This window comes from Neomonachus schauinslandi, chromosome 10 (genome assembly GCF_002201575.2).
Source record: "Neomonachus schauinslandi chromosome 10, ASM220157v2, whole genome shotgun sequence".
Taxonomy (NCBI): domain Eukaryota; kingdom Metazoa; phylum Chordata; class Mammalia; order Carnivora; family Phocidae; genus Neomonachus; species Neomonachus schauinslandi.
Window position 1 is genome coordinate 16,007,775 of NC_058412.1, and position 72,089 is coordinate 16,079,863.

Here is a 72,089-nt window from a genome sequence, read left to right on the forward strand (position 1 = left end):
GAGGGGTGCTGCTGGTAAAGCTCTGGGAGCCACATTTGCTAAGCCCTTTTCCTCATGTGTCAGGAGGTCTGAACCTCACCCCCCGGCACAGGCTTGTGTCATCATCCCCTGTGCTCGGTACACCCTGGCCTCTCTGTGTACCCCTTGGGGCAGGGCCCCAAAGCACATGGTAGGCACTTGAAGAAACAAGAAAACTAAAGACAGGTCACCAGCTGGCTCCCGCCCCTGACTTCAGTGCCCCAGCAGAGCACCTGGAGCAGAAGACTGGCCAAGCCTGGAGGACTTCAGGTGGCCTTCACTTTGCCTTAGGTGTGTACCCCCTCAGCTTGCACAACCTCTGGATTGGTGTCTGGGGGGAAGCTGGCCTGCTCCGGTGATGCTGAATCCTCCAGGACCCCCCCGACCTGCAGCCTGGGAGCCTGGTCTGAGGCCCTGGGGGGCTCTCAGCTCCCCTCCCTCCCACAGCCTACCACCACCAGGCAGGGCTGGGGAAATGCAGGGAAGTGTCAGTGGGAGGTCTCAGCCCTGAACTTCACTGACCTCAGAGCAAACACCAGGCCATGGAAGTAAGAAAGTCTCTCTCTTTTCCCCAAGGAAAGACCAGAGAAAATTCAGGGTGCTACCTGTCCCCTTCCTCTTCGGAACCTGGGAGTCTCTGGGGGAGGGGCGCCATCAGGATTTGCATCTCCTGAGAAATTTTGTTTGATTTTCTATCTGTGGGCTGCTGGGAAAGAGCCTGAGGCGTTCCTGTGCCTGTGGGCAAGGGGATCCTTCCTCCCCGGCCCCGGAGGGAGCAGGCCTGCCCCAGCCAGACAGGTGGCAGGTGGAGGGAGTGGCTAGGTTCTCAGGGGTCCCCAGCCTCTCCTGGGGCTGTCTTATATTCTCACCTCCAGGTTTTTATTTTGTTTAGAACGGCTCACATTACACTTTAGCACTTAATTCAATAACCTTAGAAAATATGCTCTTTTTACTTTTTTCATCTTTTTGACCTAAGATCATGTTGGTGCCAATTTCCTTTAAAATAATTCATTACCTGCAGGCCATGGGCGTGAAATCCCAGCGGTAGCCCCCACCGATTCTCTCTCTGTAATTCCAAGGCCTCCCCTCGCTCACCCTCCCCTCGGGGAGCCTTGGCCTCTATGTTTATACACTAATGTTTTTTCTCACACATTCATTGTGCGGCTTTCCTTAATTTGGTGTCCCACCGGGCACCGGCAGGAGGCCACTCAAACATTATGTCAGTGATCTCAAAATTGAACCCCAGGGCTTTCTTCTGCCAGTGGCCTGAGCAGATGTGTGGCACACTTTATTAACTCAAGTACCCACGAGTTGAAAATTTCATTAGTTTGAGGGGAGGGCTAAGTCCCATCCAGAGACCTGGTCTGGACAGATTCTTTGTGTCAACCTGACCCCTAGCAAAACGGATTATTGTTCTAAGTGAGACAAGTGACCTAATGTTCTGCCTGTTATGCACACATGGTCTGTAACCTTTTAAAATATGAGTGTGGGAAAACAGCGCATTCTGCCACATCCCTGACCGCAAATTCCTGACAGGTGTCAGCCAGGCTCTTAGCAACCCACAAGGAGCCTGGAATGATCCAGGGGCCACAGTGGTTCCCTTAGGCCAGGTATGGGCCAGGTCAGGAGGCTGCTGGCTCGGGGAAAGGAGCCCTCGCAGGCAGAGCCTTGGCCACCAGTGCCACCCTGCGACAGGCCAGGGCACAGCCTTAGCCCAGTGGTGAGCTGGGAAGGGCATAGAAATAGCCCACCTCCCAGGCCCCCACGGCATGGGTCCTAGGCTTTCCAGCAGCACTGGGGCAGTGAGGAGTGGGGCGGGGAGAAGCTTTGCCATGGAATCCTGGAGACTAATGCAGAAACATTGGTTTGTTTGTTATAAAAAGGGAGTTTGCCAAGGCTCCATGATGAGCGTTGGATGCAGCCACATCCCTGCTGAGAACACTGCACAAATCCACCTGCTCACCTGGGCCCCCTCCTCTCCCACTGTTCTAAGTAACCTCATGTTCTGCCTGTCAGGCACACGTGGTCTGTAGCCTTTCCAAACATGGGTGAAGGAGAACGTACCTTCTGCCATATCCCTGACCACAAATTCCTGTCCTGTAGCAGCTGGGCTCTGTGGAGAGAAGGAAGGACATGCTCAGCTGGGTTCAGTGACCTCTTGTGGCCTCCCCAGCAAGGCCCTAAGCTGGGGCCTGGGGAGGGGAGAGAGGTGTTCTGACTGTGGCCTGGGTGTGTGCAACGGTAGGGACAAGAGGGTGGATGAATCACCAGGTTGGCCTGGGAGGGACCATCTCCATGCAGTGTGTGGCTGGAAGAGAAAAGCAGTTACAACCAAGGGACTTGGGTAGGACCCACAGGGGAGAAGGACCCAAGTAAGGCTTTAACAGACCAGAAGAATGAGCTAAGGAGGGTCCTGAGTAGGAAGGGGACAAGGCGTGGGTCTTGACTGGAGTTTTGGGGGTGCTAAGAGGTGGCTAAGTGGGGCCTGTCACAGAGATGCACCCTTTGAGGATCCCAGCTCCTGTAGCTGCATAAGAATGCCTGGAGACCTAGGGACATGGTCCCCAGCCTGGCCTCGGCTCTCCCCAGAGTCTCTGTGACCTGGCCTCCCAGGGAGCCGAGGAGAGGGCTGCCCTGGCCCCTACCTTCTGACAGACACAAAGCAGAGCTGGTTGTAAAAACTTAATTAAATGAAATATTTTAACAAGAAATTCCAAGAACAGAATGCCCTGCTTGTAAGCGAGCCCTCACAGAAATAAAAGCTGACAGGAAGCGTGTGTTCTGTCTGACAAGAGAAAGTTTCTGCAAGAATCAAGATGGTGCAGAGAGTTGGCCTGAGCTGGACCAACAAGTGAGCCAGGCTGGTTCCTGAAGTCAGAGCCCAGAAGGGGAAGGGTCACTGCTCTGGGACAGTATGGACTCCTGATCATCCTTCATCCAGTCAGCGCACCTTCATTGAGCATCTATCCTCTGGCCGGCGGTGGGCAAGCCTGAGTGCAATGCTGTCAGCCTTCACCAGATGTTTCTGTGCTCCTGTGAGAGGGATATTACAAGATGAAGAACAGGAGTCTCAGGGAGGTGAGGTGACTTCCTAGCCTTAGGTCAGAGCTGGGACTAGAACCTGGTCCTCTTGATTCCCATGTCAGGCTTTTCTTCACCCGACTTGCCCTTTCCACCACAGTGGAATTGCTGGCTGGCCGGAAGCAAGGCCACCTCTAGGGCTAGGGGGTGATGACCCTCTTGGTGGAGCACCATCAAATTCTGTCCTCAAAGTGGGATGAGGGGGTGCAGGAAGCTTCATCCCCACTCTGAGGAGAGGGCCTGCAGACCAGAGTGACCCAGGCAGGGGCTGCTGAGGTGCCGGAGCATGCCCAGGCTGGGTCAGGCACAGGGCTAACATCAGACCTGAGAGGGAATGGTGGACTTCCACTGTGAGCAGACAGATGATCAAGGCAAGGGCTGTCTGGTCTTAGAAGACTTCCTGGAGGAAGTGGGACTTGAGAAGACCTTGACTATTTCCACAGAGGGTCAGGGAGGGTGTTCTAGGCACAGGGAAGGGAGTGAAAAAAGCCTGGAGGTGGGTGGCAAGGCATGCTGTGTAGCCAAGGGGGCAGGAGGATACCTTGCTCTCATGTATGTGTCAGGGATGATGAGGTGACAGGAAGCATCTCCTGTTCCTCTGTCAGTCTAAGGCCTCTGTGAGGACAATGCACAAGTAACTTGCTTGATTTTTCTTTTTCTTTTTTTTTTTTAAGATTTTATTTATTTATTCATGAGAGACAGAGAGAGAGAGACAGAGGCAGAGGGAGAAGCAGGCTCCCCGCGGACCAGGGAGCCCAATGCGGGACTCGATCCCAGGACCCTGGGATCATGACCTGAGCTGAAGGCAGATGCTTAACCGACTGAGCCACCTAGGCATCCTGCTTGATTTTTCTTGATTGATTATTCCCTGGACTAGAAGTATTTCTGTAACAATAGAACAAAATCCTTCTTGCTGTGAAGGTGGGTTTACTGCATACAGTCTTCCAGTGGCCTCAGTAAGACCTGGATTGGTACGACGCTGACTGAAGCACACTCCATAAAAAACCTGAAATCTGCAATGAAGATTCATTTTAGGTAGAATGGTTCACAGGATAAGAGGAAACTGCTTTATAAGAATATTCCCCACCAGGTTCTCGTACATTGTAAATTTCAAATATTCTTTGATTTATCAAAGGGAATACTCAAATTTTATTAAACCTAGTAAATGTGTATGGAAGCTGAGACAGGGCTGTGGTTGGCTCAGCAATCAGCTTACAACCTCAGTGACTCTGAGATAGAAAACTGCCTGCATAACTGAACATAATAATAATAATAAAAAGAAATTCTGCAAATTCTCCAAATTCTATCCCCTACCCTCTCCCATCTGTTTCCTTCCTTTAGGCCCAGAAAGGGCATAGGCAAAGAATGTGCTATGAGGAACTTGAATCCATAGGACCCATCTCTTAGAACAAAACCAAAGACTTTACTAATTTCCCCTGAGCAAGGTTCTCATCTCAACCTCTTAGGAGAAGGCAAGTGCATGTGGGCCTCTCTTTACCAATCTACCTTGTCCCAGGAAAACTGTATGCAGAGTTTTAGATCAATAGATTCTTTTAAAAACATGGTAGGATGAGTCATTGCCCTGTTTTATTTGTGAAAGATGAAAAAAAGTATTTTAAAGCTGGCTGCATGCAGCCTAAAAGGAAGGCAAAATGTTTCCTAGTAAGAAGACTGCTTGCTTTTTCTTAAATGAAAATAGGTCAATGGGCCTGTTGGTTATAAAACATGAGACCCTCCCTAGATATAACCACGGAAGAGTCAAATTGGTCTTCACTCCATGGTGACAAGAGTCTTCCTCTGTTGGGTGGAGCAGACAGGGTTTTTAACTGGGGAAAGTTAAACGGGGGATGCACAGGGAGACAGACCTAGACAGACAGGAGCAAACAGCTCACAGGACATTCACGTGTTAGGGAGCCTCAGGAAAGCCACATCCTCCTTGGAGGACCTGGATAGTCTCCCTTCGAAGGACCAAAGTCAGCCTCATGGATCCTCAGCTTCTTCCTCCTACCATCCAAATGCTTTTGTGAGAGGAAAGCCTTGAAGTACCACTTCGATGAAATGGTTAGTCAGTTAACAAACAGCACATGCCAGTGTTGAGTGAGTTGTTTGACAGGACTTCATGGAAGGGAATGATTGTTTCAGCAAACTCAGCGAACCCCCAAGAAGGGATGGGCCCCTCATCTCCCCAGCCATAAGGTAAAACTTAGAAGAAAACTGACAAGGCCCTAGCTGAAGCCCGTTGCACATGGTCTGGTTGACTTCAGGGTTTGGTCTGGGGCAGCAACATGAATCAGCAAGATATAAGAGACCAATGCAAGCACATGGCCTGGGTGTGCTCCGGAGAAGATCGGAGAAGACTTGGAAGACTAAGAGACATTATTTGCTGGGCCTTGAAGGATTTCCCTAGTGAGGATAAAAGAGCCAGTTGTGGAGATAAGAAAGTACAGATATTGCAGGAGGACCCAGGCTAATTCAGGGCATCTGGAGTGCATTACTGTGGAGTTCCCATTTTGCAGATGAAGAAAATGATGGTCAGAGAGGTAAAGTGACTGTCCCAGGCCCCTCTAGCTAGTCTCCCTTTCTCCCTCCCTGTCCCCATGGTCCCCGGGGGTCCCAGGGTCCCTGTTAGTCCTCTTCATTTGGGTCCCTCCCACACCGAGGGCCTCCCCCAGCTTCCCTCAGCAGTGCCCTGAATGCCTAGGAGAGTTCCTGGCCCAGAGAAGGGGCTTAATAAATAGCTACTGAAGATGTGAGATGATTTTCTCTCTCTTTTTTTGGTTTTGATCTTATTTAATTAATTAATTAATTAATTTATTTATTTATTTATTTTTAAGATGTTTAACATAGAGTTCTTTGAGATGATTTTCTCTTGAAAAGAGGGTTTGTCCATCCAAAAATCCCAGGTTGATACCCTGAAGGGGAAAGGGAAACACAAGATAAATTAAGTGCTTAATATGTGCCAGGCACTTAAAGGTTTGTCTTTTCTGTTTTTTGTTTTACATAACTAATCAACAACATAGTTAAAGTAATTCATAACATAATAGACACCCCAAAACTCATCAGCCAGCACAAGAATAACATGGCATAATTCATAATGTCCTCTCCCATTGGGGTGGCTCATTGTAGGTGTCAGCTTGACTGGGCCAAGGGATGCCCAGATATCTGGTTACACATTGTTTCTGGTTGTGTCTGTGAGGGTGTTTCCAGAAGAGATTAGCATTGGAAGCAGCAGACTGAGTAAAGTTGATGGCCCTCTCCAGTAAGAATTGGCACCATCCAATCTGTTGAGGTCTGAATAAAACAAGGAAGGGTGAATTTGCTCCCTTTGCTTGAGCTGGGACATCTGTATTCTCCTTCCCGCCCCCTTGGACATCAGTGCTCCTGGTTCTCAGGCCTTTGGACTCAGACCAGGACTTACACCAACAACCCCTGGATTCTCAGGCCTTCCGACTTGGACATCACCAGCTGAACAAAACCAGCTTTCCTGGTTTTCCAGTTTGCAGAGGGCAGATTCTGCATCTTCTTATCCTCCATTTCTTAAGCAATTCCTATAATAAATCTCTCATATTTTACTGGTTCCATTTTCCTGGAATACTCTAATATACCAATCCTTTCCCCTGCCTGTCTCCACCAGATATAACCTGTCCTGACTCTTGAGTTTATCATTCCCTGTCTTTAAAACTATAATTCTAGAAAACAAATTGTTTGGTTTTAGTTGATTTTAACTTTATCAGAAGGGTGTTGTGCTGTGTTTAATCTTACCTTTTCACTCAATATATTTGTGAATCCCTTTACATAGTTGTGTATAATTGTAACTATATATCATTCATTTTTACTTCTGTCAATATGACACTATTAATTTATCCACTCTTCATGTGCCAGGCACTTGATATACATTCCCTCATTTAATTTAATTTAATTTAATTTAATTTAATTTAATTTAATTTAATTATTTATAAGAGATCGACCATGGGGAGGAGGGGCAGAGGTAGAGGGAGAAGCAGACTCCCCACTGAGCAGGGAGCCTAATGTGGGGCTTGATCCCAGGACCCTGAGATCATGACCTGAATATTCATAACTGAATGAGCCACCCAGGCACCTCTACATTCTCTCATTTGATCTTCATTACAACCCTATGAATAAGAGGAAACCACTTTCTACTACTGCTCAGGTTGAGCCACGTATTCTTTCATGATTTCCATTTTAAAGATGAAACTAGAAAAACCAAGTAACTTTCCTGAGGTTACAGAACCTACCCACAGCGAAGCCTGCATTTGGCCCCAATGCTTAGGCGTTCTTGTGAAAAGAGACAAGTACAGGCTGCCGCAGGATTCCCTACGTCAGCGAAGTAGGGCTACAGGCAGCACACTGTCCTATTCTTACTGTGAGTTGTTTTCTTACTGTGAGTGAGTTTCTATGATCTTCTAGTACCTCCTGCAATTCCAGAAGTGCTCTAATGACCACAGGTCCCATCAAGCTAGCCCAGGCCTGCTATAAGGCTCCTGGAGCTGTCCTGGCACCCCCTGCGTTACAGGGACCAACATGCCAGCTGAGAAGGGGTGGTGTGCACTTGGAGAACCAGGGGGAGTTGGTGGAGCTGGGTTGTTCACCGATTACCCTTCCCTCAGGCTACTCTCTCGAGTCTCAACTCTGAACTCCTCCGCTCAGTGTAGCTTAGAGCTCATGCAGCACAGCCATGGTCCTACCCATAGCTTAAAAACAAGGGTGGGGACACGAATCTACCGCTCATGGACCAGACCACCTCCCAGGCCTGAGTTATCCCTCTCACCTGAAACTGGGCTTCAGTGGTGCCAGTCGAAGGTGTAAAATTGACACAGGGGTCAGAGCTTAGCGCCTGGTGTCCCGGGCATTGCTGACCTGCAGCACTGCTCAGACCTGAAGAGGGCATAAGCCAGTTTGTGTAGGAGGAGAAGGCAGGGCCCTTTCCTCGCAGAAACATGTGCACCTACCCCACTAACTTTTATGAGGAACTGGAATGTTATTTGTTGGTGACCACCCAAATAACTTCGAAGAGAGTTGTAGCTTACCTCTTAATGTGAAACAGCAAGACAAAGAGATGAGCTAAGAGGTAGTGGTCTTTTTCTGCATGTTTATCTCTGGTTATTAGACACTTTTAGAGGGAACATCTGTTTGGCCACTCTGGCTCCCATATTGCAGGCCCTGTTTGAGGGCTAGGTTGGCCCCTTCTCTGACTGAATGGGGACTAAGTCATAAATTAGAGCCAGAAGGGGGACCTAGAATAAGAAGTCGGGGCAGGGGGGGCTTTGCTCATCTCACCAGTAAAGAGCCATTGGGCTTCTCAACTAACCAGCCTTCAAGTGAAAAGCAAAGAAAATGGAGATTGCTCTAAATGCACCTGGTGGTGCCCACTCCCAGTGAACTCATTTATTGCAAGGTTTATTCTGGGGATAGCACCCCTGCTCCAGGCAGGAACTGGAAGTAAAACTAAAGCACACAGCCTGATCATGCTTCCAAAGTTCCAGGGACCTGGGCTGGGCTCCATTATTTCACTTCTCCTTTGGTTTGAAACGTTGGCCATTTGTTTTACAGAAAGAATATCTGTGTTTATAGTAGGATTTTCCATGTCACCTCACAGTATGTTTTTAAAAGATGTATTTGTTGACTCACTCTCAAGATAGTACCTAATTAATTGTACAAGAAAAAAACCCTCTTTGTTTTTTGTTAAGTTTCTAAAGATACTTATAAGTTCATAAAATTAATGCAGTGTTAAAATTCTTTGTCTCTGTTCCTTTGAATATTGTCTCTCTAGCCCCTCTGTCCAGCTTAATAGCCTGCTAGTAATTTCTGCTTAGACACACCACTTCAACTTGAAAGTTACCATAGTCCCTTTCCAGTTGTGATAGTCTATGAGTCCATGCCTTACACTAATAATCTGCCCCCAACACATCCCTCCTGTTTCTGTGGATGCCCCATAGCTCTTCAGGTTATGCAGATTCAAAATTTTATAACTCTCAAGTCTGCTTCATTCATTCTTCTTCCTTGCTCTTCTGGTGTCTCCTGTACCCTCTTCAATTCTTGGTTCCAGTGATTTACCAAGGCAGCTCCCTTTCTGATAGCTTTTGCCCCTATCGCTTCTGTTCTAAGCAATCAGCCTCTTGGTTCTGTCAAATATGCCCTCATGATGCTCTTCCTCACCATTCTTAGCAACTATGACTTGGCTAAGGCACTTAGCATCTTTTATTTGGATGCTGGCACAGCTTTGTATCCATATTTATCCCATTACAATTTATCCTACATGAGTTGCCATAGCAGTTTTCTTAAGTCACAACTTCTATCACTCCTCCTGTTCCAAAACTTTCTCCAGCAAAGAAGGTACTACCTTTCACTCTGGTTTTCGAGATCTCTGCAATCCTGCCAAACCTACCTTTCCAATCCTGTCTTCCTTTACTTTTCCTGTGCTCTGGCTACTAGATGATCCAGTGTCTCTCTCTCACACACACCCATCTTCCTTTCCTTTCCACATGTTTTTCTTCATCTAGAATGCCCTTTCTCCCTTATCACTTGTCAATGCATCTTCAAGATTCATTCCAATTTCTCCATTCTTTCCTGTTATAAGCCCTCATAGTACTTTATACCCATCACAAGACAACACATTCCACCTTTGATAGACAGATGGACAAGTACCTATGAACTTCATCTTACTGACCTTGGTTTCCTCTATAGAGCCTTTGTGCTTAGCACATAGAAGCATTTAATGACTGTTCATTGAACTGGATAGGTCTCCCTGCTTCCATTTCTTCTCCTTGCCATAAATTCATTTAAATTATCATCTGAAAATCATGGCACTTTTTTTTTTTATACAACATTAAAGGTTGCAAAGCTCTTTCACATGTATTACTTCAACTGATTTTTTTTTATGAACAACCCTTCAAAGGCAGGCAGGATAGATATTAGCCTCACTTCATAGTTAAGAAAACAGGCTCACTGAGGGGAAATAAGTAGTCCGAAGCTACAAGCAAGTAAGGAATGTAGCCAGTAATTGAACCCAGGGAAGTATCCTGATTTATGGTAGACAACCAAAGAAGAAATCAAGCAAAGTTGAAGCCCTCCCAAGTATCCCTTATTCCAACTGTATCGAGCATAATGAAGGTATTCTAAGCCATCCAGGAGCACCTCATAAAGGGATACCAGTGAGGGAACTGGACAGGTGGGCACTGTGTGATTACATGATCATTTCAAATTTGTGTCTATTTTTCTTCCTCTTATGCCCTAGAGGCAGATATCATTATATGAATACCAGAAACCTTGGACTCCTCCTTCCCCTCCAAATTAAGCCACCATTCCAGGCCTCCTTTCAGTTTGAGCACTTAGTACATTCTTGCTACTCAGAGCTCATCAGGGAAACTCTTCTGGGGCTGTGCCTAGAACCACTCATGTGATGTCCTGGGACCTGGGCCTAATTTTCCACCTTCTATCACATTTGGAATTGACCCCTCATTTACCCACTCATTCACTCACTCAACTATCTGTCCATTCATCTATCCATCTATCCATGCATCTGTCTGTCCATCCATCTATTGATTCATTATCCAACAGACTTTCCTTCAGTACCAGATCCATACACTACCATGTATTCCACTTCCCTCGGACTATTTCTGGCTCCTCAGTTCCAAAGAATCCAAGGGAATATGAAGGCTTTAGGAAATAATGAAGGTTGAAGGTATTTTTGGATAAAAAGAGTCATTTCCAAACCGACCTCATATAGGACTCAGAGGGGGTGGTAATCTCCAATTTCCTATTCCCCAGAGGTACACCCTTCTTTTGTTGTTCAGTGCCACTGAAAGGAAACGTAGAGCTCACCTTCTAAGCCCCAAGATACTAGTGATGGTTGTGCTTCGCAGGTTCTTTGCAGGCTTCCCTTACTAGAGCTCAGCTTGGAGCTCTGACCAGAGGTTGCCAAGGTTTAAAAGTAAGAGTTTGAGGTGAGCGGATGTGGCAGGAGGCATCCTTAGGTTTTGATTATACTTGGGCTTGTTAGATATTAAATTTGGAGGAATAAGGGATCTCAAGAACATAAATGTACACTTGGTCTCAGAAATGTTAGGAATATATGTCCCCATGCTCCCTCTTCCACCCTTCCTTTCTGTGCCTTGAATGGATCCTGGCTAAGTTGCAGGGAGACATCTGAGGTCCCTATTATCATGAAGCAATGGGGCCAGGACTTCCTAGCCATCCTTTCTCCATTCCTGGCAGGCTGAGTGAAATAAAGAGCCTGTTTGTTTATCTCAGAACCCCATAGGGCACCTTGCCGGGTAAGGGCAGACTGGTGGATGAGGAAGACTGTGTGGCACATAAAGACAAATAAGTTGCTCCTTGGGATCAAATTATGTGAAGGCCTTTGCAAATAGTTCTTCCTTTTCACTTGGCAAATACAATCCCTGATATCAGTTACCTTTTTTATCTTTTAGGTGGCAAAATAGTTCCCTCCTCAAATTCTCCCTTTCCTCTTTTATTCTATTACTCTAAACTCCATGTGTATTCTTCTAGAAGTTTTGAAATGCCAGGCATTTGAATCAATACCCTCATTTTGCTATTTTTCAATATGAATGAGTCAAATTGAGTGCTACAGTACGCAATAAAGAATTCATTTATTTGTTCTCCCTCCCCCAAGTTTAGTAAAATAACTCAGATCCTGATTTTCTTTAACTTGCAAAAAAAAAAAAATGTTATTTCCCAGAGTTGAGAGACCGTCAGAGATCTGATGCCAGCTTCAGTACAGATCCAGGTCATATGTGCTTCTGCCTAGAGTCAGCTGCTTGCCATAAGGCTGGCTCAGTGTGTGGTTATATCAAAACGTACAGTTTGAATTGTCTCCTACTATATGAAAGTTTAATTGGAACAGAAGAATGAATGAGAATTGCTATAAACAATTAGAAAGTGATAGTAAATTCTCCCGGAGAAACCTTGATGTAGGGGGTCATGTTATTGACTGTGGCCGATTGTAGCTCTTTCAGCAATTCAGTGATATACCTCAGAAACATGTGGTATTTTTGAATGGACAGGTCAATCAATCTTTTGGACTCAGTAATGAATTTTTCATAGTAATCAGAAAGTTGGTCTGAAAAATCCTGTAGTTTATATCTGAACTGCTGGCGGTAATCAGAAATGATTTCCTTCATTGCAATGGCCCAGCTTTTAATTATTTCCTGAGCATTGGTAGAAAGCTCTGCAATCTTCTCCTTCCCTTTTCCATCTTCATCGGTAAGGATGCTAAGGTATTCCTGGATATCTTTCTGCACAAACTGCTCAATTTGACTTGAGACCTCGGAAACCAACATAGTAGTACTGACAGTGTAATTGGAGTGCAAGTCCTTAAGGACATCCACTAGGTTCTTGAGCAAGCTAATGATCTTTTCTTCAAGTTCATAAAACCTTGCTGTCCAGCTGACCACACTTGGATCAACATATTCTTTGTGAAGATCCTTTATGATTTGATGGTACTGCTGTAACTGTTGAGAAGCTTTCTGAAGTTGGTTTTCAACAAGTTCACTAAACTTGCCAATGTTAAGGTACAGGTATTGAAAAACATATGGAATATATTTGTTGAAGATTCTGTTGATCTTGTATTGAATATGATCAATGAAATAAGTAGATTTTACCTCCTTTAAGTATTGAATATCTTCTTCTAGCTCTTGGAAAGTTCTTTGTAAATAGCTCCGAAGATCACTTAGCATTTCTGTAGTCTTGAGAGACTGAAGGTTGTTAAATATATCCTGTAGCTTTTGTGATAAAGGTATCAACAGTCTCCCAAACTCTGAGGTTAGATCTATTAGTTTAAAGGTCTGTGAACCAAAAGGAATTTTAATCTCTAGGTCCTTGATTAATTCAGATTTCTCCATCAGGTCTTGGAAATAGGAAAACATTATTTCTAACCCACTATGGATTTTTGAATATACCTGGGACAGCACCTGCCCTACTTCCCTCATGACCACAGTGCAGACTTCATCTTTAGTGTATGTCCCAGCTTTTCCTGGGAGCTGGAATCTGGTTAACTTCAGGAAATCAATCAACGAGTCAATCTGATGACTGACTATGACTTTGTATTCCCGAGTAACTCCTATTAATCTGTCAGATTTCTCATTCTGGTGTCCCCATAAATCAGCTTGGTCTCCCTTAGCCAATAACAGTTCCTGGTACAGATCCTGGGCCTTGTCCTTCCATTGCTGGTAGGTTTTAGTGGTGCTTCTGGCTACCTTCTGGAGCCCTATGTCTGCCTCATCAATCTGCCTCATGGCGCCTTGATAGGCCCACTCAGCGCTGTTCTGCAGACTTCTTCTCAGTTTTAAAGAAGCATCTCTCAGATCGAGTCCTGTGTGCTCCTGGTGGTACTTGTTAGCATAGTCATAAAGAGCCCTCGTGGCCTTGGGCACATTGTTTTTGAGAGAGCTTAGTAGTTCAGATGCTGCCTCCTCTTCCCAGCTGACTTTGATCTGACGTTTCTCACCAGATTCCTGGTACCTCCACTCAGTTTTGAATATGTTGAGTTTTTTATCTAGAGAGGACTAAAACCAAAAAAAAAAAACCAAAAAAACCCAAAAAAAACATGTTTTCAATTATCCTGATTACATAATATACTACACTAAAACTTCATTAACAGTTAAAAGTAAAGATCAGAGGATCTTTCATATTCTGAAGGGGATTTATCTTGCATATGTCAGTTCATGTGTTTGTCTTATGGTTAAAAAAGTTCACTGTTGTTAATTCCTCTTTATCATATGTCCCAGGAAGTATAAAATTATGTATGGCATTTACACAGTAACACTTAACATTAAGGCCTTCTAAGGACTGAAAATTAGGAAAGGGAGAGGGAGATGGGGAGGGGGAGGGGGAGGAGAAAGTGGAGAAAGAGACAGGAGAAGACTACTTCAGAGAAGGGAGAAGTAGCAAAAAGGAAAAAGTCCAGAGTCCATCTAGCAGAGACCTAGAATCCCAGTATCAGGAGCCATTCATTCTCTAAACCTGTGACAAACTTTAGCAGTAGAACTTGATTGCTTCTTCCTCTCTACTAATGGCATCTTTGATTTGACCCTGGCAGAGCTTATAAAGTACATGAGAGAAATTTGTCATATCTCAGCTAACGCTTCTATTGTGGGGAAAAATTTTGAAGCCTCAGATACTCCGGAAACCCTTATCTGAAAAATGTACTGGGCAGAGTTTGCTCATGATTTAGGTGATGAGGTATAACCCTCATCATTCTAAATTTGCCATAAGGTAATAGAATAATAGTGGAAATAGGATGTCATGTGTGCCTGTAATAATTAAAATCAATAAAATCATTGTAGTACATTCTGGAGAGTAGTTTCTCAGAGAAAAAGTTCCAACTGCTCATTTCTTGGTTTCCTCTACTTTGGGAAAGCCTTGAGAGAATACTTTGCATTGAATTGAATAGATTTTCTCAAATTCTCTACCCGTTTTTGGGGTATGTAACCCATTATATGGGACTCACCTGAGGGCGATAGTACAGATTCCATTTTAAGGTACTGTCATTGTCTTCCAAGTCCAAGGCTACAGTGCCTATGGCTGGGGAGGCCACAGAGGAGAAGAGGCTATTCTTACTTAGTTGGTGGTGCAAATGGACATCAGTGAATATTGGGCTGGTGATGTCAAGGCGAATCTCTTTTTTCCAGTCCCTGAAAGCAGAAAAGCAGATGAGCCATCATGAAGGGTATGGAGATGGAAAAAAAAAATCACAATGATTTGAAAAGAGATGAGATTTCCATAAAAGTTCCATACTGAAGTCTTTGATATTCGCTATCTTCTTTATATTCTGCACTGATGTCATGGTGTGCAAACGTTCCCTTCATCCTACAGGCTAACATGCCATCTTCAATTTTGTGTGTTCCCACAACTGTAGAGGAGAAATGTTATATTTCATTAGATTAATAACTGCAGGACATAAATATTTTCATTGTGAAAACCAGGAGAATTCTATCTTAACCAAATGCTTTACATGTTTGAAACGTGCAGTCCATGTTTAACAAAAATAGTTAGAAGGAGACATTATTAGTCCTAAGATCATCACAAAATATATATATATATATACTTTCTTTGAATCTATTCCCCTTGAATGTTGTAGGTTTTCTGCAGGGTGGTTTTTACACGTGGGGTATATATCCTTCTCTTTCTCTCTTTTTAAAATTTTGCTATGGAGAGTAATTTTACTTCCAGTCTTACAAAAATATGCAATTATTTATTCACAACTCTCATTGCAAATATAGAGCATATAGGAGTCAGGACATTTTCTTACCATTTAGATCATATTCCAGGAATTGAATGGTTGAATTGCACATGGAATTCAGGAATGTTTCAACGTATTCTCCTTTGTTTTTCAAACCAGCACTCCAAGTAGCATTATACAGGGGAGAGGCCACCCCAAAATGTGCAGTCAGTCCTCCAAAGGATGGAATAAAAATTCCAGCAGGTACAGAGAACTTAAGGGAAGGAATCTCAATAGTCTGCTCAGGTATGGTAATGGCTGGCAACTCAAAGTCTGCAATCTTGCTGGCCACCTCATTTAGATACCCAATAGCACTGCCAGCTGAAATACTTTTTGGAAGGGTGAGTTGGGACACAGTTAACTGAGATGCAGGCACAGTTATCTCAAAAAAGGGAACCAAGGAGTCTTCTGGTTCAGAATATTTTGTTAACACATCAACTTTGGGGAATTTCACTTTGGGTAGTGTTGGTATATTGAGGGCAAATGGCAAAGTGCTTAGCTTCTTGTAGATTTTTATTTCACTGAAATCAAATGTGTAGGATGGAACCTGAAGATCTGTAAATGGGACTTGGAATGTAGGTATGACAAAACTTGAATTTAGACCACTTAGTTTCAGTCTGGGAATGATGAATTTATCAGCCAATTCTTGCACAGGGACAGAGAAATGATAGCCATTGGGGTTTTTGGTGTACACAACGGCAGTTGAAGCATGAAGATACTGTTTCCTATCAATGTTGGTGGTGACATCCAGCTTTAGGAGGTCCCATAAGCTCTTGTCATAAACTGGAAGGACAATATCTTTGAGGAACCATAGGGACAGTTTTAAGGAACTTGCAATGTCAAGGCGTGCCTCTTCTTGGTCATTGGAAAGCTGTATGTTGTTCTGGAAGAACTCAGAATGAACCTGGACCTCACTTTTCCAGCTGACCTTCTGGTTCTCAGTGTTAGCATTCAGGGACAACTCTTGGCCAAGGTAATTGATTTCAAGGAGGGAACTGGGCTGACTTGCATGGACCTGAACAAGGGCTGACATTTTCCATGGGGAGAGTTCCAGAGTGGCTTTGCTTGTATGCTCTCCAGATGATAAAAAGAAGCCCTCTAGCTGTAAATTGTTTTTTGTGTTGTGTTCCCAGATGGTATAGATGCGTTGCAGAGTGGCTTCTCCAGCAAAATTTTCTCTTACTTCAAGGTTCCAGATACCATCAACTTTGGAAGCCCCTTGCAGCTTCACTGAAGACCGAGTACTCTTGGAATTCAAGTAAGTGCTGGCCTCACTGGCAATAGTTCCTGAATATTCCCTTGAAAGTACTGAACCCTTGATACCCCCTTTGGTAGATGACTCAATGGAAAAGTAAGAGGTGAGGCTCTCTAAGTTGAGTTTGTGGTTGACTGTCCCTATGGCAGTAGAGTACAGTTCAGGGGAGTTGAGATCATACGTTAATTCAATGGATGAAGAGACAGTAGGCTTCGACTTGGTATTTCCATTAAGTTCTTGCTTGAAATTCATTCTCAAAATGGGAATTTGGACTTTTGCAGATGTTGTCACTGATGCCTCCATGTTTTTCCTGGTCAAACTAATAGTACTGTCATGATTGCCTTCCACGAATTTGTTAGTTAGAGACAAAGCTGTGGCTAGCTTCAAGCCTCTTTTCCTCGTCAAACTTGAGGTGCCCTCTAATTTGTACTGCAGTGCATCAGTAACAGAAGAAGAGGAAGTTAGGAAATGAGCAACAATATCTGACTGGTTATACAGTCCAACATTGGTATTCAGCGTGATGACGCCTGATTTAAAAGAAAAGTCATAGGTAACATTGCCCATGGCTGGAATGAAAATATCATTTGGGGTACTCAGTACCTGGAAATCTTTTGCATAAATAGGAATTGGGATGATATGCTTGTCTTTGTTTTTCTTACACTGGGCCTTTACACTTAAATCAAATGATTGCTTTGTTGTCTTCAAGAAATCCTTCAAGCCTGTTTTCTCCCACAAGGAGAAATCTTTCACCTGGGGAGTTGTGAGCATTGTGTATGGTACAGTCATTTCAGGAATTGTCAAAGGAATGTTGAGGAAATCCAGGTTAGCTTCTCCATTTATTCCTATGTGGGCCTCAGTGCTGTTCTCATTGTTTCCAGCAAAGAAATTCTGACGGTACTTATACTGATTGAACCTGGCACTTGCTTGCCAACTTGCTTGCTGGGCACTAGGACTCAAAAACAATGCATAGTTATTCAGGAAGTCTACCTTCCCTATCAATTTTAATGGAAAACTAACTTTCAAATTCCCTTCATTGTTCGTGGATACAGTAATCTCAAATGGCTGTCCTGTAAAGAAAAGAGAATTTTTTAAAGTTCCAATAACTTTTCCATTTAAATGAGCATCATGGTTGCCAGTTATCTCTGCCTTCCTTTCTCCAAGCAGTGCTGTGCCTTTAGCGGCTAGAACACTGCGCCCCACATGTTGGGATTCAACCTGTGACTGGATTTCAAATTTAGAAAAGTCGAGGAAGCCAGATTCATAAACGAAGTTTTGGCTTAATCTTAGGTGTTTGCTGTTGATCTTATTAGACAATCCAAAGGAAGCAATGGGTCCTTCTATAATAAAGCTAGCTTGTGATTCATGTGCTCCTTCATCTGAGAATGTGTGGCAGGCCCATTTCCATGACCCTATTCCAGAAGAATTCCATGCTATGTGTCCAGCTTCCAACAGGGTCTTGATTTCATTACGCAGCTCAGCCTGGCTGGAAAAGTCCAGTTTGGGGATGTTCAATTTGTGGAAGTACTTTGTGTTGCTGTCCAAGGTAAGCTGATTGTTTATCCTGACGAGCACACCATGACTAAGCTCCAGTGTGTTTTTTTCTGTGTGTAAACCTGCCACTGTGTTTGATTTTCCCTCAATAGTATTTCCAAAAAACAGCACTTCACTCTCGTGCTCTGTTTTCAGGTACTTGCTGGAGAGCCTCATGGATTGCTTCATAACCAGTGGATTAATCTCAGGGCCTGAAAGCTGCATGTTGGCTTGAAAATCAAAATTGAGAACTTCTAATTTGGACTCTCCTTTGGCGATGACGGAAGCTGTGATCTCTGCCCTGTTCCCTGAAGTAGTTACATTCTGAATGTCAGTATTTGCATCTAATGTGAAAAGGGGAGACTGGATTTTCAAAATGCTATGAAGCTTGCCAAAGGTAGGGACTACAACTGTGGGTGACATGCGGGGAAGCTGGAATTCTGGTATGTGAAGGTCAGGAACCTGATAATCTTTAAAATCGAGATTTGGGAGTATGAATTCTGGAATTTTGATTTCTGGCAAATGGAAGTCTGGCAGAGTGATGCTAGCAAGAATGGTGTCTACCTCCATCAGGTCCCTCAGGTCCACTTCCAGAACTGGCCACTGCAGCTCACTGTGCAGCATTTGGTCAATGGTTCTGATGATCTTTGCTTTTATTTCTACCAAGTCAATTGTAAAGGAAGGCACGTGGAAGGTATTAAGGACAGTAAATTCTGGTGTGGCAAACTTGGATGGCATCTCTATTTCTTTCAACCTTTTGAAATTGATCTGAACTGACGGAACCTTCAGATCTGTCAGGGGGACTATGAAGTCCGGAGTCTGAAACGTAGCTTCCTGAAGAGCACGGAGACTGACTTCAAAGGCAGGCATGGTTCCGAAGGTGGTCTGGATTTCAGGAACAGTGAACCCTTGTTCTACCAAGGCTTTCAGGTTCTCAGCCCAGTCTTGGATAGAATGCTGTTCTGCAAAGTCAGTGAGGTTCTTAGCGGTGAGACTCCACCAGTCAGAAATGTAAGTGACAAGCGTGCTGTAAACCTGGCTGACCAGGGACAGGTACCGTTGAATTTCCCACTGAATGTCCATTTGATACACCCGGTCTCGTATATCTTCTAGGGTCTCTTGGAATTTTTCTCTCATGTAGATGAAAGATGTTGAATTTAAAGTCTCCTGCAACCAATCGAAGAATAGGTTTATTTGGGTGCCCTTTAGGTGTTCCAGATGGATTGAGACCGTGCCCTTGATGTCCTCTACAAACAGTGTCAGTGCTTTAGCTTTCTGTGAAAGTTCCAGGGCCTGGATTTCACCATTGAGTCTCTGGGTCACCTCACGGATTTTGTTATTGGTTTCATCTACAAACTGGTGGTAATCAAATGACCTTAATCTCTCTACCAACATGTCAAGGAATCTGTTTACTTGTTCAATGATTTTTTTAAAAGACAATGCTTTAAGTTGCTTGATAGCATTATCAATAAATGTAACCAATTTCTCAAAGTGATCTTTTATCTTAACTTGTTGTAGGACATTGCTTAGCTTTTGAACAGTCTCCTTCAACTTATATTGGTGGGCCAACTGTACTGATTTATCCACTAAAACCTGGATGTGTTGGTCTATTTCATACATCTTAATTAACTGATGGGACATGGCTCCAAGCGCATTGATTTTCTCAGCTACTTCAAAATCTTCCATAAGATTTATAACATAGTATTTGACATGCTCAACTGTAATTCTCAACCAATGTAAAAGAACTCTGACATCAGTAGCCTCGACCTGTTGTTTTAACTGTTCAGCAAGGTGCTGGATGTCTATATTCTGAATCTGTGTCTTGAGCTGTTGCAATTTCTCTTGTATCTGGATTTTGATTTTATACTTAGTGTCCACATTTTGAATCCAAAATGCAGTACTACTTCCAATTTTGTTAAAATCAGTCTTTTCAATAAACAAATACACATCATGGATTGTTTTTACTAAATTTACATGGATATGATAATGTTCATCAAGAATTTTCAGTTTTTCAATGATTTGATCAATAATCTTAGCAATAGCTGTTTTAAAATCATGTAAATCATAATTATCATTAATATACTGATCAAATTGTATCACATATGTTTTTAGTTGAGACAGTTTGTCATTAAGGGTGATTTTGGTATTGTCCAATGCGATTTGTAGATCATTTTCTGTAATTCTATAATTCTCTGTGAGAGCAGTTAGTTTCTCCTTGGCACTCAAAACTTGTCTCTCCCAGTTGAGTGCATTCAGATAACCATCGACTTGCTGTGGGAGCTTGTCCAAGGCTGTTCTGTATTTCTTCACAAACTGATCAACATTGATGAGTTTCAGTTCTCTCTGTATGGTTTCCAGTGCTGTTATAATCACCATTCGTTTCTCCTCAAAATATTCTGGCAGGATTTCAAAGAATGGGAGGTTGATGGTGTGGACATCTTGATTCTTATCATATTTTACAGAAGCAACAACACTGAATTCTTGGGGCTGGCCAATAGCATCCCTCATCCCTAAAGTGTCAATTATGTTGGTGTGTTCACTGAGTAAAAATGGCACTTGAATCGAGAAGTCTAGCATGGTGAGGTCAGCCAGGGCTTGTCCTCTAAGCTCCACACCAACTTTGTCTTTATTATTGTAAGCATCGAAGTCCTGGCTGTATTCATTTCTGTTCAGCTGGGTCTTGAGTTTCCAGGTGCCTGTCTGTTCAGCCGGAGTAAGCAGGACACTGACTTTGTGATCAAGAGCAGTACCGATACTGCTCTTCAATGGGAGATGGTGGCTTGTGGATCCCTTGTAATCATGAGAGAAGGTAAGGGCCAGAGGTTCTGCTTTCAACAGGAATTTGCTATACAGCTGCCCAGTATGCTCTCCCCAGAGACTCAGTTTCCCATTGCCATTTGTATGTGCATCGATGGTCATTGTAAATGGGGCCATGGCAGAGTGAACAACGTTGCTGAAATGGAGTGAGTCCGAGTTGTAGTTTGTACTGATGTCGATAGCTGAAGCCAGCCCGGCGATGTTTGTGTTAAGCCGATGGCTGAACTCTGTATCCTGCACTTTAGCTACGGTGTCTGCTTTATAACTTGCTGATAAGTCAGCGTAAGAAATGGTGTAGATGTGTTTTATTTCGTTGTTTTGGTAGACTCCTTTTATGTTCCCACCCACATTCAGCTTCAGGGGTTCTAGTCGTAATTTCCCACTGTTGGTCAGATCCAGAGCACTGAATTTCAGGTCATTGTTTATAGTAGTTACAAGAGAATAGGGTTGTAGCTGTACATTAACATTTTGCTTATAAAACTTGTCAGAGCTGTAAATGTTGTCAAGTTTTGAAGAGAAGTCCAGTGATAACCCTGCAATATTCAGGTTGTTCGTGTAGTCAAGCTTCATCTCAGCATAAGATCCCATCATGTCATTTGAAAGCTTCAGGCCCTCCCGACTGATTTTGAAGTTGAAAACATTTTTGCTGTCGACACCCAAAATCATGGCCTGATAAGCACTTCCCAATGATACTTCTGTGAGGGCAGCTTTTCCATCCAGACTGAATTTTGCATTGTGTTCCCTGAAGCGGCCATTCGCTGTTAATCTCAGAGATGCCCCCGAGAGGCCCAGCGCTGCATTCAGCTCATTCTCCAGCACCAGAGGGCTATACTTCAAGTTGGTAGTTGCACTGGTAGACATTCCATCTTGGCCAATCCTTAGTGTTGCTTTGTGAGCACCACTATTAATTTTGTCAGTGCCCAAAATATCAGCATTTAATTCAAGGCCATGGGAATTTAGTGATCCAGAAAGCAGGCTGAAGAATCTCAATGACTTGTAATCAGCCTGATACTCAGAACGCAGCAATGCATTTTGCTTAGAGAAGGTCATATCTACTTTGTTAGAAGTGGCAAAATCCTCATGCTTCCCATTGGTGTCTGATTTCAGGGTCAGCTCATAGTTCTCATATCTCAGGAAAGCAGCATTTTTAATGATGCCATCTTGCAGATCCAAGGTGGAGGTTAAGGAGACAGTTCCATCCTCATATCTTCCTGTTATGTAGTTGGTGCCCTGGAGGTAGGAGGAGTTAAACCTCAGGTTGGACTCTCCACTTAACTGGCCAGTGGTAGAATCCCTCTGGTAAGACAGGCCATATGTGCCCTTAGCATAGAATGAAGAGACTCTAAACTGCCCATCAATCTTGGCTTCCTTGACATACAAATGATGTTTCTTTTTTGAGTCCAAATGTACTGAAGCAGATATCTGAGGTCCCCAGGCACTAGAAGCGTCAAATGTCAGCAAACTTTTCGAGGCTGGATTATTTCTAATTTTTTCCACGTGACTGAATTTCATATTTGAGTCCAGTAATTTGTGGCGTAGATACCCATCACATGATAATGTGAACATATTCCTGTGGTCATAGGTTGTTTCTCCAGATCCTGACATAAAAATTAAAACACATTAGTTAAATTAAATAATAAATTCCCAGAGCAATTTCTATGTTGAAAGTCTTTCAGTAATAAAGTATCCCCCCACCCCCCGCAAATAAATAAAGTCCCCCTGATCTGGGTTAGTTGTGCGAGAGGAACTTCCTCCATCCATGACACAAGTGTAAAATCTGACAGCAAAAGGCTTCCCTGACCACCACAGATTTTGTTGGGTTCCCTTATCAAGTGCTTCTCTGTGCCTTATACTTTTCCATTATACCCTATCATAGCACCTCCTATGCTGAATTTTCATTACCAGTTTAGCTGTCTGCTTTCTCTGTTGTTGCCCATGTAGAATGCTTGGTACATATTATACATTTAATAAATATTTCTATTAGTTGAATGAATGAATGAATGAATGAATGAATGAATAGGCTTCTAAACAGCAAGGAAAATATCTGTAAGAAAGCCCGAGTCTTTTCCTTCCCAGACGAGGCTATCCCATCAGAGTCTGCAATGAATTAGCCCTGTGTACCCTCTGCCCGACCATGGCTCACCTTGCACACTGTAGGACAGCAAGTCAACCACAGAGTCAGCCTTCATGTGGTACCGAGCCTGAAGCCTTAAGTGGTTGGTGCTGGTGTTGCCGCCAGTGTAGGAGGCGGACCAGTTGTACAAATTGCTGTAGATATTTGTAGAGAGGTCTAGAACCCCCAAGAGAGGCACTCGCAGTTGATACAACTTGGGAATGGTAAAGGTGGGGATTTGGAATTCCCAAGGCGGCAAGTGGAAACTTATGGACTTGAAGTTGAGGTCTGGTGTCCGAATAGTCTCTAACATCATTAGATCTTTGGAGGATTTTCCACCAAAAGGCAAAGGAATATCAATTTTCACAATGTTCTTGTTCAATGTGTATTTGACCCGGCCGTCACTAAAATGAAGAGCAAAGACAACGTCCCCACAGTCAGAAATCAAGAACCCAAAGTTCCCTGCTCTCTGACCTTCCAAGCAGTGGTGCATGTACCCCATTCCCAAACCCACACTATGCTTTTCCTCATGCTGCTCCCTGTGTCCAGAATCGTGCTTTTCACCTCCATCCATCCAACACTCAAATCCATTCAAAACCCTTCCAAGAGCCAGTCCCTTGTGTCTATCTCAAAGAACACACTGCAATTCTGCTCACATAATTAGCTGGTTCACTTGTCAGTGCCTACATGCTCTTCCTGGGAGGAAGGATGACACCTTACCTGGTTTTTATATTCTCACTGCACCTAGTGCAGCATTTTACGCACATGTGACACTCGATACTTCCTATTTGCTAAACTGAAATGAGACAACTGGGTATGTGAAAAGAGTGTGGTGTGGGGAACAGTAATCTTAGGCTGTAGTTTTAGCTTCCACTGAGTGGTGATGCTCTGTGTCTATGCCTCTCTGAGTCTCAGTGATGTTATCTGTATAGTGAGGATAATGGTACCCTTTCTGCTGATCTCACAGAGCTGGCCTCAGATACCTAAAAGCCCTTTGTAATCTTTTCAATACTATGCACATATAGCGGACTATTACGATAGTTCACTTATGATGGAGGAAAACTAGATGGCTTTCAGATTCAGGTTGCAGTGCATAAAACCTCTTTGTGTGAATGTACCAGAATCCTCCAATTACTTTCTTAGGCTCTTTCTGACTCGATTGGTGTTCATGTTCAGACCCCATGTCCAATAATGCAAAAATGCCATTGTGTTTCTGTGAGAGTTATCAATCTCCTTAAGATGCTTCAATTATTTCTCTTAAAAAGGTAAATTTAAAAAGAGTCTAAATTATGCTAAGTAAAACTTGCCATTTACTTTTCATGGTTCAAGAAATTTTTCTGTGTTCTTTTTTCTGTGTGTGTGTGTGTGTGTTTTGTTTTTTTTTTTAACCTTTTCAAGAAGAGGTTTTGTGGGATGTGGAAGTCTGGCAATCCTATTTTCTGGAGGTACAATTCTTTTAGGCCACTGAGGTGATCTTGCAAATTCTGGGCAAAAGGAAGACTCTTAGATGCCTTCTGAAGCCATGTATTTGTTGCCTACAAAATAAAAGAAGCTTTTAGAGCAATGGGTATGGAGGGGCCTCAAAGTACAATTAACATCAGGTGATAATCTATATTTGACAGATGAATCATTAAGTAGAATGATGCACTGAAAGTTAAAAAGAAATCATAGAAAATTATGAATTTTGGGTGCTAGTCATTGATCTCTTCCTGTGTTTTATAAAAAGAATATATAACATAGTCAAACTCCTAGCCAGGGTCTTGAAGCTTCCTTTGATATTATAGGCACAGTAAACTTTTCTGCTTAGTAGTATTTATATGGTATTTATCACATAGGGCCTTGTGTAACTGGGTAACTAACCATGCACGAATATTTATTTGCTCCCCAGGAATTCCCTGAGGTAGGAAGCATACCTTATCCATCTTTGGATACTCTCCTTCACCTCACTCAGGGTTGAGTATGTAATTAGTCCTTATAACCATGTATTTATTGACTGACTGATTTATACTTACAACTATTAATTTGGAACCCATGTGTCGGAAAGTCATGTCTGTTTGAGGAACTCTGTGATCCAAGAGACTATTGGCATACGTATGCAAGCTTTTAGGATAATCAGAGAAGTCCACGGGGAAATTAGAAGCCACTTTTTTGGTATCCACGTTGGTGCCTGTGTTCCATTCAAATTCAATCTTCTCTTCATCTGAAAGTGCACATGTGAAATAGTCATCCATAGTACCAGGTTAGCCCTTAACCCATGGCTCTCAACAACACACTCATGTCCACAGTGCCTTTGGAAGCACTCATGGGGAGAGGAGGTACATACCATAAAGCCATACCAGCTTCTTGGAAACTGTTGAGCCATAAGCCGTAGCGGATGAGTCCATTAGGAGGAGTAGTTTTGTGGGAAACCACTGGGTAAGGATTTCACTTCTGACTTCTGCTTGCAGACGGGGTATGGAAATAACACCTTTGATTTTGCCTTCTTCCCTTCTGTCATAGCTATTGAAAAGAAAATCATTTGACCTCCACGACTATCCATCCCAAGGAGATACGTAGGATTAAGCAGCAGCGTCATTGGTGGCGACAAAAATGAGGGACACGAACGGTTCCGAAAATGAGCTCATTAACTTCTGAAGCCGACTTTGGCACAAATTTAGGACTTTCCAGGGTGATATGGGAGAAACAAATGATTTTCAAAAACTGTTTGAATCCGTCTGTACCATTTACTAGCTCTACTGCTTTGGCCAAATTATTTAACCCCTCTGAGCTACCATTTTCTTATCTACAAAACAGGGAAACTCGTATCTATGTTGCAGTTTATTATGAGAACTGAGATAATTCCTTTAGAGCAGCCAGCACAGTACCTGATGAATAGTAACTATCCAGTGAATGGTAGGAAGATCCAACTGGACACGTGCAGAGGGTCAGAATATTGAGGGCTCTATCTGCCTCTTGGACCACAGACTGGGGATGCCCCTAGTTTGCTCAGTTTTTTCCCCAATTTTTAAAAAAGACTTATTTATTTATTTGAGAGAGAGAGCATAAGCAGGGGGAGCGGCGGGCAGAGGTAGAGGGAGAAGCAGGCTTCCCGCTGAGCAGGGAGCCTGATATGGGGCTCAATCCCAGGACCCTGGGATCATGATCTGAGCCAAAGGCAGATGCTTAACTGACCGAGCCACCCAGGTGCCCTGGTTTGGTCAGTTTTGGGCCTGCAGTTCAGGTCAGATCACCCCAAGCCTTCCATACCTTATGTGGCCAGTGAGAGTGACCTCAGTGATTTTCTTGTTCTGAATGTCCACAGTGAGCTTGTAAGACTTTTTTTCCATAGTAGATTCATCACTAACTCTGAGGATTGTCCCAAGGTCAACGTCAAAATCTGGAATTTGGATTTCACTGGACAAAGTCCTACGCTGATGGTTATATTTGAACATCATAGTAGCTTCAGTGTGCTTTGCACCTGAAAAGGTGTGTACAAGAGAATCAAGGAACAGAAGCTATGTTTAGGAAGGAAGGAGAGGAAAAGGCAGAGAAATCCTCAGCATTCAATGGCTCAGATGAGCACACAGTTTAGGATTTTACCTTAAATTTCTAACTTACACATTTGTTCACTCTGCAAATATTTATTGATTGCCTGTCGTGTGTTTGGCACTGCTCTTGGCACTAGGGAGTCCTTGCCCTCGTGGAGCTTACATTCTAGTGGGGGGGGTGTACAGACAATAAACAAGCATGTCAGATGATACTAGATTTCATGAAGAAAAGTAAAACTGAAGAAGACAAGAAAGAGAGGGATAGAGAGGTGCTATTTCCTGTGTGGTGGTCAGAGTTCTCTCTGATAAGGCAATGTATGGGCAGAGACCCGAATGAAGAGAGGGTCTGAGCCATGCCATGTTCTGGGGGGAGAGCATTCCAGGCACTGGGACCTGGAATGCAAAGGTCTGACATGGGAAACACTTGGCGTAGTCAGGGAACAACAAAGGCTCGAAGTTCTTCTGTGCCAGGCAGACATGACATCTATACATGACTCTCTACCTGGGACACCCTTCCTGGTTCCAGCCACCCCAGCCCTGGCTTCCCCTCTTCCAGACTTCTCTTTCCTTTGTCACGAGATTCCTAGGCTTTCTCCAATTCACAGGTGTGCCCATTTTACACCTTTGGAAAGTTGTTATGTGACCTTTTTTTCAGCATGCACCCCCTTTCCTGTGGGTTTTGTTTTTCTCATTTAATTTTGTGACATACTATTCCCACATTAAAAGATCTTCCAAAGTGAATGTCTAAGTTTACCCCATCCCCTAAAACCTGCTTCTCCACCAGCCTTTTTGTATCTGGGTAAATGGCAACTCCACTCCTCAGTTGCTCAGGCCAAAAAACTTAGGGCCATCCTGATTCCATTTTCTCTCTTACATTCAATACTTACCTTATCAGCAAATCCTGAGAAGCCTAAACTTCGAAATATGTCCAGAATCCAACTACTTCTTAGATCTCTTTTGCCACTGCTCTAATCCAAAGCACCCATATCTCTGGTCTGGATCACTGTAATAGCCCATATACTAGTTTCTTTGAGTTGAAGACTTTAGGGGGACAGGGACAGATCATGAAAACTCTCCAGTGACTTCCTAGTTCACTCACAGTAAAAGCCAATGTCCTTGCCATGGCCTACAAGCCCATCCTTCCCCTACTTCCCCCTATCTCTGTGACCTCATCTTCTACCATATTCCTCCCTGATCTCTCCTCTTCAGTCACATCAGCTTCCTTCCTCTTCTTCCAACCTGGCAGCCATATACCTGCCTCAGGGCCTTTGTACCTATGAGCCCCTCAGCCTGTAACACTCTTTCCATATGGCTTATGCCCTTATCTCCTTCAAGTCTCTTTTTAATGTTCTTTTACCAGTGACATTTTCCCTTATCATGTCAAATGGCACTGTCTTCCTCCACCCTTTCTCCTTTATGCTCTATTTTTCTCCCCAGCACCAATCTGGCATTCTGAATATTTACTTGTTTGGCTGTTGGCTGTAAACAGTATGTGGGCAGAGTTTATCACCACTGTTTATTGTTCTAGCCTCAGTTCTTAGAAGTGGCCTGACACCTTTCAGGCATTCAATAAATTTGTTAAATACATTAAATTAATCAGTCCTCCTTGTGAGTCCTGGACCTGAGACTGAGGCAGAGATGGCGGAGCCCTTTCTAGATACTTGCCTTCTGTCTGAGTTACAAAGGTTAGTATGTCCACCAGGTCTCCGGCCTCTTGCTGCAGTTCGTGGGTTATACTGGCAGAATACTGGTCTACTTCTCCCGTGGGCTTCAGTTCCAGTTCAAATCTAAAGATATCACAGTGTAATGTGGTGCACAATGTCAGAGCTTTCAGTGATGATGTTAACCACCCCCAAAACAACCCAGCCTCCATGGCAACCAAAATACGGTCCTTATTTTAATATCGTCTCTTGTCCCTAACTGATCCCTTTCAGTCCCTCCAAGAGCCCAAGGCCAGGGGAAACCCCAGGGTGTTTGGACAAACTGAGCGGGAGTTGGCTGATTGTATCAGCAAAGCTGAGAAGAAAGAGTGGAAGCGGAGAGAGTTGAGGACAAAGAGCCCCCACTCTTTGTGGGGCTGACGCTTCGAACACATCAGGGGGCTCCAGGAAAAGTCCAGCTAATGTGTCTGGAGGCTCAGAAACCTGGACACTGAATTAGGAGCAAATTGGAATCTGTGCTGTGATTACACCCTCTAATGCATACGGGTGAAAAGAGGGACACCATCTATAAAGAGATGCTTTCAAAGGAATATTTCTCATGGGCAATGGCTTTAGCTCCCTGGAGGGAGTGTGCTAGAATCACCTTGGTCATTTATTTTTTGAGCTAAGACCTCCTTTAGGAGTCATGATTTACCTTCCCCCCCCAACCCCCCATGGAGAAACTCAGTCCTACTCAAAGTTTAGGTAGGAATGTAAGTACCCTTCAGGTGCGCTGGACAGAGGTAATTTTAAGTAATCAAAGGATGGTGCAAACACCTAAGGCTGGTCTTAGAACACACAGCAGATTTCCCTTTGCCCCGCCAAGTGGCCATAATGTAGAAGGTGAGCAGATGCGGGGTGGGACACTGAGCAACTCTGACCTGGTGTCCCTGGTCAGCGGATAGTAGGAGGCAGATTCTGGGGAGGTGGTGGTGGAGTAAGCGCCCGACGTACAGTAGTCCAGGCCAGCAAAGAGAGGCTTGCAAGCCGACCAGGACTGCCTGTTCTCGTTGAGAGGTGGAGCCACTTCGGTCTTGGTGGTGGAGAGGAAATGCAATGTGTTACTGGTGAAGAAAGAAAAAACCTGAGTTACCTTCAAGTTACCAGTTGACTTGAACATCACTGATGGTTGCATGTCGCAGTGCCAACATTTGCCCCCTTAACCTGCTCTCTATCTCCCCTCTGTCCACACACACCTCAGATTATCTGATTTACTCAGAAACAGTGAACAGTACAAACATCAACAAGGCTAACAAACACCGTGACTCTTCTGTTTCAGACATTGCACTGAGTTGTTTACTTTTGTTCGCTGTTATCCCCACAACAGCAGGCATTAGGAGGTTCCTTGTTTTACAGGGGAAACAGAGATTCAGATGTTAAAGATCACTGGGCCTTAACTCTGGTGTGCCCCTTCCCTCCCGTGAAGGGAAGCCTAGGGGTAACTCTGACTTTACTGGCTTCTTTCCACTTTCCCACATTGAATAAGTCCAAGTCATCTCTCCCCTTGCACGCCTCCCCTATCTCACACCTCCCCCATCACACACCTCCCCCATCGCACACCTCCCCCATTGCACACCTCCCCATCACACACCTCCCCATCAGATACCTCCCCATCACACACCTCCCCCATCACACACCTCCCCATCGCAAGCCTCTCCCTTTGCACGCCTCCCCCATCACACACCCCTCCCATCGCATGCCTCTCCCATCATGCATGCCTCTCCCATCATGCATACCTCTCCATTGCACACCTCTCCCATTGCATGTGTGCACATGTGCACACATGCACTCACACACACACATTTTCTTTCCCTGCTTGCCCCTCTTGTCTCCCTCACAATCAAGAAACTTGGCGGCCTCATGGTCTCCACTCTTTCAACAAGCTTCTCATGAACTTCTCAGGAACTGTGATCTGATGCCCCACCATCATACTTCTGGGACTGCCGCCATCAGCATCTCCAATCACCTTCTTGCTCCTAACTCCAAAGGACCTTCTTAGGTGTCATCTTCCTTGATCTCCCAGAAGCATTAGGGAGAGCTGCTCACTTATGGCCAGATTAAGACTTTAGAGTCCCTAACCTCTGAAAGGATTTTAGAATCCTCCTCCCAAGTATGTACTTAAAAAAATTAGTAAGTGCAACAAAGTTCAACAATGTCCTGATTTCATCCAAGGATGCCTTTTTTTTTTTTTTTTTAAATATCATGTTCTTTTCTCTGTATTATTTCCTCATTTTAGGGGTGCCCTAAAAGCTAGCTTTGCTGGTGGGCTGGAACCCTAAGTGCCAGTTTTAGCTGCCTATGGGGCAATCCACCCTGGTGGCCTCTCTTGGGCTTCTGTGAGCCTTTACAGCCTGGGCTCTTCTTCCACCTCTCGGACCACTCCTCCTCACTCTTTGCTGCTTCTCCTCTTCCGCTTCACACATTCACATTTTCCCCATTTCTGTCCTAGTCCATCACGTCTTACCCTACACCAATTGCTGCTTGACTTCAACAACCTCTATCTGCAGATGACGCCCAAACCCATATTTGTAGCTCCAGCCTGTTTATTGAGCTCAGACCCATTGATCCTGCCGCCAGCTATTCAAACGGGTGGTCTCACAGGACTTCAAATGTGGTATATCCCAAACTGAGTTTGTCAGCTTCCTCCAAACCAGCCACTTTCCCTGTTTCAGTGAGAGACACCCCCACTGCTCTTCCTCTTCTTCCTTGCCTCGCATCTGGTCAATCACCAAGTGCTCATGTTTCCACCCCCTGAGAATTTCTGGAGTAGGCTTGCTCCTCCCCGCACCCTCCCTGGCCCTCGCCTGTTTCAGGCTGTGAGCATCTCTCACCCACAGGTGGGTGTGACAGACTCCAACCAGTCATCCTGTCTCCAGTCATGCTCCTTGTCCATCCGTGCCCCACTCTGGAGTCAGAGCATGTCCTCTAAAACACCAGGCTTGCTTTATTTATGCTCCCACTTCAAACTCCTCTGTTTTCAGAAGAGTCTAACATCCTTCAGATGGTTCAGAAGGCCAGCCTCTGTCACCTCCCTCTATGACCCCAGTGCACTTCGCCACACTGAGTTTTGACTTTCTTGCAGCTCCTGAACTATTCTTTTTCCTTCAAGCCATTCTCTTCTCTTAGCCTGGGAACACTCATTCCTTTCTCCTTGGTCTGCATAACTCTGACAGCCTTCAGGTATCAGCTCAAGCATCACTTTCTTCAGAAAACTTTCCCTGAGTGCCACAGGCTACATTTTACAGAACTTCATGTCCTCCAGTGTTTCCTCTCAGCCTGCACTTGATACTTAATGGCTTGCTTCATTGTACGTCCTTCCTGTGAACTAAGTGCTAGAAGGTCAGGTGTATCTCATTCCCTGTGCTTCATATATATTAGACACTTAAATACTATTTTTACTCTTTTTGAATCAACAAATTAATGTGTCCAAGATACAGAAACTAAGGTAAATCAATGTTTAAGAGTATCATTGAAAATGGAGCTCTCCATATATGCTGCATCCCATAATCTTGAGATTAGGACCTTCATGCTCTATCCACTGAGCTAGCTACCACAGATTAGTATGTCCTCTGGTATTTTTCCTGTGGAAAATATGTTCATTTCCCAAGGACAATTTCTCTAGAGTTCGTGTTTCTTCATTCTCAAAACAAACAAACAATTAAAAAAAAATAACCTAATAACAAGTGATTAATCAGTAAGTCCTAAATATCAATTTAGTAAAACCTGGACAGTCGAGGAAATTGTAATTGTTTGGTGAGTCTAAGCTAGGTTAAAAGTAGGTAATTCACTACCTTCTCTCCCCCCACGCCCCCTAGTTCACAGGGCCCTGAATTATCTCAGGCAGTCAAGTCCTACGGATCCAGTTTCAACTCTCCCTCTCACACTGGTAGTCAGATCTGGCAGATGGAATTACCTGCCACTGAGCAGCTTGACTGGCCTTGTTGGAGAAGGAATGATGAACTTCAGCTGCTTAGTTTTCAAGGCAGCTTGCATCTCCAGGCCTGTCTCATGGAAGAAGTTGGTGTTCATTTGGATCCCAGTCCTTGAAAAGTCCGGGATGATAATGCCCATGTTTGTCACAAACTCCACGGACACAGAGGGCTTTGTCACCAGCTCTGCCTGCAACTGTAAGTCAGAAAATGACCTGTTCAGCTTCATTAAATATCTCAGTCCCTGTGCAGTCAGATCAACCGCCCTTCCCCATCCCTGGGCAAACATCTCTGGATCACTCACACCTCAGGAAACATTACTGTGATTTCTTTGGAGAAAGAAAAGCCACGTTCTCAGTTCCCCAGAGCCAGATTACACTGATACCCAGCACTGGGAAGTGCCCGAGTTAACTGCTTAAAGTTAACATAACAGGATGGAAAGAGGACAGGAATCCTCATTTATTGAGAATAGCTGTCGCCTTACTGCTCAGAGCTAGCAAGGTGGAGCCTCCTAGTGGAATCCTAAAGTTTTTCATAAAAATGAATAAGGCAAAGACAACGATGATATACTTCATCTTGAACTACACACATTTTAAAATTGTACAAGAAACCAATCGTGGAGGAAATGAACAACCTAAGGAATGAAAAAGTGAAGAGGGTCTTACATTGGCTATTGCAAGCTTCATTCCGGCCTTGAATCCAGGAGTGATGACTCCAGAGGAGGAGACTTGCAGTTGGAACCCAAGTCCAGTGGGGAGTGCAAAGGCGTTGTCCATGAAGATGTAGTGAAGAAACAAGTCATTCATTGAGCCTTTCCTGATGGCCTCTCCAATCTGTAGATCCAACAGGGGCAGTTACTACAAGTAAGCCTCATTGGAGTGGGATTTTAGAAATGCAACCTCCCACATATCAGATAGTAACTACTCTTCTTTATCCAGAAAGAAACAGACTAGTATATTTTGATTAGCTGACTATTTGATAAAATGCATGATTATTGGTTTCAACAGATTGGGATATAAGAAATTGCCCTAGACAGATACCATGTCATTTTGATCTAGTGGTTCAGTCACTTAAGAATACTGCTGTGCCTCAGAGCTTTATGAGCTTTAAGTAGCCTTGGATGGCATAGATTAATTCTGGTTATTTGGAGTCTAAATGGAAATGAGGGTCTACTTAAGTATAATCTATTATGATAAAATCACTTTTTTAAAAGATTGATTTATTTATTTTAGAGTGGGGGGAGGGGCAGAAGGATAGGGACAAGCAGACTTCCTGCTGAGTGCAGAGCCTGACTCAGGGCTTGATCCCAGGACCCTGAGATCATGACCTGGGCTGAAACCAAGAGTCAGCCGCTTACATGACTGAGCCACCCCGGCACCCCAAAACCATTTTTTTAAAACTAAAGAGCTATTGAGATGATGGACATATTAGTATGCATTGTTTTTTTTTTAAACAAAATTTTTAGAAAATAACTTGAAATCTGGTTTCTTAAAGCCAACATTATTATTTATCAAATATCGGGGAACAATATTTGGATATTTTCTCCCTTATTAATAAATTAATAATGATGGAAACTATAGCTCATATTTAGATAGTGGATTACAGTTTGTCAAATGCATCCTTTCATAATCATTGTAGCATAAATATAGGGAGATACACTTAATATTGTTTTCCAGATGAACAAATGGATGCCCTTGAAAGATACACCTAATATTACCAAAGGCCTAATTTCTAAATGTTACCAATTCCTTGCAACCCAAGAATCTTCCTCCTGAAATTCAAGGCAAACCTGCTTCTTTGAAGGAAGTACAAGTACTTTCTCTGGTTTGTGGGACAGGATCTTAAGGAGTCTGGGGGATCTAAAAAGGGCATGGGCTAATCTCATTGACCGTGATGGTGCCTGGCCCACTTACCATCTGGGGGATACCGGGAAGAGTGCGAACACCATTCAGCAGCAGCCTTCCCAGGACCTGGAGGTCTTGGAGCCTGACAAGGCCAAGCTCCTCTCCCAGGATGCGGAGGTAGGCTCTGGCTTCTGGGAATTCTCTGGATTTCAAATCTTTGATCAGCTTCTCAACATTGAGCATAATTCCATTGACCATGTCCTGGGATTTTAACAACAAAATGTCTAATGAGATGTCAGTATTGTCAAACACCTTTAGGTTCCTGATGTGGGGCCCATATGCTGCAGCCATGATGGGCTAAATATAAGTACACAGGTGGGGATATAGGGAAGCCACTGAAATCACTCCTGCCTTTTACAGAAAGATAGATAGCTCCTCCAAATTGAGATGGAAAGAGAAACTGAGGTCTTATCAGGGATAGTGGGTGCTTCCATGCTGTTCTTAACTTGAATGTAGGCATAGTAAGACGGACCTCTGTTCTCCAGGATGTCAGAATTCCTAGGCTCACCAAGAGCAGAAGATTGTCTGTCCCTCACGTCTCCCCTGATTACCCTTTTCTCCTTTGATGAGGGATGAATACTAGGGGTTTCTTGAGAAAATGTAGCTGCTATATAAATTGGCCAAAAGCTTGAAAAGCACCCTATCCTAAACAAGTTCTTTTTAGAGATTAGAAGAACTCCATAGACTGATGCTTAAACATGTGAAAGAAAAGAGTGATTGATAGACCCAAACAGAGCAAAGACCCTCAGCCTCAGGTGGAGGTGAGTAAATTAGAAGGTGGAGGTGGGGCCATCTGTGAGCATCTAGGAGTAAATTATTGCCCTGCTTTTCAAACTGAAATGCACATACAGGTCATCTAGGGAATGTCATTAAGATATAGATTCTGATGCAGTATATCCCAGTGGAGCCTCAGAATCTGCATTTCTAACAAACTCTGATGTGAGCCAATGACTGAATCACACTTGGAGTAGCAAAAAATTAAAGAATAAGAAACTCCAGATTATACAATCTATTTTCTACTCCTTAAGTGGGGGCTTATGCTAGCTTCAAAGTAGATTTTGCTCCCACTATATGAGTAAGAGCCAAAGAAAGCAGTTAATAATGAAAATATGAATTTAAAAATTAAAATAATGTCTGCTTATTGAACAATCAGTACCAGTCATGCATTCTGATTAGCATTTTACATACTTTATTTCATTTAGTCTTTAAATAACCCAGTGAGTTATGGACTATTAGCACTCTGGGGATGTAGAAACAGAGTATCAAGTAGCTTTCCTAGGTGTGCACATTAGGTCAGAGACAGTAAGGTCAGAATTCAAACCCATGCCCCAGAGTCTACACTGTTAATCATTATGGGAGAATGCCTCTAATAAGTCTGGCTCCTGGGCACACTGAATCTCCAGGAGGCTTATAACTGCAGAGGACCCTAGTCTTTACCCCCACAGGACTGGTAAATAATAGACATAATTATCATTTCAGCTAGATAGCTTCTTGACTTCTAGGCCTGGAGAAAAATATTTTTGCACTGAGATCCAAAGCTTTTCTTAATAAAAACATACCTGCTCATGTTTATCATCTTTGGTGTAGCCGAAGTGGTCCACCAAGATCTTGGAGACATGATCAGGAGCTTGGTCATCAACCCAGTACAAAGCCTTGTTGACACTGTCTGGGAAAAATCCTTGCTTTCCAAAGAGAGCTTCCAATGTTGGCTCAAAACCCTTCCCTTCCAAACCAATCTGAGAAAGAAAATCAGGCAAGAAAATGCCATCAGGTTGCTTTGTTGTATGTCAGCCTCCAATTCCTCTCTTTATGTCCATTTAATTAAACAAGTATTTAATGAATACTATGGGGTAGGAGCTGAGCTCAGCCACCACAGGAGTTGTTTTATTTAAATCTTACTGGAATCTTGAAAGGCAGAACTTATTACTTGTCCTTCTCCAGAAGACGCTAAGGTCAGAGAGGATAAACAATTAAACAAGAGATTCAGATTGGGAATGAATTTGGGGTTTGAACCAGATCAGTCTGATCGCATAGCCCATGTGTTTTGTTGGATTTGGTTCTAAGGGCTTCCCTGAGACATCTACATTTCCCTTAATACTACAGAGTCATGCTTCAGGTGACCTTTAGCTAGAAGGCAGGAGGGCAAGGGAGGAGGGAAAGAAGAAGCCCTCAAACTGATGGTAGGAATGAGCTGCCTGATTGTAGCTCCTCCGCAGGCTGGCTCATGACTCCCTTGACTTTCTATTTATGGTGTTGTACAGAACAGGAGAGGGGACGGGAGCCTCTTCTTAGTCTCACACATACCTCAAAGAGGTCCGCTGGAGCAAATCCAAAGACACTGAGGGTTGTTTTCAGCATGCTTTCTTTAGGAAGGTAATTATTTGGATCGAATATAAGATTTCCCTCGATTTTGACTGAAACAGGGTCAAGCGATGGAAGGGAAACAGATTTGGAAAATTGATAGTTCCGGGAAAATTTTGAAAAGTCCATGATGGTTGGGAGTTGAGATCCTTTCAGAGCTTCTTCCACTAACTTTTTCAAGCTAGATAGAAAGAAGGAGTGTAGTTTTAGCTTACACGTCATGTTAAGAATCCATTGTCTCTCTCACCCCAAGGAAATATGGATTGCTGAATGCTACCAAACTATCTGGATTTCATTTGCCCAAGAGCTTGGCTCAGGTCTGCTTCTGCTGCATTTTTGCGTGCATGTTGCCCAGAAGAAAGAACACTCCATAAAGGGCAGGCAGTGGCCTTTAGGAATGGGCGGGGGTGGGGTGGGGTGGTGGATTACTCTTTGCCCTTTGTGGCAGATGGGGGAAAATTACTCTTACTTACTTTTTGATATACAATTCTTCTGAGTTTAAGATGTTGGCGATGTGGGAAGCCACAAAGTTCTTTACTTGTTCATTCTGTTCCCGTGGAAGAAGCTGGATGATTTCATTAATATCTGACTGGGAAGGGTCCCTCATCAGCATGAGATAGGCAGCCAGTCGCTTATCCCCTGAAGAGGCATCATTGAGGAAAACCTGAAGAAGAACTTCCCGGACCTGTAGCCAAAAAAAGAGACTGTTACCACTATCATTTGGTCAGAACACAGAACATGCCTGGCAAACACTGGTGTGGTCTGCTGGTGGTTTACTACATGCAAGTCAAATTTCTTTCTGATAATTTTTCAAATGCTGGTATGGTATCTTCTCACTAGCATCCCTCAGAACAACCAGCTCAAGGAAGGGTCTCAGAAGACTCCTATTAAATGCATGTTACATTCAACTGCATTAACATACTCAAGTTGTGACTTGAGGAAGATCTGCTACTATAAGTGAAAATAAACTTGTTTTAACATAAATTATTTCAATGTGGGAATGAAGGTGGGAAGGGATAGTGAGAGTTTGGGGTGAATAAATAAGGCATTTTCCAAAGCTCTGAAGTCATTTGCACCCAAGACAGGGCCAGGGGGAAATCAAGCATGTTTTCCTGAGATGAGAGTGATGGTTGATCTGGTAGGGGGACAGCATGTAGCTAAAATCTCATATTCGAGGCTAGAGTGGCAGCATGGTCTAATATTTCTTTCTTCTCCACATACTGCTAGGCAGTCACCAGGCTTGTTGAAATGGCAATTAGAAAGCAGTAGAATGATGAGATTTACAATCTCATTCCAAGTCCTCGTTAATCTGAATGAAGTTTTTACATTCAGACTTCCTCTGTGAACTTCACCTCATCTTTAAGTTCCATTTTCCGCAGTGCCTGGATGGCAGCCTTCTGAATCAGCAGCGATGGCTCTGTACTTTTGATACATTTCAGGATTGAAGATGTAAGTTTTGGGGTTACTGTCTCCATGGTTCTTCCAATATTTCCAATGACCTGCATTGAAAAGAAACAAGGGCAAATCAAGTGCAGAAGGAAAAGTAGGGGGTGTCCAGGAAAATGCTTCTGAAACAATGCATATCATACAAAAGACTGAAAGTACCCTCAGAATCAAGTAGGTGTGATCTTTGTTCCCAGTGCAGTCATCGCGAATCTGTTCCAACAGGTAATCAGCAATATCCAGCAGGTCCTGGGTCACCACAGGGTTTGCCTTATGATAGCTACAGAGTAAGAGTTAGCACTTAGCTAAGTTTACTTTAAAATACAAACTTGTGTGTGAAGATTTCTTATTGCAAGTCTTTGCTCTCAAAATGTCTAGTGGAAAAAACAAGAGTATGCAAGAGAGTCTGAAAGTGGAGAGTGGGGTATAATCTTAGTACAGAGATGTAGGGGCTTCCTCAGCTCCTAGGAGGAGAACCAGTGTGAAACTCACTTGTTGACCACGTGACTCAGAGCATATAAAGTGGCCCAGCTCTGCTGCTCCTTTGCTGTGCTGAAGATCTCCTGCAGCCTCTCGGCTGAGGGCTCTGGCATCAGGGCCACCAGGTAAGTCACAGCATCTATCAGGAGGGGGTTGGCCTTCTCACTTCTCAGCCACTGGAGGATGTGAGTGTAACACTGGGGCTGTCCACATTGAATCAAGGCTTGTAAGGTGATGGGGCTGAGAAGGAAAGAGCAGAGAAGGTTACACAGATAGCCTTCAGGCAGCTCCAATATCCTTGGCCCATGATGCTCCCTCTGACAGGAGTACCCTGATTTCTTTTCTATTCACTCTCCAAATCCAACCATCTTCCAAAATCCAACTCAGATCCCAGGAAGCCTTCCCTACAAGCACTGTCCACTGGAGAAGCACCACGGAGGAAAGTCTGAAGAAGGACCCCAGATTAATCACCAAAAGAGGACTGTTAATCACTGTCCGTCCTTCAGAACATAGACTGTGCCAGGAAAACATTGGCATGGCCTAATTTTGGTCCTTAGTCCCTCCTCTGACCTCCCCAGCACTTAAAGCCAATGCCTTGAAGTATAGAGAAATCACAGTATCACTTTGTTTGCCTAGTTCTGTCTCCACTAGCCCAGGCTTCCAGAGGACACAGACTTCTTTTTCTCTAAAATTTTCCAAGATACTCATAATAGAATGAGGAATTAGAAGATACATCAAAGTGTGGGAAATATTTCTCTTCCATTTTGACACACAAATACATATCTGCCTTGAATGGAGCGTGTGTGCATGTGTACGTGTGTGTGTGTGTGTGTGTGTGTGTGTGTGGCCCATGGCACTCTAAGCACGCTAGTTGATATTTCTCTATCCAGCAAACATTAACTGATTGACTAGTGGAATAACTGGATTGATATTTCAATGGCCTCTGAGATTTTCTGCTTGGCCATGGTTTGAAAGTTCAGCCACTTATCATAGGTCATACAAAAGATATAGCTGCAACCATTAAAGAAATACCTGGACACCTCGGTCAGCTTTGGCAAGAGGGATGTGAATGCCTCATTGTTAAGACTTCTCAGCTCAGTAACCAGTTTATTGAAGAGGTTAGCTCTCTGGGCATTTTTCTCAGAGACATGCAATGTTTGCAGCTCCTGGATAGTCTTCACAATGGCCTCAGCCTGCTTTGGAGGTAATGTGGATTTGGTGCTCTCAAAGGCAAGACCCACCTCCTCGGCACCTGGAAGGGTGAAAGTGTCAAAGGGATTCTTGCTTACCTCCACATTTCAACCACCTCTTGGTCTACTGAAAACTGGAAATTAGGGAGGTATCCGCAAAAAAGAAAAGAAAACTATCCTATACTCAATGCCTGTTACGTATCTGGCTCTGTGCTAGGTGTTTGACTTCAGGGTTTTTACTGACTCATCACAGTATCCTTATGGGTTTGCTATTATTCCTCAATTTAAAGACAGGGGAACTGAGACCCAGAGATGAGCAGCTCACCTTGCCTAAGACCTCTCTGAGTGTAAGAAGCAGAGCTGAAATTGAATCCAGGCTTGTCTGAATTTGATATCAGATGACCTCTTTGCTGGAAGGAACTGGAGGTAGTGCTGCCAGTGACATGGCTGTGGCTGAGGCAAGACCCATTGATGCTCACCTGTCATTTTTCCCAATGGGATCTAGAAGCAGCTTATGGCGGGGGAGACCCTTCTGTGTCTCCTCCATCACCCTGAACAGGACAGGGGTTAATGTGGGAAGTGTGGGGGAATAATGGGGGAAATGTGGTACAATGGAAAGAGTCCTGACTTAAATTAGACCCAAGGTCTGACCTTGCACTACTTCCAATATTCAGAGACCATCGATACATCACAAGTCTCTCTAAGTATCATTTCCCCCTCTGTAGAATGGGTATAAAAGCACACATGGCTACCACCTGACATCATAGGTTGCTGAGAACAGTGAAGGAATGCATATGGCAGATTTTTTTTTTTATAAATGTCTTTTTTTTTTTTTAAGATTTTATTTATTTATTTATTTGACACAGAGAGAGAGACAGCTAGAGAGGGAATACAAGCAGGGGGAGCGAGAGAGGGAGAAGCAGGCTCCTGGCTGAGCAGGGAGCCCGATGTGGGGCTCGATCCCAGGACCCTGGGATCATGACCTGAGCCAAAGGCAGACGCTTAATGACTGAGCCACCCAGGCGCCCCATGGCAGATTTAAATATAAGACAAATGCAGGGTTAGGGTTGGACTAGAGATCGCTAAGGTTTTATCCTGCTCTAAAGACTGATTCCTGACCCCAAAGGCCCTCTCCCACTTGCCCCACCTCGTCCAGGTCCCAGGCCTATTATAGGGTGTATAAGGTTGTCAGATCTACCAAAGGTAGACTTAGGAGGCCAATTTCCCATTTACAAAAACCCAGGTAGCTTGGGGATACTTCTCCTTTTCCTTTATCCCACTGGCACTTGACATTTTGAAAGGGACGTGCTTTCTCACTGGAGCAGCCCATAGCCAGAATGTCAAAGCCCACTTGACTCATCAATCAGCAGACATTTCTTAGCCATGGTACATGGTGTGTCTTGGGCAGATTTCCCAGCCCTGGCAACTATGTGCATATAAAATCTTACCTTCATCAAAGAAGCGGCTGTTGATCTTAGGTGTGTCTTCAAGTTTCAAAGTCTGTGTAACTTGTGTCATCATCCCATACTTATTCCTGGTAACAAAGGAAGCACATCATGTCATGGATGGCCAGTTCCCTAGAGCGTACTATTCTTTTCATGTTGAATGTTTTCCTCTCTACTTCTACCCAAATCCTGCCTACCTTTCAAACCATTAAATCCAGCCTCCTTGACCTCCTTCCCTGCCAGTGAATAGCCTCCACCTCCTCCTGGTCATGCTAGCTGTCCTTGCATCAGAGGGACATCTGTACTTTATACCTTTCACCAATCTGGAGTGTCCAGAGGGTAGGGACTAACACTGTGCCTTGAAATTCCTGTGTTATCTCCCTCAGCACAATGCCAAGAATAGAGCAATTAATCAGTAAACACTAGTTGATGGATCAGGTTTCAAAATGGATTGGGTATACAAGTCTCTGGTCCCAATCCCAAATCTTCCATAAAGCCTTTTTAACCAGGGCAGCCTGCAATGATCCCTGGGTTTCCTGATCCATAACCCTTAAAGTCTGGGTCTCAGATATCTTTGGTTGGTCTCAAATTGTTTTGTATACCTAAGATTTTCCTGCTAAATTGTCTGTTAGCTTGAAATGGAGACAGGGATGGGCTCTGCTTTGTACCTCCTCATAGCCTCCTCCAGGCACAGCCTTGCCTAGAACAGGGCATTGAGAAGCATTCATCTCACATCAACTCCATAAACGATGAATCAGGGTGCAGAAGGTGACCTACTTGGAGGAGAAAGGCAGGAACAGGTGTTGCTCCTTGCAGATGGCTTCTGACACATGCTTCTTCTTTGGGTCCAGAGTGTACAGGCAGGACTGATTACTGCTAATCAGAGCTGACAAGGGGCGGAGCTGTAAATGAGATTGGAAAAAAACATTTTGATCAGTTCCTGGGGCTTGAACCTGATTCTTCTGCCATGGGCATTTACCTTCAAGGAAGATGGGAGATGGGAGTTCTGCACCACTAGATAAACTCAGTTAAAGAAGGTAGCTTGGTACTTGACATTTAAACAAAGGGATACAATAACTCAGCATACCCAAAGCTGAGTCAAGCTGTAGACTCTTCTTGTTCCACCCCACTGGACCTCTCATCTTGCACAAAGTGTATATAACCTGGCATTGTACATATACCCACCCACCACACATTAACACTTCACACTGCTTCTTAAGTTTTCTTTGCCTAGAAGCCTGTCCTTATGTCTCTCTTCCACTCTCACGTTCTTTGTATCTTTCAGGTTCATGGTCCACATCCTCCATAAATCTTTGAGGCTAGATTGATGGATGCTCACCCACCATTCCGTCTAATCAGATCTACCACCAGCTTTGTCAAATGAACTACATGAGTAGTGCTTTCTCCTTCCTGGTCAGGCCTAGGATTGCTTGTCTGCACTGCTCAGTTTATAACTTTATCAAGTATGCCATTTATTGTCCTTTACTGACATGTGTAGGAACCTTGTTCCTGGATTAGACTGTAGGTACAAAAGAAGGTCCATGGTTCATCTGCCACTGCCTCTGACCCTCAGTGCTGCCCAGAGTAGGGCTAAGCTCACAGCAAGTGCTCAGAAAAGAGACATAAGCCAGTGCCTTGGCCTCTTCTGATTATGACCCTGTGGCCGTCAGACATCATATTTTCAGCCTCAAGGACAATGACCAGGAACATTGCCAAGCATGGCAGTGATTGCTCAAGTCCTTCCTGTTTATTGAGATAAGCTGTGATTCATGTACCAGAAGATTACAAGGCATTGGGCAAGCTCTGGTAATATGGTGCCACATGATCCCTGTTGAGGTGCAGGAGAGAAGGCTAATACTAAGGGGCTGGCCTAGGCAGGAAGCAGAGAGGCCAGGCATCAATCAGGGTCGTATATAGGATGAAAGGACAGGACATTGGAATCGCTCTTGGTAATGTCACTTCATGGGAGTGAGGGAGAGGAGAGCAGATCACAGGTCTTGGGCCTTCCTCAGAGGTTGGATGCCTGGAGCTGGGGACATCCAGCCCTCTTACAGGAAACAGCAATAGATGGCTTTGCTGCCCTCCATTAAGCCCTAGAACCTTTTCAGGGATAGACAGTCATTATTCTCCAGGGATGGTGGAAGGTTTGCTGCCAGCGACAGAAGGACAGCAAGAAGGACAGAGCTCTGGACTGGGGAATCAGGAACCTGATTCTAGTATTGGCTCAATTAATAACAGGCCATGTGGCCTTGGGCAGTCCTTTCCTGGTCTGGTCCTCAGTTTCCTGCTATAGTCTAGATGAAGATGAGGCTGTGTTGATTCTTCCCCAAAATCCCTACCAGCTCTAACATCCCAGAATTTTAATAACCAAGAGGACAGTGCTCAGTGCAAGGAGCAATGTGGATGTGAAACTTACCATGCCTTTGATCAAAGCAAGTGGGCTAACTCCTGTGCTAATGGGCTTGAACTGATCACACTTCTCCAGGTTCCTTTCAATGGCTATTCCTGTTGCCACATTTGCCTTCTTTGTTTTAACAGTTAAGTCACTGGAACAGTTTCCATACACAGTATCCTATGGGAGTAGGAGATAGAACAGGTATGTTCAACGTGGGAAAACAGCCTTGGGTGCTTTAGAGGGGCTGGGAAAGGAGCCTGGGAGAAAAGGCAGGAGCAGCTTGGATTGGGAAGGGACTTTCTTCTTCCTAGGCAGAGGGTGGGCATTGCTGGCTGGCCAGAGGTGAAGTGAGAAGGCCAGTGAAGGGTGGTTCTGGACCCTCCTAGGACCCAGCCGACTCTGACTTTGTATTCTGTGCTCTCAGAGGATTTTCTCTATTGCTCATTTACAGCACGTATTCCAGTATGCCCTGTGTTCAGTGTGTCTTGGTTCTCTCCCCCAGATCCCGAGAACTCCCTGAGGAAAGTTCTCTGCAGGACGTCCTCTGTCTTCTCCAAGTGTAGTATAGTATAGAACTTAGAACACAGTAAGGGCTCAAAAATGTTCACAGGACTCAAATAAATTGAATTCTCTCTCAGGTCGAAACTTGAAATTCTTGAGAGAAGCTGGCAACAGATTCAATTATTTTCTGTGTTTAAAATACACACCAGCTTTACTGTGTTACACCTCGTGGGGACACAAAAAAGCAAACAAAAGAGTAGGGTGGTCAGGACTCCTCAAATACTGCTTTAAAATTAGGCTAACCTGCTCCACCTGCTCAGAAGGATCCATCTGTGGGCCCAGGGGACAGGGAGAGCCTTGGGTACCGGCCCTTCCTACCAGTACAGGGCCTCTTGTGTGTAGCTAGCCATGTAGCTAAATCAATAATCCATTTTATATACACAGTGGGACCCGGCTCAAACATGTGAAGATGAGTTCAAAGGGCCACTGTTATCAACCTTCTGAGTTCTCACCAGAAACAACTCTTGTTTATCCGCTTCTGTCTCCAGGGGAACCAGGAGGGCAGAAATGATGCCCCTCTTGATGTTCAGGATATGTTTAGGCTCTTCTTTCTCTGGGTAAAGTAAAACTTGCTTCTCTTCAGGGATAGCCAGCCTGAGCTCGTACCTATTCCAGAGAGAGTGAGGTCACAGAAATGTTCTTTCTCCGCTGAGAGCCTGTTGGACGTAAGCTAGGTAGCTTTGCAGCCTCCCTCCTACTCACTGTTTTGTTTTTTTTTTATCTCTTTATAAATGTACATTTTCCAAAGAAGTATACAAATATGTGTATGTTTTTGGCATTCTTGTACTTCTTTACTTGTTTTGCTTGCCTCAGGCATCCCCACTCTGTTTTCTACCCACACCAGTCTCTGCTGTCATGTTCCTCACAGAACAACCCACTGGGTTTTCCATTTCTATCTCCACACTCGGGCAATCCCATTTAGAGGTGTGGGGGTGGAGACATTTGCACATAAAGATTTTTTCATTGCTTGTTTTATACAGATGACATTGTATTTTCCACATTTTTTTCTATCTTGCTTTTCTCAATTATACTCCACAGAAGTCCTTTGACTCATGTGGTATAACTCTAACAGATTTTTTTTTTTTAAAGCTATAGAACTTTCTCATTTTATGGTTATACGTAATTGATTCAGACATTTCCCTATTTGATGGGATTCACTTTCTTTCCGGATTTTTCCCCCCACATGAACAACACTGAAACAAACACCCTTATGCATATTATCTTCACACATTACTGCTTTTCTCTTCATGGGCTAGAGTCCCAGCATTTTGAAATTGCTGTGTCAAAGGCAGTAAGTTTTTGATTATAATAGATATTGACTATTGGCTCTCATTTCCACCAGCAATGCTATAGGTACCCTTCGCCTCAGAGGTCACCAGCAACAGGCGCTTGGCCGTTTTACATTTTTGTAATCTTATGGGCATAATGTGATAAGTATATTGTTGTTACATTAATTACAATTCCTGATTACTAGTGAATTTGAACTTCTTTTCATACATTTGTTGGGTAGTCGCTCTTTAATATGGTATGAGACCTTGGGGCGCCTGGGCGGCTCAGTTGATTAAGCGACTGCCTTCAGCTCAGGTCATGATCCTGGAGTCCCGGGATCGAGTCCCGCATCGGGCTCCCTGCTCAGCGGGGAGTCTGCTTCTCCCTCTGACCCTCCTCCCTCTCATGCTCTCTGTCTCTCATTCTCTCTCAAATAAAAAAAAAAAAATATGGTATGAGACCATGTCTGGAGCCCATATCAACTATGGTCTTAGGGACTTCCCTTTGGAAATTCAGGGCTGTACCTGCTCTAGTTAAGTCAGAAGGAGGAGAAGGAGACCAGGCACATCTCCTACAGATCTACATCCTCGCAGAAAGTTCCAGACACTGCATTGTAGGCTTGGAAAGCCTGTGGTAGTCAAGAGCAGGAGTCCCTTTTGTTTGGAGAAAGGTAAAGCCCAAAAAGTAACTACCAGTCCCTCCTGTCACTGCATCCCTGTCCCTCATACACATTTAGGTCTTGGATAAAATTTCGGCGAGAGACAGAAGCATCAAGGCTAACTCTGCAGAGAAAGGACTGGCTTTCACGTCTAATGTTTAACAAATCGAAAGACGGGCGGGGAGTTTCTGATGCTCCCAGATCAACAAACCGATCGCTGTCTGTATTTGCACACACTTAGGACACTACCAACTGTGATTTGGACTTGAGGCAGGGGCGATGTTCAAAATATTTACAAGTGCAATACAGACATGGAGCAGTCAGAAGACAGGCCAGCTGCAAACACCAGGATGGCCTGGTCACTATGCGGGCAGAACGCTGACCCTGGGGAGCGGGGGGGGACTTGGCATTCCCTGCACTCCCTGAGGCTGGGCCTTGCCGCCCCTGTGGAACGGACCCTGTACCATACCAAGTCCTGCTGGACCCTCCCTGAAGACCATGGGCTACCGGTCTTGTTTACTTCTTTAAACAAGAATTCACTTGTTTAAATAAACCATCTCACCTTTATTGTCTCATGGAGTTTTAAAGCATGGAAGTTTTTAGAAACACATTTAAATGATAATTAGGGGCACTTTACTAGGGAAGGGTAAATAATGCTTCCCTCTTTTTGATTTTTGTGACAACTTAGCAATTCCCTGATCCATGGTGAATACAGAATAAAATACTTATCCTCACACACATGCCTCATATAAACGCATGCATTCTTCCCTCCCTGGATACACACACACAGACACACACACGCACACGCACACACACGTATGTACAACACATCCAGTGAATCCCAGAGCTCAGAAGTTCAGACAGGCCCACGCCTTACTTGGACATGGCAGCAGCAAACTCCTCAGAGTTCTTGGTCTTATGCAGTGAGGGCCTGCCCTTAGGGTTGAAGCCATACCCCTCCTTCAGGGTGCACTGGCTTGTCCTGAGGATGAAGCTGCAGAGTTGGGGGACCTCCAGCTCAACCTGAGAAGAGAGTAGCAAGCAGCACGTGAAGACTCTCCATCAAGAACATGAGACCGGTCACAGCCCAGGGCTTACCCTCTAATCAGGACACCAAGGGAAATACTGTTGGGGACCCACTGTCTAGAGGGAATGCAGTCTAAGAGCTAGAAGAAGGACAACAGGGGGCAGGAAGAAGGCCATCGTTGGTTTCAACAGCAAATGTTTCCTTAATGTCACCCAAAAAACCAAGCAACCCAACTGTTTGTATCTCTTGGGGCCCATTCAGAGCTTTATGTATTGTTGGACTTTGCAGAGGTCCCTAACAGTCATCTAGCACTGTTCAAGAACTTTCTGCAGTGATTGAAATGTTCTACATTTACCGTGTCTGACAGAGATCTGCTGGCCATGGGCACTTGAAATGTGGCTGGTATGACTAAGAAGTTTAAGTTTTACTCAATTTAAACAGCCACGTGTGGCCAATGGCTACCTTATTTGACAACACAGACTACGGGGCCCTAGAAAGAAGAGGTCAGTTTTCCAGCTTGACTACTCTTTCCCACATGGCCCCTAATAGTGGCCCTTAGATCCGTTCCATATGAACACTGACATGAATACAATCATCTCAGCAATAAAGTTTTGAAAGCAAACTACATATTTAAATTTTTCTTTTCTTTTTTTTTTTTTCTGTTTGTCTTAAGCAAAGATTCTGTTTGGCTCAGAGTATAAAAACTGCACTCCAGAAAGCTTTCCTGAGATGCCCACCTGCCTTGGCTTACCCACTGGGCTTCTTTCATGTTAAATCTACCATCCTGCAATGCTGATATTCTAGATCATGTATTCCAGTTACACCTTAGAAACTAATGGAATAATAAATCTGGTTGGCAAAATTTTTTTTTGTGGCAGAAAACTCAGCAGAGTGGCTGACTTTCAAACCCAGGGACAGTCCCTCACTTTGTGATTACGGCACTCCTGGCATGAGCTGGGTCTGCAAGGACGGGAGCCCTGGGTCCCTCCAGTAGCTCTTCCTGTCCCCTCATACCTTGCAGTTGATCCTGGTGGCACTTCTTGAATCAGGGGTCTCAGGGACTCCAGTGGAACTCTCAGCCTCATAGTTGTATACGTACTTCCTGAGGTGCTTGAATCGAGTTGCACCTTCTAAAATAGGGAGAAATAGGTGAGCTACATAGGACATAACTCCCCCAAGGGTAGTCTATTCTGGGAAGAGAGAGGTAGTGGCAAAGATCACAAAAAAAATGGTAATTAAACTCAAATTATTTTTAATTGACTTTGCATTATACTTAATTTCCCTTTACATATTTAACTTCCCCACTATGTTTTGTTGAGGACAATGTTTACATTTGCCAGTATTTTTTGAATGTATTATCTGAGGTGCAAGGAGGGGAGTGTTAAACAATGGGGCTCAGAAGGTCTATAGGAAAGACTGGCAAATTAAGAGCTGGCAACATAAAGCAAATACCTCTGATGCCTTTTCAGCTTGAAAATAACACAATCCTGTGGCTCTTTTTTTGGTTCTCTCAAATCCCTGAGGCAAAGTTCATTAAGTATTATGGCTATCTGACTGTCTTAAGAAAAACCCAAGAAGGAATTCTGGAGTTTTCCATCGTGCTTGAGAGGCATTTGCCGAACAATGTGAGAAAAAGAGCACAGGTGCAGTGATGCCAGATGGCCACAAGATGGCAGTGCTGCCCCATCAGAGCCCAGCCTCCCGCTCTGAGGCGTACCCGGGGTACCACCGCGAGGTCAGCTCCTTTGACCCCTGGAGGTCAGGTAAATATGAAGGAGTCGGGGGTGGGGGCGTCTGGATTTCTCTACAAAGGTTAAAGTCAGCATTTCCTCACCCTCATGTGCTTCGAATCAATGATTAGCCACTGATAAACAGTGATGGGATATCTCTTTAATGTGTCCATGGGCCGACAGAGCGACAGTGTCAGTCCCCCCCTCCCCCCCCCGGCCAATCTCTTGAGACAGAATAGAAACGCAGGTAGAAGGAACTGAGAGCCCTTGGAGGTGGGCAGAGTCTCAAGGAACTGGCTTCTTGGGGCTCAGAGCAGAGCACATCCATCATAGCGTCCCAGCATCTTAGTGAGCTGAGGTGCAGAAGGAGGGGCTAGGGGTTGGGGGCGCCCTTCCACGCCCAGTGGGGAAACGCCTTACTTGGGCAGCTGGGGCTGACATTCTCCAGCACCTCGTCTTCTGTAAGAAAAGGAGACAGACAGCGTTGCTTTCTCCCGTCTTCCCATGCGGCCCAGGGTCTCCCGGGGAGGGGCACCGCTTGCGCCTTCAGAGGAGAAGCAGGCTCTGGAGAAACCCCTCCCCAGCCTGTGCTGCCCCGCCCCCCACCGTGTTGTGCGTGGACCAGCCACCGCTGGCCCGGGTCCCCGCCCCCCCGGACCCCGCGGCCCGCAGGCCGGCCCGCCCCACTCACGCGCCCAGGCGCCGGCGACTCCCAGCAGCAGCAGCAGCAGCAGCAGCGCGGGCCTCGGAGGGCCCATGCCGACGGGGCGGGCGGCTCCCTTGCTGCGCCTCGTGTGGCCTGGCCGAAGGGCTGGCTGGCTGGCTCCTCAGGGACCGGCACCCGCAGGCGGCCGCCCCGCACCGACGAGGAGGGAATGCGCGGCCCGCGTCCGCGCCCTATTTATACCAGGCCGCCCGCCCAGGCCGCAGCGTCTGGGCTTAGAGAGCGCGCCCGGCGGATTGCAAAAGGTCCAAAGGGCAGCGGGGCCTGTTTGCTTTTGCACGCCTGGCTCCTGTAGCCTCTGAGCTCGAGGCGGGGCTGGCGAGGGGGCTGAGCCCAGACCCAGCCAGGGCCTCGGCGGGCCTCTCCTCAGGCCTGTATAGAATGGGGCCCTGGAGTGAGGGGGGCGGCTTGGTACCTGCCCCGACCCAGAGGTGCCTTCAGGAGATGACCAGGCGCCTGGAGAAAACCCACCCCTGCTCCCCGCTCTGACTTTGTAGCCATTTCCAGAACCAGTCCGTAACAGGGTTTTGGTTGAGACATTTTCTGTTCCGTTCCGTTTTGGTGGACTTTGGGGTGGCAGGGTCCCCTAATCTTTTTTTTTTTTTTTTTTTTTTTTTTTTTTAAAGACTTTATTTATTTATTCATGAGAGACAGAGAGAGAGAGAAGCAGAGGGAGAAGCAGGCTCCCAAGGAGCAGGGAGCCCGATGCGGGGCTCGATCCCAGGACCCCGGGATCATGACCTGAGCCGAAGGCAGATGCTTAACCATCTGAGCCACCCAGGCGCCCCTAAGGGTCCCCTAATCTTGATCAGTACCTGTGGCTATGGGTCACCTGTCTGGGATTCAGCCCACCAGGAGGGAGCAGAGGGAAAGAGGAAGGAGGCCTGGTGAGTGACTGGGCGTCCTGAGGGACCTAGTCCCAGTCCCAGCAGGAGTCCAAGTGTCCAAATCTTCAAGAAACCCCAGTGAGGTGCCCCTCCCCATCTTCTTGGGAAATTGGGGAGAGGAGGCTTTTCCCTGCATGCACCAGCTCCTGGGTTTCCTCCAGGGATGGGGAGGCCAGTGAGGAGAAGCCCAGCGGTGGATGGACACAGCCCAGAGCCTCCTCCACAAATCCTTCCCTTCTCCCCACAGGAGACATCTGACAAGGCACACTCCTCTCCCAGCTCTAGGGAATCCCGCACAGCATCGATATTTCAGCTGCCCCAGCCGCGGACCTCGAGTGTGATAGATGGGATGGACCGACATCCGAGACCGTCCTGTCCCCAAGGCACCTCCAGTCTGCTGGGTGACACAGATGCGTAGACAGGAAGCTGCTGGTGGGCCCTGAAGGTAGGCTGTCAGGAGCGTTAAAGTGGGTGCGGTGTAAGGGCGGAGGAGTGCAGGGCAGGGGTGGGGGCAAGGAGCCTGAGCAATGACAAGGGGACAGGGGACTACCAGATCCACAGTTGCCTGTTGCACGGGCCGGTGCTTACTTGTCACAAGTCGGTGCTTCTGTGTGCAGATGGAATAAACTACCTGTGAAGTGTTTCAGTCTTCTGGTGGTGAGAAGGATGGTTCCAGAAGGGTTCCTCCCGTGCTCTCAGTGGAGACGCACACTACCACGTTTGCTTTGTTCCTGGCACTCATTTCCACATTTCTCCTCATTCGTGTGCGGTCGTCTTTGGCCAGGAACTCCTTGGGCAGCTGAACTCCCTGCCGTGATCAGCTGCTTGGCATCCACACTGTATTAGTGTTGTTACCGGGCTGGCCGTACCTGAGCCACTGAACTGTGGAAGGTCTGGGAAAAGTATCCTCCTGCAAACCCCATTTCTCTGAGCATTTTATTAAAACAATTTTATGACTAACTTTCCGTAGGAGGAGCTGTGTTCGTATGTCGGGAAACCCATATTCACTTTATAAAGAGAATGGTGAAAAATTTAGGTAGGAAGAACCAAACAGAGATGATGAATGAAGTGTCTCTGTACCATTGTCCGTGCCAACAGAGAACGTAATTTTTGTGATTGGGGAATCAAAAATGAATCTGATAACTCGGATGTAGGGAAAACTTGTGGGATGTTTGGATGCTTCTGAGCTGTCACCATCTCTAAAGGAGAAAGCCCAAGACTTGGAAACATACGGGTCAGCTTCTCTGTTTCCCTCATTTCCTCTGGAGAGTCACCTGTCCTGGGCTCCATCCTCTGACGGGGCCCGGACAACAAGCACCACAGAGCAAATGTTGAATCATTGAGTTGACCTGAGTGCGCTCACAGCAGTACTGTGAGGATTAATACATAGACTTTTCTGAAATTACAAATCCACTTAGACCTGTTGTCAAAAGCTATTTGAAAACATAGCATTATTTGTGACCACAGGTATCACCCCTCATCCCTTTCCTTTGAGTAAAACATTCCTCAGTTCCCGCCCCTCAACAAGTTCTAAGTTTCAAAGGATATTAACTAGTTTCCATAGAGACATCAATAGAATTAAGATTCAGGAAATCTTATGATATAAGCTACTCATTGAACAGAAAACATACTGGTCCAGAGAGGTCAGCTGATGTAAAGGAAACCAGTGTTTAGACTCAGGAAGACCAGAGATTGAGTTCTGGCTTTCTTGGGAAGTTTGTAACCTTGAGCGAGTGACTCTACCCTGCTAAGCCTCTGTGTAGTCATCCCTAAAACAGGATTAAAAATATCTACCTTCCTCCTAGCTATTTTTGTGAGAATTAAATGAAACAATTATGTAAATAATTGCACTGATAGCATGATACCTGGCCAAAAAAGAAAAAAAGAAAGAAAGAAAGAGAAATAACTTACTTATTGTGTGTGTATCAGAGCGGAAGTATCTTTGTAACATACCCATTGAACTAGTTAACCCTGCTGTATACAGAAGCAAAGATTAATGGAACAAAAATAGGAAATCAGGGCTGAGGAAAAGCAGAAGCAGAACAGGGCATCCAGGAGGGCTATGCATAGCTGTCCGTTTGTCTCTCTCTTTTTTTTTATTATGTTCAGTTAGCCAACATGTAGTACATCATTAGTTTTGGATGTAGTGTTCAATGATTCATTAGTTGCGTATAACACCCAGTTCTAATCGCATCACGTGCCCTCCTTAATACCCATCCCCCAGTTACCCCCTCCCCCCCCCCCCCCCCCTCTTTTACCCCCCGTTTGGTTCCCGGAGTCCAGAGTATCCATTTGTCCCTTGATGATTCCTTGCATTTCTGAGTGTTTGAAATCACTGCCCTTTCTGAGGCAAATGGGGGCCTTCCTACAGCAGGTGGACTCGTGACTCTAGCAGAGATGCATTCTGGTGTCATGAAGAGTAATCCCAGCCAGTGGCTGCGATTCACCAGCTCCTGGATGCAAAGTCCCATTGGGTGAACCACGAGTCTGTTGTAAACACAGAGTTCTGGGTCCCCATTAGAAAGCCACCTGACCAGTAGAATTTCAAGGAATTAGATAATGTTGAATATTCCAGTTGCAGTCTCTAGAAGCGAAACTCTGCATTGTGTTTATCTGCAGGTGACCAGAAGGGTCCTGGCCAAGTTCAGGGAACTATGGAAGTTATTAAAGGCCCCTCAGAAGCCTGATATTTTGAATTCAGTGCAGTTCACATACTGATATAGATGTCCCATACATAATTTGCTGCATACTAATGGATGAATCTGTGCCATTCATTTATACCCCATTGCTTCCAGGATATTTATGTACAGTGACCATGATGCCAAATAAATCTTCTCAGTGACATAAAACAAGGAAATACAATCTGATACAAATTATTCCCAGCTATGCTGTTCAAAAAACTCATCAGGCAAATAGGGACCAGTACTGACAATGACTAATTAGCCTATCTCTTTTCTGCCTATGACTGCACTGTAATTGCAAATGATGCCCAGAAGCTGGAAAGGAAACCTCAAGAATTGTAGATGGAACCATGCACGCCCAGTGTGGTCGGTACATGTTTGCCTGCACACACACGCACACACACACATACACACACGCACACACACATACACAAATGAGAAATGTCAGGAAATGTCAAAAAATGGGGCATGCATTTAGGTGGATGGTATAGGTGGAAGGTAGTGGGTAGGGCCATTGTCAACCAAATGAAGGCATTATTGTTGGATGATTAAACTCCTGTGAGGAAGCAAAAGAGAAATTTTCTTACTCCCTGATTCTGCTATCCAAGAGATAAGGTCAGAATGTGGAACAGCAGTTCTTACAAGGGGAGGGACCTCAGAAGTCAGCGCTGTTCTACGTGCAGTGAGGTTCTATGTGTGTTAAGTACCACTTCTTGGATTATGCACATCTCATCCATTTACCTTCCAGGGCAAGCTGCGGCCCCACCTACTTTAAGGAACCTTTCTCTGGGTCCAGCCCAGCTGGACCTCAAGGCTTCTGACCCTGGTCTCTTCTCAGTTTCGTTTTAGAACAACCGGCCATGAAGAACCTTCATACAAATCTTCTACTATTGCCCTGAATTTATATTTTCTCTGGTAATATTTATTTTTCATGTGTTTACATATTACCTTGCCAACCAGAGAGATAAGTGAGGAGGGCAGGAATTGTGCCTGGTTTTCACCTTTGTATCCCTTGTCCCTCTTGCTCACCAATACCTCCTATTAGGCTGGGCAGATAGTAAGTAGCAAGAGTATATGTCCGGTGATTATAATGCGAGATGGTACTTGTGAGACAGGTATTTTTTTATACACGTACTTCATTTTTACTCCTGGGTGCTCTCTGCATGTGTCTATATCTTTTTAAAAAAATTTTATTATATTTAAATTCAGTTAATTAACATATAGTGTATCATTAGTTTCAGAGGTAGAGTTCAGTTATTCATCTGTTGCATGTAACACCCAGTGCTCATTACGTCATGTGCCCTCCTTAATGTTCATCACCCAGTTACCCCATACTCCCACCCCTCTCCCCTCCAGCAACCCTCAGCCTTAATTTAGAATGTGTGGTGCATTTGAATCTGTATGAGAGAGAGTTCCTGCTATGAAGCATGGTCATGGGACAGTCTCCAAAACTCTGAGTGTCCGTCCCTCACCTGTGTAATAAGTGGACAGGACTAGGTGACCTCTAATGCCCACCACAGCTCTGACTAATTTGATTCTATGAAGACTTTGCAACTTAAAAAAGCAATTTATAAGTCACCCTGGGCTCCAGCCTCATGGTGGTTAGGGGCTGGGGCTGAGGATTCAGAATCATTGAGAAGGAAGGGTTTTCTGGGAGGCTGCCTACCTCCATAAAGACTTGCATTCTTGCATCTAGGAAATAGAACACTCCACTCATTTTAAATGGATTTCCGGATAAGGAGAGGGCATGGCTTCCTGGGGGTACTGGGGAACTCTCAGGGAGTTCTTCCTCGTGTCTAACTTTAGTCTTTGTCTTTGCCTTGACTTCAGATAAGCTTTCTTAGATATACCTTAGCTATTCTTTGAAAGGCTTTTTGCTGACTTTTGTCAGCTGCTCTTTACTGACTTTTTTTTCCCCTTAAGTTTTCTTTATGTTCTCATAGGACAAAGGACTGGAATATACTACCCTCAAAAGGCTGAGACCAGTGCTGATGGTAAACAGATGGCTGGCTTGCTAACAAGCCTCGCCATTCCCACACAACAATTGATTCTCAAGTATTTAGGGAGGTCATAAGCACTCTGCTTGACAGCTTACAGATGAAGAGAAGGGCATGAGTACACATCACAGCTGATAGCCAGTGTACATAAAGTGCCCACTGTGGGGTCTGTGCAGACCGCACCGGTCCAACGTGGGTTTCAGAGGTCCTGACTTGAGCTGCGTCTTGGACGTTGGGATGGATTTGGGTAACTGTACCGGGTGGCATCACTGAAATAGAAGGTGGCAGGAAGCTGAGACTATGACGTGCTCAAGAGTCCATAACCCAGCCAGCCAGCTGAGTCCATGGAAAAGGCTGGGGAGAAAGTGGGCTGGGGGATTGGGAGGGAGTAGCTTGTTGTGACGCAGGCAAGGACTGAGCTTTCTGTCGTTGATTTAAGTGAGAGTTACTGTATAAACTGCACAGATATATCTGGCATTAAACATAGTTCATATGCCACTGACCCCTAGGTTGTGTAGGAGGCCATGAGAACAGGGCTGAGTTCTCCCATGTGCAGAGCTATAAAGGGGGATGGAAGAGCAGGGATTCATAGAGGGTTAGATGCAGAGATCTTTTTTTTTTTTTTTTAAAGATTTTATTTATTTATTTGACAGAGAGAGACACAGCGAGAGAGGGAACACAAGCAGGGGGAGTGGGAGAGGGAGAAGCAGGCTTCCCGCCGAGCAGGGAGCCTGATGTGGGGCTCGATCCCAGAACCCTGGGATCATGACCTGAGCCGAAGGCAGACGCTTAACGACTGAGCCACCCAGGCGCCCCTAGATGCAGAGATCTTAAGAGACTGACTCTAGATGCATAGAGAAACTGAGGCCTAGACAGCCTGTGGTTGTGGTTGTAGGGTCCAAGACAAGGGCAGAGGCAGGGCAAGAACTTGGGTCTCCTCGATTATAATCTAGATTATTCATTCTACTCTAATTGCACTAAATCTATGTTGACTACATAAAATTGATTGGAGACTATTTTATGAAGATGACTCCATGATATCGATGTGTTTCCTTGTAAGCTACTGCTCATTAAAAGTGAAAAGCTTAATTTTTTGTGGATTCATATTCAGAGTAAATATTGCTATGTAACTAATTATATAGAATCAGAGACTCAGGGTCTCAAAGGGCCATTAAGGCCACTGAATCCTATTTGTCTCCCAATATAGGTGTCTCATCAGTCTGAGAATTACTGGTCACGCATTAGCACACCGCCTAACTGGTGCACTTTTGTGAAATTAGATAATGCTCCAGTCAGCATAGCAATTGAGAGTCCCTAAAAAGGGAGCTTTCTAGCCCACTTATCTACAGATGGACAGATGGTCCTGTGCATGGATGGCAATGCTTTGTGGCCATATCTAAGGTCTCTCTTTTCTTTCTTCTAAAGATTTCATTTGGGCGCCTGGGTGGCTCAGTCGGTTAAGTGACTGCCTTCGGCTCAGGTCATAATCCTGGAGTCCCTGGATCGAGTCCCGCATCGGGCTCCCTGCTCGGCAGGGGGTCTGCTTCTCCCTCTGACCCTCCCCCCTCTCATGTGCTCTCTCTCTCCTCTCATCCTCTCTCTCAAATAAATAAATAAATAAAATCTTTAAAAAAAAAAAACAAACTATAAAACTCTTAGCAGGAAACATAGTTGCAAATCACCATGACCTTGGATTGAACAATAGTTTCTTAAATACACCACCAAAAGCATAAGCTACAGAGGAAAAATAAATGGGACTTCATCAAAATTTAAAACTTTTGTACATCAGGGCGCCTGGGTGGCTCAGTTGGTTAAACGACTGCCTTCGGCTCAGGTCATGATCCTGGAGTCCCGGGATCGAGTCCCGCGTCAGGCTCCCTGCTCAGCAGGGAGTCTGCTTCTCCCTCTGACCCTCCCCCTTCTCATGCTCTGTCTCTCTATCTCATTCTCTCTCTCAAATAAATAAATAAAATCTTTAAAAAAAAAAAGTGAAAAGAATAGGGCACCTGGGTGGCTCAGGAGGTTGGGTATCTGCCTTTGGCTCAGGTCATGGTCTGTCTCAGGGTCCTGGGATTGAGCCCCACATTGGGCTCCCTGCTCAGTGGGGAGCCTGCTTCTCCCTCTGACCCTCCCCCCTCTCATGTGCTCTCTCTCATTCTCTCTGTCTCAAATAAATAAATAAAATCTTAAAAAAAAAGATTTCATTTATTTATTTTAGAAAGAGTGAGCAAGGGAGAGAGAGAAAGCGAGAGGGGGGGGGGGAGGAGCAGACTCACGACCCTGAAATCATGACCTGAGCTGAAATCAAGAGTCAGACGTTTAACCGACCGAGCCACCCAGGGGGGCCCCATCATGTCTCTTCTGTTTCTGCCCCCTGTCCAGGTCACAGACCAGCCACTTCAGGGAAAGCTGAGAAAGGTGCCAATCTGGGAATGGAAGTTTCTCTGACAGGTCTTACCGATATTCTGAGGTCAAAACCAAGTAATAACCAGATTGCCTGCTGGTTTCACCTTATCTCCTTCCTCTCTATTAGCATAGGAGGTGGGGTTAGGCCAGCCCCACAACCCAGGTTACTTTGATTTCTTGGTCTCGGAAACAGAAAGTGGGTAGAAACATGTATCTGGGGTCCCTTGTCTTTTTTTTTTTTTAATGGTGGCACTCAGCCTTAATAATGTTACTTTGAAAAATATTGGCCACCTTCAGTGTTCTGAGATCTGCCCTCGAAAGGGACTTCTTTAACAGCTTTATTAATACACACTCCTTTAAAGTGTACAGCTCAATCATTTTTAGTATATTCACAGAATTGTACAACCTTTACCACAATACATTTTTAGGCATTTTTATCACCTCAAAAAGAAATTCTGTACCAGTTAACCAACACCCCCTAAATTCTGTACTCCCCCAGCCCTGGGCAATCACAGATCTATTTCCTATCTCTATAGCTTTGCCCGTTCTGGACATTTCATATAAATGGGATCATACAATGTGTGGTCTTTTGTGACTGGTGTCTTCTCACTTGACATAAGGTTTCCAAGGGTCATCCATGTTGTAGCATTTCATTCCTTTTTATTGCCGAATAATATTCTATTGTGTGGATATACCGTGGTTAATTTATCTATTCATCAGTTGATGGACATGTGCTGTTTCCACTTTGTGGCTGTTATGAATAATGCTGCTATGAACATTTGTGTATCAGTTTTCCATGACATATTTTTTTTTATCTCCCTCGGGTAAGAGTGGAATTGCTGGGTCATATGGTAACTCTATGTTTAATCATTTGGGGAACAGCCAGACTTCAGACTTTTCCAAAGTGGCTGCACCATTTTACATTCCCATCACTGGTGTATCGATGTTCCAACTTCTCTGCATCTTTGCCAACACTTATTTTTATCTGTCTCTTTGATTATAGTCATCCTATTGGGTGTGAAGAGGTATCTCATTGGGGTTTCAACTGGTATTTCCATGACAGCTAATGATGTTGGGCCTTTTTTCATGTTCTTATGGGCAATTTGAGAAATGTCCTTTAGAGGAATGTTTATTCAAATCCTTTGGGTTTTGAACTTTTTTTAAAGTATTTTTTAAATAATTCTTTTTTTATTTATTATGTTCAATTAGCCAATATATAGAACATCATTAGTTTTTGATGTAGTGTTCAACAATGCATTAGTTGTGCATAACACCCAGTGCTCATCACATCACGTGCCCTCCTTAATACCCATCACCTGGTTACTCCATCCCCCCACCCCCCTCCCCTCTGTAGCCCTCAGTTTGTTTCCCGGAGTCCAGAGTCTCTCATGGTTTTGAACTTTTTAATTGAGTTGTTTTGACTTTTTGTTATTAGGTTGCATGGGTTCTTTTTTTCCCAATTTTTTATTGTTATGTTAATCACCATACATCACATCATTAGTTTTAGATGTAGTGTTCCATGATTTATTGTTTGTGCATAACACCCAGTGCTCCATGCAGAACATGCCCTCTTTAATACCCATCACCAGGCTAACCCATCCTCCCACCCCCCTCCCCTCTAGAACCCTCAGTTTGTTTTTCAGAGTCCATCGCCTCTCATGGTTCGTCTCCCCCTCCGATTTCCCCCCTTCATTCTTCCCCACCTGCTATCATCTTCTTCTTTTTTTTTCTTAACATATATTGCATTATTTGTTTCAGAGGTACAGATCTGTGATTCAACAGTCTTGCACAATTCACAGCGCTTACCAGAGCACATACCCTCCCCAGTGTCTATCACCCAGTCACCCCATCCCTCCCACCCCACCCCCCACTCCAGCAACCCTCAGTTTGTTTCCTGAGATTAAGAATTCCTCATATCAGTGAGGTCGTATGATACATGTCTTTCTCTGTTTGACTTATTTCGCTCAGCATAATACCCTCCAGTTCCATCCACGTTGTTGCAAATGGCAAGATCTCATTCCTTTTGATGGCTGCATAATATTCCATTGTATATATATAACACATCTTTATCCATTCATCTGTCGACAGACATCTTGGCTCTTTCCACAGTTTGGCTATTGTGGACATTGCTGCTATAAACATCGGGGTGCACGTACCCCTTCGGATCCCTACGTTTGTATCTTTGGGGTAAATACCCAGTAGTGCAATTGCTGGATCGTATGGTAGCTCTATTTTCAACTTTTTGAGGAACCTCCACACTGTTTTCCAGAGTGGCAGGTTGCATGGGTTCTTTATATATTCTGGATATGAATCTCTTATCAGATATAGGATTTGCAAATATTTTCTCTCATTCTGTGGATTCTTTTTACTTTTTTGATAGTGTTTTTTGAAGTACAAAAGTTTTAAATTCTGCTGAAGTCTTATTTTTTCTTTTGTTGCTTGTCTTTTGGCATCATACCTAAAAAAATGTTTAAAACTAGGTCAAAGAGGGCGCCTGGGTGGCTCAGATGGTTAAGCGTCTGCCTTCGGCTCAGGTCATGATCCCAGGGTCCTGGGATCGAGTCCCGCATCGGGCTCTCTGCTCCTTGGGAGCCTGCTTCTCCCTCTGCCTCTCTCTCTCTCTGTCTCTCATGAATAAATAAATAAAAATCTTAAAAAAAAAAAACTAGGTCAAAGAAATTAACTTTTATATTTTCTCTTAAAAGGTTTATAGCTTTAGATTTTGTATTTGTGTCCATGATCCATTTAGAGCTATTATTGTGTATGGAAGATTCCTTTTGAGCCTTATTTTTAGAAATGTCTAAGTTTTATAAGCCTGTACATGGCCCTGAGTAACCTCTCCTCCCTCCCGCTAATAGGGCATGACCTGTTCCCCACGAGGATGACATCAGTCCTATTGCTCAAGGAGAAGGATCAGTCCCTTATCAGGGTGCTGCTCCTCCCTGGTGCTTTCCAAGCAGTGACTAGTCGCCTGGGACTGAGAGTCACAATCCCTGAGGGGACAGGCCCTGAGCCCTTATCTTTTCAGAAAGAAAAAAGATGTTTTTGGTCTCTCAAGCTGAATTCCAAAGCTCCTGGTATAGTCCAAAATGCCATAATGCTGTGAGAGCCATTCTTCCTTTTTCTCCAGAAAGGATTCAGAGGTTAGAGAATTAGAGAAATGAAGTTTTTGTTGTTGTTGTTGTTTGCACCCAAAACAGTTCAACATGTTTAACAAGGAAACATACAAAACTAGTAAAAAATAAATAAATGAACTGACATCAAAAAGCTTAGAATGGTACTTTGGGGTGAGGAGGAGAAGAACAGGAGTTGAGAGTGGGGGTAGGGAGTTAGAATGGGGAATATACAAACTAAGCCAACAGACCAATGATAACAGTATGCCAGACACTGAGAAGGGAGAATGTCCATCTCTCTGCCCCCTAGTGGCAACAGAACAATAGTCGTATCATTATAAATAGTTTAAAAACCCTAATATATATATTTTAAAGATTTCATTTATTTGCGAGAGAGCGAGCGAGTGAGAGAGAGCACAAGCAGGGAAGAGGTGCAGAGAGAGAAGCAGGCCCCCTGCTAAGCAGGGGGCCTGACATGGGGCTCTATCCCGGGACTCCAGGATCATGACCTAAGCCAAAGGCAGACACTTAACCGGCTGAGCCACCCAGGTGCCCCTAACACCCTAATATTTATCAAGCACCAAAAATGTACCAATCCTTGTGATAGTTAACTTATAAATGGTCTCATTTAATATTCAAAAAAAATCTGCAAAGTGGATACTTTAACCACCAATCTTACAAATAAGGAAGCCAGAGCTAAATTCTATATAACTGACCAGATTCTACTGTCTGCATTATGTTTAAGCACAAATACCTACAAGGGCCGGTTACGAATGTGTCAGAGGATCAAGTAAGCAGCGTGAGGTTGTATCTCAGTGACTAGTGACTCCGTTCATACACACGTTGCCTTCTATCTGAGGAAGTAAGCTAGTGTCTTACTAAGAAGAACTGCAATTCCACATTGCTTTGAGGTTTGTTAAGGGCTTTGGTATTCGTTATTTCTTTTAATTCTTCTAATAACCCTGTGTGTTTTATGTTATATATCACAGGTGAGGCATTTGAGGATCCCTGGAGTTAAATGACTTTCCGGATTGCCTGGCTTGTAACTAGCTGAGCTAAAACTCGAACTCAGGTGTTCTGACTTCATATCCCAAGTAGTTTGTACTCCGTCATCTTTTTTTAAATTATTTTTTAATTTTTATTAAAGATTTTTATTTATTTATTTGACAGAGAGATAGAGAGAGAGCACAAGTAGGCAGAGAAGCAGGCAGAGGGAGAGGGAGAAGCAGACTCTCCACTGAGCAGGGAGCCCGACATGGGGCTCGATCCCAGGACCCTGGGATCATGACCTGAGCCGAAGGCAGCCGCTTAACTGACTGAGCCACCCAGGTGCCCTGTACTCCGTCATCTTGAGTCCAATGAGAAGATCAGGAAATCCTGAACTCTTTATGGCATTTGTTAAGGAGTTAAGGTATGGGGTTTTTAGATTCTGCTGGCTCCCACCGAGGACACTCAGGGAAGCAACATGAAAATATCCTAGTGCTGGGGCGCCTGGGTGGCTCAGTTGGTTAAGCATCTGCCTTTGGTTCGGGTCATGATCCCAGGGTCCTGGGATCGAGCCCCACATTGGGCTCCTGGCTCAGCAGGGCGCTTGCTTCTCCCTCTCCCTCTGCCTCTCTCCCTGCTCGTGCTCTCTCTCTTTCTCTGTATCTCTGTCTCAAATGAATAAATAAAATCTTAAAAAAAGAAAAGAAAAGAAAATATCCTAGCACTCCCGACTAAAGAAGGAGATGGGGCTGAGTGGCATTTCCTAAGGTAGGCCTTTGATAACATTCAGATTTCTGATGCAATGTGCTTAGGGGGACACACAGGTATGCTGGAACACTGGTGGTTACTGCTCTTTGGATGAGGTCTTCATGTAAATGCTGTTGATTGCAGTTTCCCCTTCCACATGCCTTCATGCATTTTCCCCAAGTAGATTCATAAGAAGCTGGCTCAGATACTTCCGTTCTTTTTCCATACTTGTTCTGTACATAATAGCCTTTGCATGGCTCATCCTACTGGATTCACGCTTTAGAATGTGAGACACTGCATCACACCCAGAAAATACCTCTGAGAATGACTCAGTATGAAATAATATGTCTGTCCTCTCCTTCCAGACCAGGTCTTGGGACTGGAGTCCCTTGGTGCAACACTGCTGATAACGTTCTCTATCACTGGCTGACCCATGAGCACAGCTAAAGGTCATCTTTGTAAATTACTTTGGACCACTCCAATATAAAATGGTACATTGAGTCAATTAATTCAAATCAGTCTATTCCTCTTGACTCTTACACCTTTTTTTACCTGAACATTTTTGTTGGAAATGGGGATGGATGTCTGAATTATCCAGATAATTACTTTGTTCTCACTTCATTAATAATAGTGCTGTGTCTCCTTGTTAGAGGGCAGATGAACTATTTACTCCCTTACTGCTCAGAGAAGCTAGAACCTTCCTGAGGGGAGCGGGGTAGACAGATGGGAGAGTCACAAAACTAGAGCAGCTTCTGAGTTCATCCCTCTGATGACTGGACCCCCATCTCTGGCTCTCAGCTGGCTCCTGTGCTTCACTCTGTTCTCTGGGTAGAGAACAGAGAAATATGAGTGGAGAAGGGGCGCTCCTGTGTGTGACTCCACCCCCATGCCCTGATCTCACTTGGGTCCCATTCAGTGCACTCACTCCCTTGCCCTGGTCACCAAATCTCAGCCCTTATCACCACTTTATTAAGGTGTCTGTCCTATTCCTTCTCCTTCACATATTCTTTATCATACCCACCATTTTGGTACGCCATTATCTCTGAAGTAATTATTGTTTTGAGTGACTTTATGGACTGTGATGTGGGCACATGTGGAATATACCACAATGGCTCCCCCAAGAGTATTGGTTTTCCTAGGACTTCAGTAACAAAGTACCACAGACTGGGTGACTTAAGCCACAGAAATTTATTTTCTCAGAACTCTGGAGGCTAGAAGTCCAAGGTCAAGGCGTTGGCAGGGTTGGTTTCTTTTGAGGCCTGTCTCCTTGGCTTGTACATGGTTGCCTTCTCTTCCCTGTGTCCTCACATGGTCTTCCCTCTCTGTCTGTTTCCTAATCTCCTCTTCTTATAAAGACACCACTCATATTGGATTAGGGCTCGCCCTAATGACTTCATTTCCCTTCATGACCTCCTTAAAGTCTCTTTCTCCAATATAGTCATGCTCTGAGGTACTGGACGTTGGGACTTCAACATACGTCTTAGTCTGCTTGGACTCCCATAACAAAGTACTGGGTGCTTAAACAACAGAAATTTGTTTCCTTACGGTCTGGAAGCTGGAAGTCTGAGATCAGGACGCCAGCATGGTTGAGTTCTGGTGAGACCTCTCTTCCTGGCTTGCAGGAAGCCTGTATCCTCATACGGTGGGGGGAGTAGGGGTGGGGTGGGGAGAGGAGAGGGAGAGAAAGAGACTGAGAGGAGAGAGAAGTGCTGCGAATATTGTCACATTGGAGATGAGGGCTTCAACATACGAATTTTGGGGCAACACAATTCAGTCCACAGCAACACGTGAATTTTGGGGGTGGTGGTGGACACCCTTGAGCCCATAATAGTCCGAACAGGGACCACAAACAGAAGTACATGATCTCCTTATAGTAGGCCGTGATATAGACCCATACTTTCTGTATTTCCTGAGAAGGGAGTTTTTGTTTTTGTTTTGTTTTGTTTTTCTGAGAAGGGTTTGGTTCAAGGAGATCCTGATAGCTGATTACCTGACCAGGGACTATGATCCAGATGGTCTTGTATCTGCCTCACAGACCTAACTATGGCTTCCTTAGTGTCCAAGTGCTTCCCAAGATGGGTTTTGGCCATGGTGCTTGCTGCAGTGGAAGGCTATTGTTGGAAAGTGCATCTAGGGCATACTGCTAGGCAGCATTGTTACTGCACTCTGGGGGCCATACAGCCATGAAATCCTGGGGTATTTATTCCAAGGGTAAGACAAATCCAGAAAGCAACTGCCCTGGGACATTAAGACAGCCTGTCAACAATAGCAAAATAACCCAGGAAGAAGGATGATAAAGCTTGTTGACTTTTGCTCTCCAGGGGCTAATTTTCTTCTAGCAGAGTAAACTCCTCTCTAGGGGATTAAAGATAGGCTCCCAGAGAGCAATGGACTCCCTTCTACCCCCAGGCCAGCAATTCACTTAGCTCCAGAGACAATGCAGCCAGCGACCTTGGCCTAATCTGGAAGGGCAGATTAAGGCTTGACAGTGTGGAAGCTTTGGGTAGAGAACAGAGAAATAAAGGTGTCTCTGGCAAGAAAAGATTAAGTGCAAAAATTATGAATTAAAAAAGAATCATTTATGTGAGATATCAGGCTTCAAGGAAGTGCTGGAAGAAATATTTTTGGCTATTTAGGAGATTTAAAAAGTGACACTTGATATCAATCAGAAGAAAAGTATGGCAATATTTTATTTCATAAAAATGATATCAAAATAAGGCAAAAATAGCATAATGTTGCTTGGCTGAGTAGTTTGACTGAACTCAACCATAATTTGATCCATTATGGTCAGAGAATTTATGCTGTGTGATTTCAATTATTTTAAATTTGTTCGGGTTTATTTATGACCCAGAGTGTGGTCTGTATTGTTGAATATTTCATGATGACTTAAAAAAAAAAACTATTTTACTGAGTTGGCTGTAGTTTTCTATAAATGTCAATTAGATCGTGTTGGTTGATGGTTCTGTTGAGTTTTTTCACAGCTTTGCTTATTTTGTGTATTGGTTCGATGAATTGCTGACAGTGGGATGTTGAAGGATCTGACTATAAATGAAGCTGGGGCTCAAAAAATAAAAGATTAATAGGCTTCCTCCTATCAATCAGTCAATTAATCAATCAGTAAAAAGCATTTTGAGATACAGGTCCAGTTTAGAGAACTGGATGTTTTCATTATGTGTGAAATCAGCCTGTGTAGGCTGATGCTCATATGCTGAAGTATTTGTAACTTCCCTTTCTAAAGATTTTATATGTGTTCAATTAATTCATCTGGTTAGCTAGACTTGGTTCAAGGTAACCTATGGACTAAGGAGGACAAGCTGATCACAGGCAGACCCAGAAACCCACCATTTTTTTCAGAGCTGGGTACTGGGGCTTCCTTTGCTCATGTATCTTTTCTTTTTAGGAAGTGGACCAGCAGAGGGGTTAAGAGCACACACTCCCAGCCGGAGGCCTGGGCTTACACTGCAGCTGTTACTTTTTGGCTATGTGATAGGGGGCATATTTAATCTCTTGTCCCTTCTGTTTCTCTATCTGTAAAAAGGGTATCATAATAGATGTTCCTGCCTGATGAGGTTTTGTGATTATTAAATGGGTTAATGCAGATAAAGTACTTGGCTCAACTCTGGCACATGGCAAATAGCCTGTCAATACATCCTTTCAATTTAGCTCCCTTTCTTCTTCCAAATGTCTGTGATCTTCTGATGTGCACACGTGTGTCTACCTCAGACATTTCCCCAAGGTGAATCAAAAGGGCTACTTTTCTGCTAGTTTACACTCTTAGAGAAGAAGTAGTAAGAGCTGGAAGAACAGCCAAACTATAAGACCTACTGTAATTGCCTTAGGAGGGATGCAGCTTAGGAGGGATGCAGCAATTGCTGGGGTCACATGAGGTGGGGGAGGGAGGTTAACTGCTGTGATGAAAGCCCCAATCCTATGAGGAATTTTGCAAATAGTTCCTTTGGATGCCAGCTGAATGGCCAGTTGACATTTTTTTGTGATACTTGTGTTTTATTAAATATGTCCATGATATTTTCTTTACTAGGTAGATTTTCTTTTTTGAAGTAGAAACACTAACTTCTCAGTTTTATAAAAATCTATTTGAGCTTCTTATCTGGTATCTTTATGTTTTCAGTGGAGTTTCTGCAGAAATCTTAAAACTCTTAAATTATTTTTCAGGGAAGCTGTCCTTTCTTTTAATATTTATGAAAACCAATTTTTTTCCTATGCAATTTATAAAATTATCATACGTATCATTATAGAGTTTTGAATGCAATTAAAGTCTTCATGGTTGGGCTGAAAGTTGGGTTGCCTTAGAACCTCCTGGACACCGTGGGTGGGAGTAAACGGGGCTCCCTACGTCTCTAGTCTCCAATCAGGGGTGGGCAGTGAACCCTCACAGTTAAGTCCTTTGAAGAATATTCTTATGTTAAAGAATTTAGAATTGGAATTCATGGTTTTATTTATTTACTTATTTTGGTAAAATAATCAATGTAGAATTACAGAGGGCAAGAAGAGAAAAATAAGGAATCATAGAATTTTGGACTATTTAGTCATTCCCTAGACTTTGGAGTGAGATAAAAAGATCCTTAGAAACTAAGAGACTTACCCAAGGTCTAAAAGTTCTTTTTCTTTCTTTTTTAAAATGGCTGTATCTGGGAGAATCACAGCTTTAAGGAGCTTTGGAACAACTGACAAGATTAGGAGAAAACTAGATGCATTTGTCATCAATGATTACTTACTCTTTCATTGAAATTGGGAAAGTATTCCCCTACATAACAAGTCACAAAACCATGAATTCTTTTTATTTATTTATTTATTTATTTATTTATTTATTTGAGACAGAGAGAATGAGAGACAGAGAGCATGAGAGGGAGGAGGGTCAGAGGGAGAAGCAGACTCCCCGCTGAGCAGGGAGCCCGATGCGGGACTCGATCCCGGGACTCCAGGATCATGACCTGAGCCGAAGGCAGTCGCCCAACCAACTGAGCCACGCAGGCGCCCACAAAACCATGAATTCTAATTATGAATTATTTAACCTTAGAATACTCTTTAATAGATTTAACTGTGAGAGTTCTAAGGAGGACAGAAATTACTCCAACTTGGAATGGTTTGGCTGATATTTTACCCTCATATTGTAGTTAAAACATAAGACATAGATCACCACCTGATAGTTCTTGCACTTTATATGCCTCATCAGGGTCCCTATCTTTGATATTCTAATGATAATTTGTCCAAGTGACCGTTGTCAACTTCCAGTTTAACATTAAAACATTTATGTATCTTGGGACTACTTCCTAGGCACACAGTAATGACTATTACAAAAAGCTATTCTTTCTACACCAACAGAAATATGGCAAAGCATATAAACAGTTCACAGGAAAGGATATCATTCTTAAACATATAAGAAGATGCTCTTTATTTCTTATAATAAGAAAAATATAATCGTAATTACATTAAGATTCATGTTTTCTCCTGTCAGGCTAGCAAAGATAAAATAATTTTGAAAACACACTCTGCTGTTATTGATGGGAGAGCTGAAAATCTATCCAAGTTCTGTGGAGGACAATATGGCAAGACCAAACAAAATGTAAGATGTACATACCTTGAGTCCCAGAAATTCTACCTGTAAGCACTTGTTTTAGATTCAATAATGTATCTGTAGGTGTATGTAATATACCTACATCTATAAAACGACACGTGTACAAAGATATTCTCACAACATTGTTTGTAATAGCAAAGTTTAGAAACATATTAAATGTCCATCCATAGGAGAATAATTCAATAAGTTACTGAACAGGGGCACCTGGTGGCTCAGTCGGTTAAGCATCTGACTCTTGATTTTGGCTCAGGTCATGCTCTCAGGGCCGTGAGATCAAGCCCCATGTTGGGTGCTGTACTCAGCACGGAGTCTGTCCCTTTCCCTCTGCTCCTTCACTTCATGCTCTCTCTCTCTCTTTCTCTCACACACGCACCCACAAATGGGTAAATAAATAAAATCTTAAAAAGAAATTATTAAACAAACATACAATGGGAAACTATGCAGTTCTACATGTGCACAAATATAGAACAGTCTCCAAGATAGACTGTTAGGTGAAAAACAGATGAAAAGAATGGTTATAGTGTGTTACCTGTGCGAAACTATGTACACGTGTACAAGGTAGCTACAACATACAAATGTATGCTTGCATATGCATATGACCTTTTTATTAGTCAGAGTTCTTCAGAGAAATTGAACCTATAGGAACCTATATATGTATAGGTATATATATACATAGGTATATTTATGTATATATATATATATAGTATTATATATAGTAAATGTATTTTACATCAGGTTTAAGTATTATCATTAATAAATAAATAAAATACAGTTTGAAGAGTGATGATGGGTAAGATGGTGATGGTGTGGCTTGGAAGGTGGAGAGGAGAGTGTAAACCTTGTTCAGAATTTACTCTTATGTAGGGAGACAAGGAGTAGACACCAATTGCGTCAAGTGAGCCTCATTGTGATCAAGCACCCAGAAGCATATATGTTATAGTGTGTATCTTATATTTATTTTTTGACACAAGAAGGCATGAATGGTTTTAGAAAAAGTTTGTGGACCTATGAGTCACAGAAAGTACCTGGAACATAGCAAATGTTCAACAAATTTTTACTGACTGAGAAAACACAGAGGTGGACCCCTCTGCCCAGTTATAGCTGATAAAGCTCTTTAGAGCTTTGATGAGACTGTAAGGTGAAATAAATAAACTTTCCTGGAGACCTTAAGGGCTCTGGGAAATCCCCTTGGCATCTGTGCATTTTGCAACCATCTCAAATATGATGTGTTTGTTCAATGAATGAAAAATTAATGAATTTGTTGAACAAATCTCTTCCTTCTTCTGTATCTTGAGTACAGGAAGGAGCTATCTCTATATTTGGTGGCCAATATCCAATCACGTGTCTTGATTGATGGAGATTCATAACTTATTATTTCTCATCTATCATTCACAATTTGTCTTCTTTCCAAGTCTCAGTTGCCTATGAGATGTGACAAACAAGACGGTTTTTCCTCCAAGGTAGTTTTCATTGTTCCGTGGAAAGATCATCTTTTGAATTAAGCACAATGTTAATAGGAATGCTTCTGGAGGCTCAATTGGATTTGACAAGGACATTGGACATTTTAAGAAAGTAGGCATGCATTTTAAAAGATTAGTAAGGAAGGGTGCCTGCTTGCCTCAGTCTGTTAAGCATCTGACTCTTAACTTCAGCTCAGGTCATGATCTCAAGGTGGTGAGATGGAGCCCCTCATTGGACTCCACACTCAGTGTGGAGTCTGCTTGAGATTCTTTCCTTTCCTCTCTCCCTGCCCCTCTCCTCATTTGTGCTTTCTCTCTCTCTCTCTCTCTCAAATAAATAAATAATCTTAAAAAAAAATAAAAGATCAACAAAGATAATTTCTATTGCAGAATTGTTTGCAGTTCACTTTTTAAAGGTTCTGTTTGCACACACAGACACACACACACACTTCATTCACAACTCTTAAAAAAAATTACTGAATAAAGAAGGAAAAAAATCCATACTACTTTGCTGCAGTAGATGGTTTTTAGTCATTTCTACTATCTGTCTGGTCAGACTTGACATGGAGAATGTTCTTCCTTTGTGCTATATGGAATTCCTTCTGGCTATACACTTAATAAAGTATTGTTCTACCTTGAGCAAAAACAGAGTCCACATTTTAATTCATTCTTATGATTTCAGTAATGAGATATAATTTTCATTCTAGTAAAATTCTTCAGAATTTTGGAAAAAAGAGTAGTTTAGAATTGGAAATATAAACACCCTAGTACATGGACTACGGCTCACTTCTTTAGCAAAAGAACTTATCAATTTATACCCATGAAACATAAAGCAGTGAAGGGGAGAATATATTTTTCATTTCTCAGCTATCTGAGAAATGTCACTGGGTCAACTTTAATCAGCTTTCCCATTATCATCTAAGTGTATATTTGAGATGCAGCATCATAAACTAAGTGGATATTTTTACATTATCATGTTAGATTTTCACTGGTTATAAAGCTGCCTGATATTATTTTCTATTATTTTAGCAGCCAGCCAGAACTTATTTTATATAACTTTTATCCAGCTCTCCAAAATCAATTTTATATAACTGAAGTGTCATAGTGTAGTTAACTGTTAACTTTTCCTACTCTTTATTATTCTATCAGTAATGACCCAATTATGGTAGAGATAGTTATTGATTTAGAATATTGGAAAAAATAGAGGACAACTTATGTTTTTTTCAGCCTAAATTTTTCACTTATTGTCAGACCAATGCTTTAAAAGGAGAATGAATTAATTTTGCTAGTATTAATTATCTGTAAGAAACTTATTACTCTAAATAATTAGGTATTTTCCTACAAAGAGAAAGAAGCATCCCAATTTAGGTATGGAATTAACCTTCTTTGAACTCAAGAAAGCTACAGCTGTGAAATTAGGCCACAGTTAATCTTCTGATTAAAACACCTGGATTTAGCTTATACAACTGTGTAAAAGTTCTTCAGTAATTTAAAGGACATTACCTACAGGTAAACTTTCCCCTCAGATCCTCAGCAATGAAGAAAAAAAAAAAAATGAAGGAAAAAAAAATGCCTCTCCCACAACAAAAGCAAAAAGAAATATCCACTTTCAAAGAATAAATTTTAGATTTGCTTAGATTCAAATTCTTAAAAATCAGATTGTATATACACAACGCCATCAAATAACAGTCAAATGGGACTCTGAATTGCAAGAAGCAAACTCAAAAAGAAATGTCATGGCCCCACTTGATATGACACAGCCCACCTAGTCCTTTGTCTCCATATTTTCCAACAACGGCAATCTTAGTGACAGAGTCCACCATGGGGCAGTCCACACTCTTCACAATGATGACAGAAATAGTGGGATTGGCTACATTGCACAACAAATTGATTGCCTTCAAGTTTACTTGTTTTGAACATGCTTGCTCCGGTAGGAGACAGACTGGAAAGCTTGCATAAATGTCACAGGGACTAGTGACATATGATATTTTCTACAGAAAATGAGGGTCAGCCCTTAGGTTTGGCCAGAGTGCTTCTAATTAATCTTCCACAGGATACATATTTCCATGGAGGCAGTGATACCCTATCACTAGAGTCTGATAACTGACCAACTTAACAAGTAGATGTTGGAACAGTAAACCAGATAGAGGCCAACTCCTGTTACTCAAAAGCACCCTCCCCTGCTTTTTGTCCAGGGTTACAGGACTACTGCTATTAATATAAGAATATGTAACAACTACAGTTGAGAAAACTAATCATTTAAAAAATTTGGGGGGACACAGAGCCCTTTGCTGATAAGAGCTAGTATCTTCTTACTGTGAAAACCTAGATATGTTCAGCAAATTTTGCACATAACTGAAACCCCTGAAACCCATCCACAGACCCCCAGCAACTCCTTAGTTAAGATACTTACCATGACAACTAGAGGATCAGGTTCATACTCATCTCTGTACCTTTAAACTTTTTAGTTCAGTGACTGGCCTGGAGTAGATTTTCAGATACTTTGGGAATAAATGATTTACTAGGGGTTGGGGTTGGTGCTCTCATCCACAGGGAGCTCCAGAGCACCAGTAGAAAACCTCCTGGAAGCTCAGTGTTCTCGTGTCTGAGGTCTAGTGCTCTCCCACCACTGTCTCTTGTCTGTCTGTTCAGGGGAGAAGGATTCCAAGAAGAGTGGGAAGGCTGGGTAGCAGTGCGAGTGCTGGTGTGGGTGAAAATCAAATGCAAAGCACCCCCAACTTGACCAACTGGGCAAGTCATGAGTAAGGTCACTGCTATCAGGCTGATCCTGTCTTTGGC

At 43.8% G+C, this 72,089-nt stretch overlaps 1 protein-coding gene across 1 annotated transcript; it reads right to left on the reverse strand.

Annotated features, from left to right (window-relative positions):
* Positions 1 to 11,701: 11,701 nt before the first annotated feature.
* On the reverse strand, positions 11,702 to 49,450 carry APOB (apolipoprotein B). The gene is made up of 29 exons (XM_021697339.2): positions 49,384 to 49,450; positions 49,113 to 49,151; positions 47,977 to 48,092; positions 46,813 to 46,958; positions 44,461 to 44,614; positions 43,469 to 43,624; positions 41,830 to 41,954; positions 41,056 to 41,141; positions 39,450 to 39,669; positions 38,430 to 38,657; positions 38,100 to 38,217; positions 37,847 to 37,993; positions 36,968 to 37,179; positions 36,438 to 36,675; positions 35,693 to 35,869; positions 34,143 to 34,334; positions 32,895 to 33,062; positions 32,214 to 32,425; positions 29,182 to 29,364; positions 28,266 to 28,387; positions 26,320 to 26,530; positions 25,397 to 25,572; positions 25,086 to 25,273; positions 24,463 to 24,608; positions 23,104 to 23,477; positions 15,389 to 22,558; positions 14,875 to 14,989; positions 14,588 to 14,771; positions 11,702 to 13,643 (listed from the first exon to the last, which is right to left on the reverse strand). The coding sequence occupies exons 1-29, from the start codon at positions 49,448 to 49,450 to the stop codon at positions 12,012 to 12,014; spliced, it is 13,302 nt and encodes a 4,433-aa protein (XP_021553014.1). The 3' UTR covers positions 11,702 to 12,011.
* Between the last annotated feature and the right edge of the window lie 22,639 nt (positions 49,451 to 72,089).

Excerpts from the sequence above, each read along its gene's own strand:
- APOB (XM_021697339.2), bottom strand. The coding sequence starts at position 49,450 with ATGGGCCCTCCGAGGCCCGCGCTGCTGCTGCTGCTGCTGCTGCTGGGA. Across the intron at positions 36,676-36,967 it reads GAAGAATTGTATATCAAAAA|CTTGAAAAAGTTAGTGGAAG; the intron begins GTAAGTAAGAGT and ends CTTTCTATCTAG. Across the intron at positions 34,335-35,692 it reads AAGATGATAAACATGAGCAG|GACATGGTCAATGGAATTAT; the intron begins GTATGTTTTTAT and ends TTAAAATCCCAG.